At 43.8% G+C, this 61,758-nt stretch overlaps 3 protein-coding genes and 1 non-coding gene across 5 annotated transcripts; 3 read left to right on the plus strand and 1 right to left on the minus strand.

Moving 5' to 3' along the window:
• The first annotated feature begins 32,424 nt into the window (after positions 1-32,424).
• On the plus strand, positions 32,425-39,582 carry LOC123070916 (subtilisin-like protease SBT2.3). The gene is made up of 10 exons (XM_044494330.1): positions 32,425-32,951; positions 33,756-33,909; positions 34,301-34,698; positions 35,385-35,480; positions 35,556-35,628; positions 36,086-36,368; positions 36,457-36,788; positions 37,494-37,764; positions 38,329-38,610; positions 38,926-39,582. Exons 1-10 carry the CDS (start codon positions 32,710-32,712, stop codon positions 39,327-39,329), a joined length of 2,535 nt encoding a protein of 844 aa, XP_044350265.1. The 5' UTR covers positions 32,425-32,709; the 3' UTR covers positions 39,330-39,582.
• Positions 39,583-39,744: 162 nt separating this feature from the next.
• On the plus strand, positions 39,745-39,832 carry TRNAM-CAU (transfer RNA methionine (anticodon CAU)). Its single transcript is given in 2 exon segments — positions 39,745-39,782; positions 39,797-39,832. It is a non-coding gene; the product is annotated as a tRNA-Met (tRNA).
• Positions 39,833-47,910: 8,078 nt separating this feature from the next.
• Positions 47,911-55,708, plus strand: LOC123070917 (protein PLASTID TRANSCRIPTIONALLY ACTIVE 12, chloroplastic). Of its 2 annotated transcripts, none has more exons than XM_044494331.1 (12): positions 47,911-48,202; positions 48,311-48,372; positions 48,466-49,131; positions 49,745-49,857; positions 50,340-50,602; positions 51,222-51,343; positions 52,883-52,960; positions 53,062-53,118; positions 53,280-53,345; positions 53,585-53,683; positions 53,954-54,089; positions 55,318-55,708. In XM_044494331.1, exons 1-11 carry the CDS (start codon positions 48,169-48,171, stop codon positions 54,047-54,049), a joined length of 1,656 nt encoding a protein of 551 aa, XP_044350266.1. In that variant the 5' UTR covers positions 47,911-48,168; the 3' UTR covers positions 54,050-54,089; positions 55,318-55,708. The 2 variants fall into 2 exon arrangements, with proteins under 2 accessions (XP_044350266.1, XP_044350267.1); XM_044494332.1 differs by having other exon boundaries at positions 55,323-55,708.
• On the minus strand, positions 54,320-59,047 carry LOC123070918 (wax ester synthase/diacylglycerol acyltransferase 11). Its single transcript, XM_044494333.1, has 7 exons — positions 58,620-59,047; positions 57,885-58,478; positions 56,411-56,477; positions 56,245-56,321; positions 55,683-55,898; positions 55,346-55,483; positions 54,320-54,707 (listed from the first exon to the last, which is right to left on the minus strand). The coding sequence occupies exons 1-7, from the start codon at positions 58,851-58,853 to the stop codon at positions 54,540-54,542; spliced, it is 1,494 nt and encodes a 497-aa protein (XP_044350268.1). The 5' UTR covers positions 58,854-59,047; the 3' UTR covers positions 54,320-54,539.
• Positions 59,048-61,758: the final 2,711 nt, after the last annotated feature.

The following is a 61,758-nucleotide window of genomic DNA, read 5'->3' on the forward strand; positions in this document are numbered from 1 at the left end:
TCTTTATTATGACTAACTTTGTATATAGTATAAAAATATACAAATTCACAGTGCGGAATAAATATCATTATGTGCACCATGCAATGCAAATTAGCGTTCGTAATCCTCCATATAACTTTGTAATGTTGTATATATGTAGAAACTCTAAAATAATTTTTTGGCCACACTTTATTCAAAAGGAATGTTGTATGCGAAATAAACGTGAAGAGAGGGCTTTTTAGATCAATGGGGTACATGATGTAACATGTGTGAATGTGTAGTTGATGCATTTGGCGGGGCCTAGAGAGATGTGTGTGTGTATTACGTATTCGAGAGAGGCATGGATAGAGGGGCCGACGAGGGGGGCGTGGGAGAGATAGCACGAGAAATGAGAGTGGCCTAGAGAGAGAGAGACGAATATGACGTCATGACGAGAGATTCCATTCCCTTGAGTGTGTATATGCAAGGGGGAGGGAATAGAGGCACCAAGAGAAATTTTGTGTGTGTGGTGTTTGTGTTGGTATGTGTGGGTGTGAGAAGATAATGAGACGTGGGGGCAGAGGGTGTGTCACTGCGTGAGGTCCGGTGGGTCGAGGTGAGGCCCTTCATTCGGTTCCGTCCTGCGCCACATTGGTCGGCCCGTGACGCATTCAGGAAGACCCATGGATGACTAGTCGTACAAGACAAAGATAGCAGAATTGTGAAGGACTCTGTGTCCACTGACAAAGACGGCTAGGATTTGTAACCCTAGGTTCTCGGACTAAGGTAACCCCTTTATCTCTGATATTACTATTCATCCAACCTAACTTTAAGGGGCATCCTACAGAATGCTCTGCTAGAATCATACTCGTCGATTAGGAAGAGAGGTGTGAGACAATGCGTGAGAGGCAGGCCTAAAGATAATGTGCGTACATGAGACACGTAGGCAGGTCCGTGTATATAGAAAGGGTCGATGGGGATTGTGCGTGTGTATGTTTGCGAGAGGAAGAGTGCTTGTGATGAAGGTTAGTGAAAACAGTTGTAAATGGTTACGAGAGGGAGGGAGGGTTATATCTAGAGCATGTGTGCGAGAAAGACACCTCGGGAGAGAGTGTGTGAGCATGTGTGAGAGACCACCGATGGAGAGTGAAACTACACGTAAAAGAATGTTGTACACATTGATTAAAGATATAAATTGTATCCAAATATTAGGATGGGATCATGATATTTGCAATTCGTGTAAGGAGTGGTCATTGATCCATCAGACATCTAGATTCTATCGAATTTGAGCATGTCTATGTTATTATTCGACACAATTGATCCACATAGTTAGTATTTTGAACTCCAGACAATGCATCGCTTTAGCAACCGAATATAAACATGAGTATAGTTCATGTTGTGTGTGTAAAGCACATTATACATACGAAAGTTACACAATGAACATTATAAATAGCTACCTATGAACTAGCATACATTTGAATTCAACTTAAGGTGGTTTAAAAAAATTGAATTCAACATGAAGTCCATTCAATTATTTGAATTTGATATCATGGAATTTGTAAACCATACCTAAATTATGGGGGCACCAATCTTTGCTCTGATTTTGTACATAATAGCATATGTAGTCATGTACAAAATAGATTCAAATTTAGCTCCTCCATTCCAAAATAATCGTAGTTATAGGATTTTCAAGTGTCAAAATTTCAAAAAGAAGAGGATAATTTAATGAGGTTTTCAAACATACAAGGTCAAATATAACGTTGTCTATTTAGGTCAATCCTTATAGTTCAAGAGTACTCTAAACGTGAATGCTTGTGTTTCAAAATTTCGAACGAAGTGCCAAAAGAGCCTCTACTCGCCTGAAACCGCGTGAGACCAATGTTTGGTAGTACAAGGAAATTACTTTTCTAATAACTCCGACCCGTGAAACCTACCGGCCCGACGTCCAAAGGTCTAAACTGGGGTAGGTTTGTAGCTTCATCTAAACGCCACGCAACCGCCTCCGGAAAACATTCATACACAATGGCCTCCTAAGCACACGTGCGTGCGGCCGAAATCGCTCCCGCCCACTATTTGGGACACCTGGGATTACCATCCTACCCTCGACACGCAGTAGGTCCGAAATTTAAGAGGGGGTAAAGTTTGTACTTTCCCCAAATTTCAAACAAGCGCGTCCCATGTTCTGTTCAAAAAAGCCAAATATAAGCGCGTCCCAGACCGAAACATGGTTCCCCCCCCCACCCGTCCGATTCCCCATTCGTACTCCATGGGCGCCAAAACTACCTCTCCACCAGTCGTGAAACCTCGGCGTCCTCCGTCCGCCACCCCATCCCACCCAGCAACCGCCACCCTCCTCCATCACGCTGGAGCCAATGCCCCGACATCGTCGTCCACCGCAACCTCAACCGCAACACCCTCCATGGCTAGTAGTTGAAGCCGAGGCGAGCCGTCCATACCCGAGCCAGTTCAACCATGCTGTCCTGTGCCTCACCGCTGCCGCTCCAACTTCGCCACCCTCCACCGCACTGGAGTTGTTCCTGCTACGCCGTCCTTCGCCGCCTCGGATCTGCTTCCCCTCCGCCGACATACGGCCACGGCAACACAGTCAACAATTTGGCCATGGGTTCGTCCAAGCCTACACCCTCCAGAACATTGGTTTCCCCGGTAAAAAGAAGAAGATCGACGCGACATGTGGAGGTGACCACATCGGCAAACAAAAAAGGTACTCCTCTTCCCTTATTCGTGAAAATCTTACGTCTCTGCTTGCACGGTATTCATCCCATAGAATACACTAGTTGACCGCTTCTTCTTGATACTAGATGTTCCTAGTAACTCGCGATGCACAAGATTTCTCCTCATATACTATTTCACCTTAGCTAGAGGTCCGTCGCCCCCCTGAATTTCAATTTCTGGCCAGTTTTTCCCAATTAACAGAAGCATTCCCCGGCATAACAGGCGCTAGTACGCCTATTACGTCGGGGAAGCAGTGCCTTGTTGTTTATCTTAGGGGCGTGTGCGGCCTAGAGCTACTGGCGCCCGATCTGGAGGTCGGCTAGGATTAAAGGGATGGCCTGGGGGCGCTGCCAAGCACGGCGGTGGTGTGAGGTTGAGGGGAGGGTGGGGCGGCGGAGGCAGGGGTCTGGGCCGGTGGTCGCTGGCGATTCGAGAAAGATCGTCAATAGTGACTGGCGGGAGGTAGACGAAGGCCATCTGCCCGTTCCTTATAGATCGGACGGTTCATTAAAAAAATCGACTGACCTATTTATTTTCAGTCGACTGTTATCTTAGATATGACCACATGTGGTGGTGTGCTGGAGGAGTACCTCCATTTCCTGTGCTCATATATTACAAAATCATTCGGAGTAGAATCTAATTTTGTTTGCCCTGCAATGTTGTAGAGCTATCATATGTCTCCTGTCATTTATTTTTCAGCCACCTGCTATCTGCTACTTTTACTGCACTAGTTCTGCACACACTTCACCCATACTCTCACTATTGTGTTTTTATGCAAGGGTATTTCAGAGTCTGCTGAAAGAGAAGCAGCAAAGAAAAGAGAGAAGTCGCGCCAGCTTTCTTCGCGGGTATGCATGACACGTTACAGCGCTATAAAGGATGCAGTGTTAGCAGATGGAGACGGTAAACGTAGCTCTGGAGTTGATGACCTCGCTCGCAATGAACCACCATCCCAGGTGCTTGCTTAAACTTCGCGGTGTCATATGTGGTTGCATATTCCATATGGTGTCTAGTTGTATTTGAAAGGCCGAAGTCGGTCTTTGGGGCTGTTTGGTTCTAGGCCTAGCATTGCCACACTTTGCCACATATTTTTGCCAAACTTGCCTAAGGTTAGTTCTTCAAAATGAAAGCCACAAGTTGGCAAGCCTAAGGGAATCTTGCCACATTTTGTGTGTGTATGCCATGTGGGGTCCAAGTGTGGCTTGCCTAAGGTGTGGTGATACGTCTCCAACATATCTATAATTTATGAAGCATTCATGCAATATTATTATGTACTTTGAATGTTTACGGGCTTTATTATACACTTTTATATTACTTTTGCGACTAACCTACTAACCAGAGGCCCAACCCATATTGTTGTTTTATTGCCTGTTTTAGTATTTCAAAGAAAAGGAATATCAAACGGAGTCCAAACGGAATGAAACCTAAGGCAGCGTGATTTTTGGAACGAACGTGACCCAGGAAACTTGGAGTGCAAGCCGGAGAAGCATCGAGGAAGCCACAAGATAGGGGGCGCACCCACCCCCCTGGGTGTGCCCTCCACTCTTGTGGGCCCCTCGAGGCTCCCCCGACCGACTTCTTTCGCCTATATAAGCCTATGTACCCTAAAAACATCGAGACAGAAGATAGATCGGGAGTTCCGCCGCCGCAAGCCTCTGTAGTCACCAAAAACCTCTCGGGAGTCCGTTCCTGCACCATGCCGGAGGGGGAACCCATCACCGGTGGCCATCTTCATCATCCCGGCGCTTTCCATGACGAGGAGGTAGTAGTTCACCCTCAGGGCTGAGGGTATGTACCAGTAGCTATGTGTTTGATCTCTCTCTCTCTCTCTCTCTCTCTCTCGTATTCTCTCTATGGCACGATCTTGATGTATCGCGACCTTTGTTATTATAGTTGGATCTTATGATGTTTCTCCCCCTCCACTCTCTTGTGATGAATTGAGTTTTCCTCTTGAACTTATCTTGTCGGATTGAGTCTTTAAGGATTTGAGAACACTTGATGTATGTCTTGCTGTGTTTATCTGTGGTGACAATGGGATATCATGTGCCACTTGATGTATGTTTTGGTGATCAACTTGCGGGTTCCGCCCATGAACCTATGCATAGGGGTTGGCACACGTTTTCGTCTTGACTCTCCGGTGGAAACTAACTTTTGAATAGATTGATCCAAAAGAATAACTTTGAGGTGGTTTCGTACCCTACCATAATCTCTTCGTTTGTTATCCGCTATTAGTGGCTTTGGAGTGACTCTTTGTTGCATGTTGAGGGATTGTTATATGGTCTATCTATGTTATCATTTTTGAGAGAACTTGCACTAGTGAAAGTATGAACCCTAGGCCTTGTTTCCTATCATTGCAATACTGTTTACGCTCACTTTTATCATTAGTTACCTTGCTGTTTTTATTTTTCATATTACAGAAACTTATATCTACTATCCATATTGCACTTGTATCACCATCTCTTCGCCAAACTAGTGCACCTATACAATTTACCATTGTATTGGGTGTGTTGGGGACACAAGAGACCTTTTGTTATTTGGTTGCAGGGTTGTTTGAGAGAGACCATCTTCATCCTACGCCTCCTATGGATTCATAAACCTTAGGTCATCCACTTGAGGGAAATTTGCTACTGTCCTACAAACCAGTGCACTTGCAGGCCCAGCAACATCTACAAGAAGAAGGTTGTGTAGTAGACATCAAGCTCTTTTCTGGCGCCGCTGCCGGGGAGGCTAGGTAAGCGGCACTCACACCCCGTCAACTAAGCTCTTTTCTGGCGCCGTTGCCAGGGAGGTGAGTGCTTGAAGGTATATCTTTAGATCTTGCAATCGAATCTTTTTGTTTCTTATTTTTTCACTAGTTTAGTTTATAAAGAAAACTACAAAAAAATGGAATTGAGTTTGTCTCATATGCTCCATCTTTTCAATATCTTTCGTGAGTATGATGAAAAGAAAAATTGTGCTCAAGTGCTAGAAGAAGAAGTCTATAAAATGTTTGGTACTAGATCTTTTTATGATGAGCATGATTGCAATGTTTTTAGTATGAATTCCTTGAATATCCATGATGCTAATAATATGCAAAGCCACAAGCTTGGGGGTGCTATGTTTGATGAAGATGATATTTTTTGTCCCCCAAGTTTTGATGAGCAAATTTATTATGATGAAAGCATGCCTCCTATTTATGATGATTATATTGATGAAAGTGGGTTTGGAAGAGTGTCAACTTTATTTAGTGATGATTCCACTATTTCGGAAGAGGTTCCAATTGATTATGAGAACAAAGTTGCTATCTATGATGATTATTGTGATGACTTGTATGCTATTAGGAATAATGATAACCATGAAACTTGTCATCATGATTTTAGTTTTCAATTGGATTATGCCTCACATGATAATTATTTTGTTGAGTTTGCTCACACTACTATTCATGAGAAGAATTTTGCTTATGTGGAGAGTAGTATATTTTCTATGCAAGTAGATCATGAAAAGAATGCTTTAGGTGCTGGTTATATTTTTGAATTCATTCATGATGCTACTGGAAATTATTATGAGGGAGGAATATATGCTTGTGGGAATTGCAATAATATCAAGTTTCCTCTCTATGTGCTTAAAATCTTGAAGCTATGCTTGTTTTACCTTCCTATGCTAGTTGATTATTGTTCCCATAAGTTGTTTGATCACAAAATCCCTATGCATAGGAAGTGGGTTAGGCTTAAATGTGCTAGTCATATGCTTCATGATGCTCCCGTTATGTTTCAATTCTTATCTTTTATGTAAGCATCATTACCATCATCATGCCTAGCTAGAAAGGCATTAAAGAAAAGCGCTTGTTGGGAGACAACCCAATATTTATCCTTACTGTTTTTGTGTGTTCACATGATTATTCTACTGTAGTAATCATGTTTTATAGCTTTTGTTTCAATAAAGTGCCAAGTAAGACCTTTAGGATAGCTTACGGTGATAGTTGTGTTGATCCTGCTGAGAATCAGAAACTTTTTCACCCAGTACATTAGTTTTGTTAATTCACAGAAACGTGCTTCTGATCTGATTATTTTTGCTATGGATTGGTACACAAATTGATTAGGACTTCTTAATTTGGTAGGATTTTTGGAGTTCCATAAGTATACGCTTGATACAGATTACTACAGACTGTTTTGTTTTTGACAGATTCTGTTTTCTATGTGTTGTTTGCTTATTTTGATGAATCTATGAGTAGTATCAGAGGGTATGAACCATAGATAAGTTGGAGTAAAGTATATATTACACCAATATTAATTTAGAATGAGTTCATTACAGTACCTAAGTGGTGGTTTTATTTTCTTATACTAATGGAGCTTACGAGTTTTCTGTTGAGTTTTGTGTTGTGAAGTTTCCAAGTTTTGGGTAAAGATTCGATGGACTATGGAATAAGGAGTGGTAAGAGCCTAAGCTTGGGGATGCCCAAGGCACCCCAAGGTAATATTCAAGGACAACCAAGAGCCTAAGCTTGGGGATGCCCCGGAAGGCATCCCCTCCTTCGTCTTCGTTCATCGGTAACTTTACTTGGAGCTATATTTTTATTCACCACATGATATGTGTTTTGCTTGGAGCGTCATTTTCTTTTGTTAGTATTTTCTTTCTGTTATTTAGAATAATGTTTTTCATCTTTAGTTTCAATAAAAATGTCAAGGATAGCCTTTACCATCCTTATTTCGCTAGTATACATGTTGCTGTTTGAAAACAGAAAGTTTACCGCTGTTGCAAAAATTCCCTAGAAAAGTCAGAGGATGATATAATGTTGAAACATTTTGAATATTAAGATATGATAAATTTACTACAGTGGTAATTTTATTTCATAATTTTTGGAGTTAGGGAAGTATTGATACTTTTGCATTCTTTACAGACTGTACTGTTTTGGCAGATTGCTGTTATGTTTGCATTGTTTGCATATGTTTGCTTGTTTAATGATTCTATTTGAGGATAGGAGTGTTAAATATGCAGAGGCATTTAGTATGTGATGTTGAATAATAATTTTAGTGATTTGTTACAGTAGAAAATGATAAGGTTTTGCATTGGTTTATACTAACCTATCTCATGAGTTCTTGTTGAGTTTGGTGTGGATGAAGCTTTTGATAAAAAGAGAAACCATGATATGAGAGGAATTAAGGAGACACAAAAGTTCAAGCTTGGGGATGCCCAAGGCACCCCATTATAATATATCAAGAAGTCTCAAGCATCTAAGCTTGGGGATGCCCCGGTAGGCATCCCACCTTTCTTCTTCAACAATTATCGGTTAGTATCGGTTGAGCCTAAGTTTTTGCTTCTTCACATGAGTTGTGCTATCCTTGAAATGCCATTTTATTTTGTTTTGCTTGCTGTTTGAATACAATACCAAGATCTGAAATTCTTTAATGAGAGAGTGTCTTCACATAGTTACACAATTATTTAGCTACTCATTGGTCTCCACTTATATCTTTTTGGAGTAGTTTGTCATTTACTCGTGTGCTTCACTTATATCCTATGAGTAAATTGTTGAATGAGTTGATTGTCATAACTCTGAAATTATATATGTTTCATTTGCTTATCCCATGGGGAGTGATGACTTCACATCTAAGAAGTAGAGGTTGTAAATTTATTGAAGGTTAGCAAACATTGTATTGGTCATTTGAACAATTCATGAAAGAATATTGAAGGAAGAGAGATTCCACATATAAATACACTATCCTAGACATCTTTTATAATTGGGAGCACTCATTTAGTATGACATGCTAAAGAGTTGATGTTGGACAAGGAAGACAACGTAATGGGTTATGTTCTCGCACATCCCAGTTAAAGTATATTGTCATGGATCATTCAAACATGTTGAGCTTGCCTTTCCCCCTCATGCTAGCCAAAATTCCTTGCTCCAAGTAGAGATGCTACTTGTGCTTCCAAATATCCTTAAACCCAGTTTTGCAATGAGAGTCCACCATACCTACCTATGGATTGAGTAAGATCATTCAAGTAAGTTGTCATCGGTGCAAGCAATAAAAATTTCTCTTTAAATATGTATGATCTTTTAGTGTGAAAAAATAGCTTTATACGATCTTGTTATGGAAGCAATAAAAGCGACGGACTGCATAATAAAGGTCCATATACAAGTGGCAATATAAAGTGACGTTCATTCGCATTAAGATTTTGTGCATCCAACCCTAAAAGCGCATGACAACCTCTGCTTCCCTCTGCGAAGGGACTATCTTTTACTTTATGCAAGAGTCAAGGTGATCTTCACCTTTCCCTTTTTCATTTTATCCTTTGGCAAGCACCTCATGTTGGAAAGATCCTGATATATTTATCCAATTGGATGTAAGTTAGCATGAACTATTATTGTTGACATCACCCAAAGGTGAATACGTTGGGAGGCAACACTATAAGCCCCTATCTTTCTCAGTGTCCGATTGAAACTCCATAACCATTAGTATTGCGTGAGTGTTAGCAATTGTTGAAGACTATATGATAGTTGAGTATGTGGAGTTTGCTATCCCTGGAAATAAGATGAATTGCAATTGTTTGATGACTGAGAATGAAGTTTGCTAGTTTCCAAGAAAGTTTATGGTCTATGCTTTAACATGTGAATAGCTTGTTACTTGATCTTGAGAAGTTTTATCAGATGAACTACTGTTATGACATATAATCATGCTAGAAAAGGTGATTGAAATTATCATTGATCAAACTTGTGCGCCTTCTAGCATTCACACTTCATAAATTCTTTCTTTATCATTTACCTACTCGAGGACGAGTAGGAATTAAGCTTGGGGATGCTGATACGTCTCCAACGTATCTATAATTTATGAAGCATTCATGCTATATTATTATGTGCTTTGAATGTTTACGGGCTTTATTATACACTTTTATATTACTTCTGGGACTAACCTACTAACCTGAGGCCCAGCCCATATTGCTGTTTTATTGCCTTTTTCAGTATTTCGAAGAAAAGGAATATCAAACAGAGTCCAAACGGAATGAAACCTTCGGCAGCATGATTTTTGGAACGAACGTGACCCAGGAAACTTGCAGTGCAAGACGGAGAAGCATCGAGGAAGCCACAAGATAGGGGGCGCGCCCTCCACTCTTGTGGGACCCTCGAGGCTCCCCCAACCGACTTCTTTTGCCTATAAAAGCCTACGTACCCTAAAAACATCGAGACAGAAGATAGATCGGGAGTTCCACCGCCGCAAGCCTCTGTAGGCACCAAAAACCTCTCGGGAGCCCGTTCCGGCACCCTGCCGGAGGGGGAACCCATCACAGGTGGCCATCTTCATCATCCCGGCGCTCTCCATGACAAGGAGGGAGTAGTTCACCCTCGGGGCTGAGGGTATGTACCAGTAGCTATGTGTTTGATCTCTCTCTCTCTCGTGTTCTCTCTATGGCACGATCTTGATGTATCGCGAGCTTTGTTATTATAGTTGGATCTTATGATGTTTCTCCCCCTCCACTCTCTTGTGATGAATTGAGTTTTCCTCTTGAAGTTATCTTGTCGGATTGAGTCTTTAAGGATTTGAGAACACTTGATGTATGTCTTGCCGTGTTTATCTGTGGTGACAATGGGATATCATGTGCCACTTGATGTATGTTTTGGTGATCAACTTGCGGGTTCCGCCCATGAACCTATGCATAGGGGTTGGCACACGTTTTCGTCTTGACTCTCCGGTGGAAACTAACTCTTGAATAGATTGATTCGAAAGAATAACTTTGAGGTGGTTTCATACCCTACCATAATCTCTTCGTTTGTTCTCCACTATTAGTGGCTTTGGAGTGAATCTTTGTTGCATGTTGAGGGATTGTTATATGATCTATCTATGTTATCATTTTTGAGAGAACTTGCACTAGTGAAAGTATGAACCATAGGCCTTGTTTCCTACCATTGCAATACCGTTTACGCTCACTTTTATCATTAGTTACCTTGTTGTTTTTATATTTTCATATTACAAAAACTTATATCTACTATCCATATTGCACTTGTATCACCATCTCTTCGCCAAACTAGTGCACCTATACAATTTACCATTGTATTGGGTGTGTTGGGGACACAAGAGACTTTTTGTTATTTGGTTGCAAGGTTGTTTGAGAGAGACCTTCATCCTACGCCTCCTACGGATTGATAAACCTTAGGTCATCCACTTGAGGGAAATTTGCTACTGCCCTACAAGCTTGTGCACTTGCAGGCCCAACAACGTCTACAAGAAGAAGGTTGTGTAGTAGACATCATGTGGCTTGAACCAAACACTCACCTAAGTTAGTCAAACTTGCCTAGCTTTAGGTGTGGCAACATTTGGCAAAGTTAGTCACAAACCAAACAACCCCAAGATAAGGAAAGATATTTTTTACATGAACCACCATCCCGTGAGCACCAGAAGACAAAAAGCTAGTCAGGGCACTGGTCGAGCTAGTGACAAGCCCAACAAAGATAGGAACACCTGGAAGCCAACTAAAAAGCTGCGATGGTGGCGAAGCAGCCCACCTCCCACCAGGCTCTCAGGTCCTAGATGATCATGCTCACCACTCCAGCCGGATGCCTAGCTTGTATTGCTTCCAATTTGGTTAAATTGCATCTGCTTAGCTTACACATTATACCTTTGAATATGACATGCATTTCTGTTTTTGGTACATACTAGTACATCTGTGTATTAACCATGTTCTTACATCAAACTAATGTTCTTGTGTATCCCTCATCAATCACTTATGATGAGGCAGGCAGGCAAGGGGACTACTCCTCATTTAAAGAATGCAACGTCAGCCTCCCGACATGATTCTCAAGAAACAGAAATGCTAGATGAAGATAGTGAACGTAGCTCTGTAGTTGATTACAGCATTTCCCCTATACTATCATCGCAGGTGCTTGCTCTAACTTGGCAGCATGATATGTGGTTGCATGTTGCATATGGTGTCTAGATTGTAATTCTTCCAATCTGGTTAAACTGCATGTGCTAGTCTGCTTAGCTTATACATTATACATGTTAATGTGACATGCCTTCCTGTATTTAGTACATAGTACATCTGTCTATTAAGCATGTCCTTACATAAAACTATTGTTTTTTTGTATCCCGCATCAATCAATATGACGAGACACCTTTAGTATATGCAGTGCGATATTAGTTGCATCTTTCATATGATTTATAGCATGCGCTGCTCTAATTTGTTGAAATTCCATTTATGATGGGACGCTTTTAACTTGGCAGAGTCATATTGGTTGCATCTTTCATGTGGTGTCTAGCTTGCATTCCTTCTTATTTGCTGGAATGGTTTCTGCTTAGTTTACACAAACAGTTGTGAACATGCCATGCCGTCCTGTTTTTCGTACATATTCCATCCTGGTATCATGTGTTTGCCTTACATCAAAGTAGTGATTGTCAGTATCATGCATGAATGAGTTCTGAAGAGAGAATTTTATTGCTTTTTCTTGTCGGTTTTACTTGAAAATTCAAAATCAATAAAGCGGAAGGAAGTTAGCAAGGCAGCGGATAAAGGTGCTCCTTCTAAACGGAGGGCCTCTACGGTTTCTACTCCTCCACACCCCCAAGATGATTTCCAAGACAACACATGCATAGACACTCAACAAAGCTGTGTTTATGATGAGCACGTCTCCCCTAGTCCACCATCACCGGTGCTCCCTCTAACTTGGCACTGTTATATGTGGTTGCATGTTATGTGTGATGTCTAGCTTGTATTGCTTCTAATTTTGTTGAATTCCATCTGCTTACTTTACACATCATACTTGAATAAGACACGTGTTCCTGTTTCTAGAACATACAATATCTCTCTATCACACCATGTTCTTACATCAAATTACTACTGTTGTGTAACCTGCAACAATCACTTATCATAAGCACGTTTGACTTCGCAGTGTGATATAGGTTACATCTCACATTCTTTTCTAGCTTGTACTACTAATTTGTTGAAATGGCACTTATGACGAGACAGCTTTAACTTAGTAGAGTGATATTCGTTGCATCTTTCATATGGTGTCTAGATTTCATTGCTTCTAATTTTTTGAAATGCCTTCTCCTTAGTTTACACATCATAAGCTGTGAATATGCAATGCTGTGAATATGCAATGGCACTAATTACAAGAGACCTCTAACATGGTAGTGTGATGTTGCATATGATTTATTTTTTGTACTGCTTCACATTTGTTTAAACGCCATTTATGATGAGACACTGTTAACTTGGCAGAGCGATATTTGTAGCATCTTTCATATGGTGTCTACCTTCCATTGCATTGCTTCTAATTTTGGTGAAATGTCTTCTTCTTAGTTTACACATCATAGTTCTGGTTATCTCTTCTGTCATGTTTTTCATACATATTACATCCTCCTATCATGTGGTTGTCTAACATCGAAGTTCAGTTCGTCTGCATCACGCATCAATTTGTTCTGAAGAACTAAATTGTTATTCATTTTTCTTGTCGGCTTGACTTAACATGGCATAGAGAAAGAGGAAGAAACACAGAATGGTAGGGAATGAGAAGCGGGATGAATCCTGCAGATTCTGCTGGTACTGATGGTGCAATAGAAGGTCAAAGTCGAGCGGAAAATTCTACAAACACGGCATCCCATGCTACACGAGCTGCAAAAAAAGCAAAACAGAAACAAATAGCTGCCACCAAACAAGCAGAGACAGCCCTAGTTCTTGCAACACCTACCACAGTACTACCAGCTGCACGACTTACTCGTGCGTCAACTGAGCTAGCAGCATGTTCCCAAGCTCCCTTGACACCTGACACTACTTCCCAAGCACTCTTGACACAAGACGAGTTGGCAATATCAGATGAACCTTGTGAGCTTCAACAGCAAGAAGGTAGTTGCTAGAGTCAAGTTACAGTTGCATGCTTCTTTATATGTAGTCTCACAGTTTGATGTACACTAACACTTCCTATGTTCGTTGTTGGACTAGCACCTAGGCGCAAGAGGAAACAAACATCAGGGATATTGCTCGATAGGTTAACTAAATCTAGAGGAGGAAGAATGGAGATCCGTTATGAGGCACGTTTAAAAAGGCCACGTGATGCTACAGAGTCAGCCAAGTTAGTATCAGAGGCAGCGGTTGCCGTTAGGTGTCATGTACGTATCCTCCCAACATGGATTCAATACAGGAATGACAAAGACGAAACCCAGTTCAACACCTTCCTCGACCATTTATCTATAAGTATGGTTATGTATGGAAACTAGTAATATCGTCTTGCTCTGTCCCATACTTTCTAGGTTGCTGATAATGAGACTCCCATAATTTTCAACAGTTGAGGTTCAAGTTGGATAGCCAAGATGATGCAACCAGACAAGCTTGCACCCATGTTTTCACATCTACTCTGCGACAGTATCGGTATAACTTGAGGAAAACTCACTTTGAAGGCAAGGCTAACAGTGAACTTTCCCAAACATCTCCAGTGGAAAATATATCGGATGAAGACTGGAGGGGCCTTGTTAAACACTGGTTTGATCCGAAGTATCAGGTACATTATATATATGTGATCAGATCACATGTTGAAGTCCTATTTACGCATGTGCCACACAAATCTATCTTCTTGTAGGTGAACTGTTCAAAGAACAAGGCCAACCGTATGAAAGTGAAATTCCAACAGACGACAGGATCTCGTAGCTATATTGCACACTGCGAGGCTCTTGTAATTAGCTGTTGTTTCACTCTTTTCGCTGTACCATATTATCATATCTATATTGAATTGTTCGAAATGCATATGAAAGCACGCAAGGACCAAAAAGTACCTGAACCAAATGCTGTGGAAATCTTCAAGGACCGTCACACCAGCAAGAAGAAGGGCATGACTACACCAGTCAAAGCCACTGTTGTAAGTCCTTAATCCTCATGCCTTTTAACTACTACTTACTCTGACTTGTGCCTTCAACTGCATGGTTTGCAGCCAATGTCTATTACTCTTTTCAATTTTATACACAATTGTCTTAGCGTATCATTGCACCTTACAAGGTTTAAAAGAGAGGAGTGATGTTCCTCTGATCTTGACCCGTAATCTAGTTCCATGCTGGACTTGCCCACACAACGTTACAATTGCCTGTTTGTCTGTTCTCAGTTGTTTTGTGATATGAATGATGTCATACTATGCTTACCGTATTATAAACTTCGTCTCTTTATCCTTAGCCCTCAATACAATGTGAAGAAATAGACAATACATTAGCGATGGTACATGGTCATATGTTTGGAACCTGGTTTTAGTATGTATTTTGCAACAAAATACAACTAATATTTTACATGGGTTCACCAGAATAAGTTCTGTATATAGACCAAAGCTATTTTGTTTCGTTTTGTTGCCTCCTTAATATCTTCTGTTCTGGTACTACTAATGTAAAACCTCAACTTTTCAGCGAGCTATGGAAAAAATGGTGGAACCGCCACCTTGTGAAGGTGGCGAGGCAACTATAACCGCAATTTTAGCTCTTGTTGCAGTGGGTCAGTACCTGCCCACTAACAGTGCCAAAAGCACGTTCCTGCGTAATACTGGGTTGGTTGTTAAGGCAATATCATCCAGACTGCCTCATGATCAAGATATGCAAGCTCAAAGCAATGTTGTATCTGCGCTCCAGACACAAGTCCATTCCCTAACAGAGACCATTTGTGAAACAAGGAGAGACATTGTTCGATGTCGTCAAGATATGCATGGTTTTGAAACCAGACTATCAGACATTTGCTATGTTGTTCAGGAGCCTAGGGGAAATGAAGGCGAGGGTTATGGTGCTCCATCGGACAATACAGCATGAAAACATAACAGTCAGGTCAAATGAACTGAGCTTCTGAACTTCTGGTGGTGCTTTTATCTGCTAGACTGTTAAGTTTTATGCCAACCTTCCTTTTGTTATATAGTTGTAATTTATTTTGGTGCGATACAAAATTTATTCTTAACGTGCAGCCACCGGCTGAAGAAAACAGCAAGCCATTTTTGTATAGTGTAGGGTGTTCCCTATATTTGCACTGGTGGTGATCTTTGATGTCGAATGGATGTAATCTGTGCAATCGCCTTAGTAGCCTAGCGTTAGTTTCGGCCTTATTTATTTCCTAGTCTTCTTTTTCCCTGGTTTTCTAGTGGCCGCAACAACCATGGGCCATATACGGGTCGTAGGATCCATGGGTCTCCTACGGGCCATAGGATCCATGGGTCTCCTATGAGCCGTCGATAAATGGGTCTCGGGCCATCGGATAAATTGGTCTACATGGGCCGTAAACGGGCGTAATTGGTATTGGCCCAGCTCGGTAACGGGCCGTTAATAGGCCGTAGGACAGCAAAGGCTTAATTCTGTCACAGGCATAACGGGTCGTTAATGGGCCAGAATATAGGACGGGCTAGAAAAGGCGCAACGGGTTAACAGGCCAGAAACGGGCCGACTCTTGCCATGGGCCGAACTTGGCCCATTAGGGTAACATGCCAGTAACGGGCCAACTCTTTCCATGGGCCGAGTTTGGCCCATTATGGGAATAGGCCAGTGACGGGCCGGAAGTAATCGAGGGCCGAAAAGGAGCCCAAGAACGTATGGGCCGTCAATAGGCCGAAAGCTAACACGGGCTGGAAATGGCCCATGTAAATCACAGGCCGTTAATGGGTAGAAAGAAAATTACTGTTCAATATGGGCTAGAGTCACCGTGGGCCTGTAAAGGGCCGAAAGATACAAAGGCCTCATATGGGCCGAAAGACGTCGTGGGCCATACATGGGCCGAAAGTGAAATGGGCTGGTGTTATATTCGACGGCCCACATGATGTTGTTGGGACAATTTCCTTTAGGGCCTAACGGGTCGGGAGTTAATGGGCCGTAAAATGGGCTATTTGCGAAGAGACCATTAAAAGGCTTTTCATGGGCCAACCCGTTAACTTTTGACCAAGTCAAATGAGTCAGCTTTGTAAGCTAAATGGGCCTGTGGTGGGCTGTGGCACGTGTCGACATATCATAGGCGCCTATCTGACCCACTCATGAGCTGACACGTGTTTCATCCAGCCAATAAGAATTTTACACGTGGTAATTTCCCATTGGTCGGGGCTGTTAACGGGTTATCGGATCCAAAACCCGGCCCAATAGCTTAACGGTCCGCTACGGTGGATGCCACGTGTCGGTCACCCTTGATGAAAGCACTTCTGTGATGCGCGATTTATCGTCATGGAAGTGGACACTTCCGTGATGATAATTTTGGTAATGTCATGGAACACTTCTACGACAACACATGTATGACTATCTTGATTCTGTCATAAAATCGTCATGGATGTACTGATGTCTACTACACAACCTTCTTCTTGTAGACGTTGTTGGGCCTGCAAGTGCACAGGTTTGTAGGACAGTAGCAAATTTCCCTCAAGTGGATGACCTAAGGTTTATCAATCCGTAGGAGGCGTAGGATGAAGATGGTCTCTCTCAAACAACCCTGCAACCAAATAACAAAGAGTCTCTTGTGTCCCCAACACACCCAATACAATGGTAAATTGTATAGGTGCACTAGTTCGGCGAAGAGATGGTGGTACAAGTGCATGGATGGTAGATATAAGTTTTTGTAATCTGAAAATATAAAAACAACAAGGTAACTAATGATAAAAGTGAGCGTAAACGGTATTGCAATGATAGGAAACAAGGCCTAGGGTTCATACTTTCACTAGTGCAAGTTCTCTCAACAATAATAACGTAGATAGATCATATAACAATCCCTCAACATGCAACAAAGAGTCACTCCAAAGCCACTAATAGCAGAGAACAAACGAAGAGATTATGGTAGGGTACGAAACCACCTCAAAGTTATTCTTTCGGATCAATCTATTCAAGAGTTCGTACTAGAATAACACCTTAAGACACAAATCAACCAAAACCCTAATGTCACCTGGATACTCCATTGTCACCTCAAGTATCCGTGGGCATGATTATACGATATGCATCACACAATCTCAGATTCATCTATTCAACCAACACAAAGTACTTCAAAGAGTGCCCCAAAGTTTCTACCGAAGAGTCAAGATGAAAACGTGTGCCAACCCCTATGCATAGGTTCATGGGCGGAACCCGCAAGTTGATCACCAAAACATACATCAAGTGAATCACGTGATATCCCATTGTCACCACAGATAAACACGGCAAGACATACATCAAGTGTTCTCAAATCCTTAAAGACTCAATCCGACAAGATAATTTCAAAGGGAAAACTCAATTCATCACAAGAATGTAGAGGGGGAGAAACATCATAAGATCCAACTATAATAGCAAAGCTCGCGATACATCAAGATCATGCCATAGAGAGAACACGAGAGAGAGAGAGAGATCAAACACATAGCTACTGGTACATACTGTCGGCGTTCTGTGAATAGGGGTACCCGGACTTGCCTGCCTGCGGCCTGCGGCGTGGCTCAGGGAGTGGCCCAGTACGGCCCATCTTCATCAACACATGGTCAAGACCCTCGCAAGGGGCCAAGCCTCGCGGGGTGGACGATAGGAGGCTTCCTCGGGCACAACCTCGTCAAGCTGGCTCGCGAGGAGGCGGAGAGATCAAGGCGGGGCACCTCACGAGGTGCCCATGACGCAAGCCATGACGACCGAGGCCAGGCGGGCGCCATGCAGGCGCCGGCCTGCGCAGAGTCCTTGTTTCCTCTTTGGTGCAAAGTGGGCAAGCGCAGGCAAGAGTATCAAGCAAAGGCAACCATTTGAGTGCAACAAGACCAAGACCAACAGGACGGAAGGATGGAGGTCATCGTGGTGCCCGAGCCGGCGTCACCGTGAGGGTTTTTGGCAGGCGAGGACCGACTTTAGTTAGGATAAGTGTACTAGATGTTCCCCTTCAAAATGGCCAATTGTTGGCGCCCTTCCCGCTCAATTTTTGGGAAGAGGCCCAGGGCCTCCCTCTATAAATAGAGCTAGCCACCACAGAGTAGAGAGAGAGATTTTGGGGGTAGACTAGAGAGAGAGTGAGGCGACTGAACTCACCCAAGCAGTTCATCGCACCAGCCAAGAACAGCCCCTCGCGAGGCTGTTCTTCCTTGTACTGTTCATCATCAGCCCCTGAGGCAATCCACCACACCACAAACTGGAGTAGGGTATTACACCATAATGGTGGCCTGAACCAGTATAAATCTCGTGTCCCTTGTGTTGTTCTTCGTGTAGTTTTAGATCCTTGCGAGGCGACGAGACGTGGGTAGGTAGGAGGTGTGATCTCCGCATGCACCCCAGAGTTCGAACCTTGAGGGTCTGCCGGAACCCAAAATCCGACATTTGGCGTGCCAGGTAGGGGTGCGCCGGAGCTTTCCCTTCCACCGACACGCTCTCCGCCAACACCGCGGTTCGCCCTCATGATGGGCAACGTGCCACCCGCTTCCGTCGCCAGCGCCAACACGGGGGCCAGGGGGCTCCGAGCCTTGGCCCCCACCTTGCGACAGGTGCGATGGCCGAACAAGTTCAAGCCGGAGATGCCACCGCGCTACAACGGCACGGCCGATCCGCTGGCTTTCCTGCTGGCATACGAGGAGGCTGTCCTCGAGGCCGGGGGCGACGACAGGGTTATGGCTAACTGGTTTCCCATGACCCTCACCGGCGTCCCGCGCATGTGGCTGCTCCACCTGCCGACGGCTTCCGTGGCCTCTTGGGGGGAGCTGCGCGGCCTCTTCCTCGCCCCGTACGCTGCACCGGCGCACCCGGTCGTCGCAGCTCTCCTAGGTGGTTCGCAGGCACCACCTTTAGGCCGCCACACCAAGTCATTCGTCGGCCAGATCGGCGCCGCTTCCGTGCTGCATGGGGTTCCTTTCCGCGCTGCACCACCTTCAGCTCGGATGATCACCCCTCCAACTCAGCCTGTTCGGGCGCGCTCCCAATGCTGTGCACCCCCACCATCTGTCAGGTGGCCGTCACCAGGACCCTCATCGACGGCGGTGATGGCCTCAGCGTGCTCTTGGTGGAGGCCTTCAGCCTCCTCCACGTACCGCTGGAGCGGCTGCAGCCCAGCCAGCCCTTCTTGGGCGTCGGAGGCGGCTCCACCGGCTCCCTGGGGCAGATCCGCCTTCCGGTGACCTTCGGCACCTACGACAACTTCCGCACGGAGCTAGTCGACTTCAACATCGCCCCCATTGGCCTCCCATACAACGCCATCCTCGGCTACCCGGCACTAGCCCGGTTCATGGCCGCAACTCACCCAGCATACAACCTCATGAAGATGCCCGGGAGTAGTGGCGTCCTCACCGTGTCCGGAGACGCCAGGGATGCATTGCAAGCGCTCAAGCTTACCTTCAAGGCCGCGGCGGTGGCGCAGTCCACCGGCTCAGACGCCCCTGAGCCCAAGGGGGCTGCACCGGCCAAGAAGAAGCAGCTATTCACCCAAGACAAGGCGGAAACCAAGCAGGTACCGGTCGACGAGGACGGATCTACTAGCGCCACCTTCACCATAGGCGCCAACCTTGAGCCCGAGCAGGAGGAGGCCTTGGTGAATTTCCTACGCGCGAACAAGAAGGTATTCGCGTGGGAACCTGATCAGCTCGCAGGGGTCCCGAGGGGCGTAATTGAGCATCACCTCAACGTGTGCCCCAACGTGCGCCCCGTGAAGCAGAAGGCGAGGCGGCAGTCCATTGAGAAGCAAGCTTTCATCGTCCAAGAGACCCGCAAGTTGGAGGCGGCAAGGGTCATTCGCGAGGTCCGCTACCCAGATTGGTTGGCTAACCCGGTTGTCGTGCCAAAGAAGGGGGGAAAGGAACGCATGTGTGTCGACTTCACCAACCTCAACAAGGCCTGCCCGCAGGATCCATTACCACTCCCTCGCATCGACCAGATCGTCGACTCCACCGCTGAGTGCGACTTGTTGTGCTTCCTGGATGCCTTCTACGGCTATCACCAGATCAAGATGGCAGTAGAAGATGTAGAAAAGACGGCTTTCCTGACCCCGTTTGGGGTGTACTGCTATACATGCATGACGTTCGGCCTGCGCAATGCAGGTGCTACCTTTCAGCGGCTGATGCACATTGCCTTGGGTCGGCAGCTCGGGAGGAATGCTGAGGCTTACGTTGATGACATTGTGGTGAAGTCTCAGGAGGCAAAAACCCTGATACAGGACTTGGAGGAAACCTTCGCGAGCCTTAACGAAGTGGACCTGCGGCTCAACCCGGAGAAGTGTGTGTTTGGAGTCCCCTCGGGCAAGCTCCTGGGCTTCCTCGTATCCCACCGGGGCATCGAGGCCAACCCAGAAAAGGTAAAAGCAGTCGAGGACATGAGCCCGCCGAAGACCCTCAAAGAGATGCAGAAGCTCACCGGGCGCGTGACCACACTAGGGCGTTTCATCTCCAAGCTGGGGGAATGAGCGCTGCCCTTCTTCAAGCTGATGAAGAAGAGGGGCCCCTTTGAATGGACTAAAGAGGCCGACAAGGCGTTCCAGGATCTCAAAAGGTACTTAACCAGCCCTCCGGTGATGGTGGCTCCGCGTCCTCAAGAGCCCCTGGTGCTCTACCTTGCGGCCACCCCCTACTCTCCCAGCGCAGCCCTGGTGGCTATTAGGGAGGAGCGTAGGACCAAGGCCGCAGCAACCGTCCGGGTCAAAGCAAAGCAGGACCAAGAGGGCCTCACGGAGACCGTGACTGCAGCCGAGAAGGACCAGCCACTGCAGGGAAGCACACCCAGGACAGAAGAGGCCCCTCCTCTAAGCGACCAGCCGCTGGGGGCTCCATTGTCTCGGGAGGTGCCCCAGCCTCCGGAGGGCGCTAGCAGCGCCAGCACTCCCCACCTCGTCGAGCACCCTGTGTACTTCGTCAGCACGGTGTCGCGGGACGCGAGGGCGCGGTACCCCATGCCTCAGAAACTCCTCCTCGCGCTATTGGTAGCCTCGCGCAAGCTGCAGCACTATTTCCAAGGCTATCCCATCAAGGTCGTCTCGGCATATCCCTTGGAAAGGGTGCTCAGGAGCCCCAACTCAGCTGGAAGAGTCGCTGAGTGGAACATCCAGCTACAAGCGTTTAAGATAGAATTCAGCACAACCAGAGTCGTCAAGGGGGCCGCGCTTGCGGACTTCGTGGCGGAGTGGGCAGAAGCGCCAGGCCTTGAGGCTGGCGAGGATCGATCACTCTCCCCAGGAAGCGAGGCATCGGACGGTTGGGTTATGTACTTCGACGGGGCGTTCTCCCAACACGGCGCGGGGGCTGGTGCGATGCTCGTATCTCCCACTCAAGACAAGCTCTACTACACCGTGCAACTCTGTTTCCAGCACGGAGAAAAGGTCTCCAACAACATAGCAGAATACGAAGGCCTGATAGCAGGCCTGAAAGCCGCAGTCGCCCTGGGGGTGAAGCGCCTCACCATCAAGGGTGATTCGCAGCTCCTCGTCAACTTCTCCAACAAAATATATGAGCCAAAGGATGAGCACAAGGAAGCCTACCTCGCGGAAGTCCGCAGGATGGAGAAGTAGTTCTGGGGGCTGGAGTTGCAGCATGTGCCTCGCGGCACCAATCAAGAGGCTGGGACATCGCCAAAAGGGCATCCAGGCGGCTACCTCAGGAGCCTGGCGTCTTCGAGGAGCGGCTCTTCAAGCCCTCGGCGATGCCATCATTGTCAAGCACAGCGCAGCCTCAGGAGGAGCTCCCCCAGCCACCTGCCTCGGGAGCCCCGGTCTGCGGCCCGACCTCAGGAGCGTGCCTGCTCCTGGCGCTGGAGCCTCAGGAAGGGTGCTGGATCACATAGCTCAGGATCTACCTGACACGAGGCACCTTTCCGAAAAAGGAGGAGGAAGCGGAGCGTGTGGCACGGCAGGCCACGGCATACTGCCTCAAGGATGGAAGAGCTCTACCGGAGATGACCGAATGATGTGTCATTATGTTGCATTTCCAGGGAGCAAGGGAAGGAGCTACTGGCAGACATACACGATGGGGACTGTGAGCATCACTCGTCGTCACGGACTCTCGTTGGCAAGGCGTTCCGCAGCGGGTTCTATTGGCCCACGGCACTCAATGACGCTGTGGAACTGGTGAAAGCTTGCGAGGCCTATCAGTTCCATGCCAAGCAGATCCATCTGCCGGCGGGAGGTCTGCAGACTATACCCCTCTCATGGACATTCGTAGTCTGGGGACTGGATATCCTGGGTCCGTTCCCTCGGGCGCCAGGAGGCTACCGCTACCTCTACGTCGCCATGGACAAGTTCACCAAGTGGGCTGAGGTGGAAGCTGTCTGCACCATCCCCGCAGGCTCCACGGTCAAGTTCATCAAGGGCCTCGTGAGCCGATTAATGCCGAACCGCATCATCACCGACAACGGTTCGCAGTTCACCAATAACCTCTTCAAAACATACTGTGCTAACCTTGGAACGCAGATATGCTACGCCTCGGTGGCGCACCCGCGGAGCAACGGTCAGGCCGAGCGAGCCAACGCAGAGGTCCTGAGGGGCCTCAAAACTAGGACCTTCAAGAAGAAGCTGGAGGCCCGTGGCAGGGGCTGGTACGACGAGCTTCAGTCTGTGATGTGGTCTATCCGCACGACCGCAACCAAGCCGACTGGCGAGACCCCGTTCTTTCTGGTTTATGCAGCTGAAGCCATTCTCCCTCACGAGGTCAGACGTCGTTCCGCACGGGTCTTGGCGTTCGACAAAGTGCAGCAGGACGCCATGCGGGGGATGGATCTCGTGCTAGGGGAGGAGCATCGCCGAGAAGCCGCACTGCGTGCAGCAAGGTACCAACAAGCACTGCGGCGATACCACTACCGCAACATCTACCCCAGGACTCTTGAGGTAGGGGATCTCGTGCTCAGGCGGGTTCTCTCCAGGGAAGGACTGCACAAGCTCTCTCCCATGTGGGAGGGCCCGTTTAAGGTTGTTCATGTTTCCAGGCCCGGCTCCGCACGCTTGGAGACCCAGGAGGGGGTGCCCATCCAGAACGCGTGGAACATCCAACATCTCCGAAGATTTTACCCCTGAAAAAGGCCCGGTGCGTGTGAAGAAAGCGAATGCATGTGAAGTAGCCGCGTTTTGGAAAAGGCCCGGTGCCTGTGAAGAAGGCGAATGCATGTGAAGTAGCCGCGTTTTGGAAAAGGCCCGGTGCCTGTGAAGAAGGCAAACGCCTGTGAAGCCCGCCGCCCGTGACACTCTCACGTAATAATGAGTGGGGCTGTACACGCCCCGGAGTCTCCGAAGAGCTGCCCTCGGGCCTCGGGGGCTCCCGCCCACGCCCAGTGGCAGCACTTAGCTCCGCACTTAGCTCCACCATAAGATTTACTTGTGTAGGTGTGAGAACCGACAAGAATTGGTACCAATTGTGCTATTTCCTTGTTACACATTTGAGTGATCATTGATCCATCTTCAACATTGGTCAAGGTACATTTGGTATAGTTCTTCTCTTTCTCCCACTCATATTTGCTCGAGTCTTGTGATGGATAGGCAAGGCATTTCCTATCCGGTCTACGACAACAACGACGGCATGAACAACTACATCTCCAAAGCGTCCATCTTTGATCTACAACGACAAATGCAAGGCGCACAATCAAGATTGCGAGAGCGCATCGAGAACATCTCCATTGACATTCGTCACTCCGAAGCAAGGAAAAGGGACTACATCGACAAAAAGCTTTCCGCACATAAAGAGGAGCAAGATGCAAAGATGGAGGAGATTAGAGCCTCGATCAAGTCTTCTTCCCCTTCGTCATCTTCAAGGCGGCGACGTTCAAGCCACAAGTATTCGGAGCGCGAAAACGATGCAAGCGCAATTCATCCACGTCCACATCTACATGGCGACCACCATCACGTTCGTGATCCACATCGTCATGAAGGGAAATTCACCTCCAAGCATCATGTGCACGACGATGACGAACGACATCTACTATGAGCTCAAGCGCGACAACGACACCATCATCATGAAGATGCTCCACAAGCGCAAACGTACAAGTCCCAATAAGCATTACTTCACGCCAAGTCGAAGCTTCATGAACAAAAGAGAAGACCCCGAGACGAGCACCACCAAGACGGAGCTACGGCTACCACCACTACTTCGGCATCTTCGCCAAGTGCTATCAAGGCATCTTCACCTTTGGACATAAGGCATCTTCGCCTTTGGACATAAGTCATCTTCTCCTACTTCCCACGAGTACACCTACAATAACTTCATCAAGTCCAAGGCGACCACCTACAAGCGAGGGCGACACTTCCATCTTCGGAAGCCTCTCAAGGAAGATGGCCGAGCATGGGGATTTCCCTTCGGTCATGGAGACGAGCTACGAGGTGCCACATCATATGGGCCTCCCACACCAAGACGGTGACAAGAAGGTCGAGCAAGGGCCATCCCCTTCGACCACGGCGACAAGCGCAAACCTCTTCAACAACATGAAGACGACGCCCATATTGGACTCATGCTCTGAGCCAAGCTACACGACCGCGCATGGAGACATTTGCACCTACATCTCTCCGACACCCACATATGTCGAGATGCACCAAGTGGCATGTGAGGAGAGCCACCACCCCATGAGTGAGATGAGTGACTCCACCATACGTGACATTGAGAGCATTTCCTATGAGAGGATGAGTGTGACCACCACTAGCCCCACACATGAGAGCATGCCACACATCCTATGTGAGGTTGAGCGCCATTTGAGTGACTCCACCAACCATATGATTGAGTGCATTCTTGAGGGAGTGAGTGAGCCACAACACATAGTGAGTGAGGTAGTTGAGACGGCATGTGAGGCCACTATGATTTCTAACGACTTAACATCTACTCCTAGTGTGTTTTCTTCTTTGGTGCTAGGTCTCCTACATGACGGCATACCTATCCTCGACGAGTCCATCCCTCCAACGGGAAAACCGATGGCCATGGTGGACGATGATACACCCCCACATGGTTCCATCAAGATGAAGATGACAATGAGTGGATCTTCGACATCTCACCTACAACACATGAGCGATGCTCCAAAGGTAACATAGGTGATGGTGCTTCTCTTGTCCCACTAGTGGACTCTCTTGACATCCATTGCTCCCATGATGTTGACACACCTATTCCCATGCTTCATGCTAGTGAGACTTCTTCATGCCTTGACTTGCCTATTTTATGATGAATATGATGATGAGCATGGTGAGTTGCCTAGTTGTGATGCTATGCTTCATAGGATATCATGTGAAAATTCTATTGGTCACTTCATGTTTGACAACCCATTGAACTTGTCATATGCTATGAGTGAGATCTCCCATATTGCATCATTACAATCTCAACATAGTAACTATGCGTGCCCCATTAAAATCAATCCCATTTGCACTTATGGCATAGATGACGAGATGATGATCATTGGCTTTTGCTTCTCTTGTGATGATATTTCCATGCTTCCTTTACATGATTTGCGCAATTCATCTACTATGCCATGCCATGATCACATTGAACCAAATATGCTTTGTTTTGGATGTTGTCAATATTCTCCATGTGATGTTTCTACTCATGCTCATGAGGAGACCCCCATAGTTTCCTCATACATATTAGGAGATCTTGATGCATTTCATACCTTGCATGATTCCCATAATTGCATGCACCATATGCATTCCATGAATAACAATTCTCTAGATATTTCTCATGATGCATTACATAATTTGAGTCTCCATTATGACATGCATAACAACAAACCGCCCATGATGGATGACATGTTTCTATATCGCGCATCTCATTTATTTAAGCATATGATATTTTGTGCTAACCGACACATGCACGTGCGCATCATGATGGATGATGTGTACATATACCACGCACACACAATTTTTCCTTTGCCTTTGTTTTGTGTAGGTACTCACGTATACTCGTCAACCTCTCAATCCCAAGAGTTGACGAAGCGAGCTTTTGAGAGCAACGATGACTTGGGATCCCGTGGACTATCCTTACCACCGTTCCTTTCGCGCAAGGACTACACGCATCTCTTCTACTTGGCTCTCACATGGCCATGGGCTATATATCACTTGTCACCTTATGCCCGTACTATCATGTTCACTTTGCATGTTATGCCTCTTTACATGATTTGGCCATGCAATTGTGACCCTTGCTTGCATCTACCCATGATTCACCATTATTCTACTTCTATGTGTATTTGCATGCTTGGTGGAGATACTTGTTGCTATTGCCATGATTTCTTTGTGCACCAGGTTATTGATGCTTGTTGTGTTGGGAGATTCTTGATGTCCCATTGCTATTCACATATGGCCTCTCGCCAATACATTGATGATATTTTGCTCATATCTTGCTTTCATGCTTGTGCTATGACATGTGAATTATTCATTCCCACTATTTGCACACAAGACATGCTTGCCATGATTCCTTCTAGTATGTTGCATCTTCGCACTACTAGCTTGCTTGACTAGATCGCTATGATTGCTTGCTATGTTGCATCACCCATATTCCACTATTACTTGCTTTATTGGGTTGATGACATATATGCTCATGCCTCTCACATGATATATCTTGATCATTATCTCTTGTGTCCATTAGTTACCTCTTTCATATCCACTTGTATTGAGTGCAACCATTCTATACTTATTGATCTTGGAGACTTTGACACCTTACTTGTGATGCATGCTTGTTTGATTGAGCCTATTGCATTTGGTTGTTCTTGCATCATATGCCTCCATACTATGCAATACTCCCTTGTCCTTTCTTATGATGAGCATGATGCATACACTTGTTGGGTATCTTACCACACGAATGACAGGTTTTGCACTTCCGCTAACCTCATTTGTTTTTCCAAGTGTTTGTCATGTTCTTTCGTTTTGAAGGAGTCACAAGGCATTACCGTCATGAGACATATTGGCTATGTGAAGGCATACATGATGTGCGACACCAACATTTTCGACATCCTCATAAAGGTGAACTCCTTCCCTTTGAGCCATCCTCAAGTTTGCATATTGCATGGGTCATTCTTTCATTGTTTTTTCCTTCTTGTTGTCTACATGATACATATCGCGAACGGAGGAGCGACATTGGAGATTGGCTCTATGGACCTTCACATTGAGGAGCGCTCGCACTTATTGGATGCACCTTCGGAATTCCACTTATGCCACGGCATCGAGCATTGGTATACCACCACCTCCATATTTGTTGTTTGTGCTCATACATGTCATGCTCGATGGACATATCATACTTACCACAAGTTTGCACCCCATGCATGGATTGACTCACATTATGATTGCCTTGTTGCATCTTATATTCCAATGTCATCCATGATATATGAGCTTGTGCACTTCCTTAGCAAATTTGTTGTGATCTTCTTGATGGCATATTCATACATCATATTGCCCATCATCAATTGCATGACAACATAATCGCATTGAGCACCAATTACCATGTTCATGCTCTTGATAAACCATCCCATTATGACATCATTTTTCATAATGGTAGACTTTGTCGCTTTGTGCACCATGCTAATTACCCCGTGAATGCTTTGCATATCATTCTAGATCATCTTGATAAGCATCATGTGTCTTGCCACACACTATCTTGCCGCACGGACTCATTCTTACATGATGGACACTTTGTGTGCGCTAACCATTCGGGTGTCGCTTGTGTTTGCTCTTTTTGCATGTCTATCACTCCGGTGACACCTTGGACTACTTGGATTGCGCCATGTCTTCAACTTCGTCCAACTACAAGTCCGTCCACAACAACCGTTTCTGTGGTGATGAGGATCATGATTCGAGGTCGGATCTTTCCTAGGGGGGGGGGGAGATGATGCGGAGCATCCCACGTTCATCCCATGTACACTCCGACTACTCTCCAAGGCCCAAGAGGACATATGAAGAGACCTCGACCATACGCCATTGGGCACAAGGTGAACTCACTCCTCTTCGAACCGTCACTTTCCACATTGAGACATGGCTACTACCTCATGCATGGACCTTGCACACACTCAGGTACAACCGAGACGACCATGGAGGACCCAAGGACCAAGGCCAAGCTTGGAAGAGGAGAAGGAAGAAGAAGCAGGGACAAGCTTATGGAAAGCCCGGAACTTCTGGCCTCAGCCCGGAACTTCCGGCCCCCGGACCCTCCGGCCCCCGGAGTCCAGACCAGCCCCGAGCGCGCCAACTCTCTGGATAGCCCGGAACCCCGCCGGAACCTGCCCGGAACTTCCGGCCCCGCCCGGAACTTCTGGCCTGCCTGCGTGCAAAGACTCGGGCCGAAGCCCATGTAACCTCTTTCCCACTTACCCCTTCGTGGCTTGGACTATAAATAGACCACCCCCTGCTCCTAGTTAGAGTCAGCAAAGGATTAGCTCATTTGAGATAGAGCTTTGCTCATCCATACGGATCTCCTCCTCGTGAGAGACTGCGGCCTCTTCGGAGAAGATCCACCATGGATTCAAGACCCCTTTACGGGAAGATCCCTCGTAGATTCAAGACCTCCTCTCGGAGATGAGCTACCGCCACTTGTATCGTCCTTTGTTGGATTTGGACCGTGTATCTCTTTGTGTTTCTTGGATCTAGCACATGTATGATCATATTCTCGTTGGTTGAGTGTTTTCCTCTTGTGTTTCTGCGTGATTTCCCTCGTTCCCCTTCTCGCGTTCTTCGTGTTCCTTGTAGGGATTCTCTCCAAACGTGAAAGATCGCCCCCTGGGGTTCCGCCCTACATCACTTGGTCCTATTGTGACTTAGCATGACGACTTCCCGACTATCTACTATAGCAAGGTTTGCCCGGCTCTGGCGAGGGAGGGGCGATGCCAGCGACGCATCTTCGGCTCGCTTCAATACTTATAGTCGCCGCTAGTGGCCTACGAGTCTGGGTGTAATTTTTATTATTTACGGGGTTCATTGTACTGTCATGATTGAAGATGAAAAGATTAAAAGTTTTCACCCAGAAAAAATGATCATATGTCGAAGTGTAAACTCTGAACACCAGGTAATAAGGGATATCCTTATTTTTGTGATCATATGTTCAAGAAGGCCGGGAGTGGCAGGCTTCAAGCAAGTTTGATTTTCTTCCAGTGATCGTGAGATTAGCCATGTTCGTGGATGGGTGCTCTTCCATCCCGTCCCCTCCCCTCTCTTTTCATGAATGCATGATACAGATGCTTATGCATAACTCAACGAAAAAATGCTATGGATTCTTTGAGTACGCAACAAATGAGCCACAAGGATTTTCATTTTTCTAAGAATAAAATAGGATTGCGAGCAAACGCGCAGGTCTGCAACCCGTGTAGCGCCTTGTGCGTATTTGCAAATTTTAAGAAATGTCGCAAATTTTAAAACTATTCAGAAGCATGAAACAAATATTCAAGAATTCTGAAAATGGTTCGAGAATTTGAAAAGTGTTCATGAGTTTCCAAAAGTTCATGTTTTTTAAATGGTAAAAAAATGTTCATGGTTTTAAAAAATGTTCTGAATTTGAAAACTGTGAACGCAATATAAATGTTCACATATTAGAAAAATAGTTCAAAAAGTAAAGTATATTTCCAAATTTCAAAAAAATATAAATTGGAACATTTTCACAAATTTTTCAAAAAATAGAAAAATTATAATAACAAAAGGAGAAAAAACAAGACCGATAGAGAAAAAAGAGAAGAAAAAAACTGAATGGAACCTTCCCAAAATCAGAAGGATCGTTTCATAACAACTCTTGGGAATATATTTATTTTTTTTGCGGGTAACTTGGGAATAAAATTAACCGGGGCAGCAAAGCTCGCACTAGTCTTTACTAGTAAAACTGTACTAAACAGGAGTGGGTCAGATGTCGATTGAGGCAATCAGGACCAATATAATGTTTGTACTGGCACGGACGTTTCATATAGGGAAGTGTTTACACCCGGCGCACCGGCCGAGTCTTCCGCCGGTCGCGCGCGGGCCACGCGATCCAGCTGGATCGAACGACCAGGGAGACGCGATTTGGAATTTTTTTAGGCCCACCACCCCTCCTATCTTATCTCCTCCGAAAACAAACGTGGTCCACTCATTTGCTACAGCGCATCGCCTCCTACCTCCAGAAGCGCTCCTGCAAGTGGCTCCACCACGTGATTTTTTTTCAATCTCCTCACCACGATGCACAAACTCTCCCGCAACGGAGGTGCTTGGACCATGCCGGAGGCTCCGCGACGGAGATGCTGGGACCGTGCCAGGGGCGCCGTGCCAAGCCGTGCCGACGAGTCTCCATGGATGACCATTGGTGAAGGTAGCGATGCCAGCGAGCGGATAACGATGCTGGAACTAGCATTTTGTTTTGCTTCAACCGGCCAAATCCAGAGCTGGAACCACTATTATTTTTTGCTGCAACTAATAAGCGAGTTGGGAACACAGCTGATTTTTTGCTACAACTAGCTCATTTTTTTGCTACAACCGGTGGCGCTATTTGCTCCAAGTGCTGCTAAAAAGAAAATAGCTATAACTTTTGGTAGAAAAGCTTCAACGGTTGTTGGAAAAAGCTCCAACCATTGAGAGAGAAAGCTAACTAGACACTATGAAAATAAGAAAGCTTCAACCAGCGACGGCTGGAGGTGGAAGAAGATGATAAAATGCTGCAGTTTTGCTACATGCTTCAACCGGCATAGATTTTTGCTACAACTGGCATAGCATTTTGCTACAACTAGCGTCACATTTTGCTACAACACACAGCCGGCGTCGCGGTTTTGCTACAACTAGCATCGTTGTTTGCTACAACCGGCATAATGTTTTGCTACATCCATCACGGCCGAGCTGCGACCCAGCACGGCTTTCCGTGAATTCTGGCGTCGAGATCCAGCACGGAAGGCAGGGGCGGATGCTGCAACCGGTCGCCGGCGAGCTACTACGGGCTCGCGGCGAGCTGCAACCTCGACCGGCCGTAACGGAACTCGAGCCCAAATCCATGGCGGCAAGGAGGTCATGACGTATGTAAGACATGATTGAAGCAATCCTAAGGCGGCTTGATAGGTGGGGGAGCCCCTCGTCGACGTGATTCGGCCGTGGGGAATGAATAACAGGCGGATCTAGCCGCCGCCGTCGCGGATCGGGGACGGGCAGTCGCGGGGGATCCAGCTCCCCTGTTTTCCTTGCTGTGGCTGTTCGTACACGGTCGCAACAAAACTGCTCTTTTTTGCTGCGACGGTTGCTTCAGTCCGTATATGCGCGCAGATCTAACGGTCCATGCAAAACGCATCGGACGGCTGGGCCTAGACCGGCCGAACCGTTTGGGCCGGCGCACCGGCGCCTAGCGTCTCCCTTTCATATAGCACCGTCAAGACAGCGCTCAAGCTGCACTTTCTTTCTTTCAGTACCACCGGAAGCCAGCCTCTTTTCACCGTCTCTTTCTGCGAGTTCTTTTCCTCTGCCTCTGTGGTGAAAATGTACAAAGCCGGCGGGCGAACAGCTGGAAATCACTCCACACTCCACAGCCCAGCCCCCGAGGCAGTAGGAAACCGAGGTGTCCCCTTCCCCAAGTCTTCTTCCTGGAACGCTGAGCTGAGCCGTGTGCCCGTGTGTAGCACTGTAGCCGGCTTTGTTTCTCCACGGTAGATTTGTCTTTTTTGTTTCTTCGCGTGCAAGTCGAATTTTGATCTGAATTTTTTAGGGGTTGTCGACATATGTGTTGTGGATATCCATGATTTTTTTCATTTTTGAGCATATTTAAATTTAAATTTTAAAAGTCAATATCATGATAGCATGTTAAGGGTTGGATCACCTGATATTTTCCTCCCTGTAGCCACCACCGCCTCACCCCGTTCACACAAGCATACATACGTACAATACACCACCCAGGACGAGGACCAGGAGCAGGAGGCACAGGCGCACGGCAACAAAAGACCAACAAGGTGGAGGCGCCCACGCCAAAGCGGCAGCAGGCGAGGGCTTTGCCGCTCCCTCCTGCTCCTGCTGCAGTGGTCACTTCTTTATTGCCTGCTCCCCTCCCCTCCCCTTCCCACGCTTGACTCGGGCACGGCTTAAAAGCGCACGCCTCGCTCGCCCTCGCCATTATTCCGCCGCGTGCAACGCCAGCAGCTGCTCCACCTCGCCCAACTGCAGGTTCAGTCGTCCTGTGCTCCCGGCCATGGACCAAGGGCGCAGCTAGCCTTCCTCGGGGATTCTTGTCCCCCTTCGGCGCTTCGGGGCGGTGAGGCGCGCTCTGAGGCAATGGGGGTGCTGCGGAGGCGGTGGGCTGTTCCCCTCCTGTGGGCGGCGCTTCTTGCGGTCGCGCTGCTGGGCGGCGCCCGCGGCTCCGGGGACGGCGCCGCGGTGTACATTGTGACCATGAAGCAGGTGCCGGTGTCCCACAAGCGCCTCGACCTGGAGAGTTTTGGGAGCAGCGGGGTTGCCGGCGGCGGCGGCGGCGGAAAAGGGGATAACCCGGCCACCAGCATTCTCAGGAAGCCGAGGTGGGCGTCACTCTTAGCGAAAAATTCCTCAATTATTATGCGTCTATATTGTGTCAATTTCCCCTCCTTTTTTTGCAATTTGCGCCCCTTTGATTCCGCAGTTTACTCTTAGAAAAATTGATTCACCACTTTGAGGTTTTACCACTTCTGTGGTGGTAAGGAGAAAATTACACTTAAATGTTTGCGGGCTATTTTGAGCAAATTTAGATGATTGGGATGTCACTGCAGCCATACTACTTAATCAGCCATGTAATTACTAGTTGAAATTCATTATTTTTTACCCTCATTTGCATCAATATATGAACTGATGATTGTCAACGGTATATTTGATCAGGTCCTCTTAGTTTCTGTAAGGTGGTAATTGCAGGTTCTTTATCAGTAATTAACGGAAGTCACCTTTACACTTTACTCCCAAGATGTATATAGACAACTGGAAACCCCTTTTTCTTAAGATACTGTGCACCTCTTTTTTGACAATTGGCTAGTGCAGTTATCTACATACTCCTACTGTATACTCATTTACTTACCAGTACATTTATTATCAACAACTTAAAAGTACCCATAGAATATCTAAAATTTTAATTTTAGAATGACTTCCTTTTTTGGATTGACATAACTTAATTGTTGTATGCTACAATGAAGTGTCGTTCTTTCATCGGTTTTGGCTAAAGATAGTGTATATTTTTCTCATGATTAATTATTGATTTAACTTTTTATCTGAGAAGGTCCAGCAGTTATTTTCCATGGAATGACATGAATGTGATTGATTTCCTTCTCATACTAATATTAACCATGGTAATGCAGGCATGCTTCACCCAAATTTGTGAATTATGGCTCACTCCTAGTGCGCCTTCAAAATTCGCTCCTGAAGAAGACACTAAGAGGAGAGCACTATATAAAATTGTACAGTTACCACTACTTGATCAATGGTTTTGCTGTTGTCCTCACTCCTCAGCAGGTATCTAATTGTTTGTGTTTGTTCCTTGTGCTATTTCTGCACTATTACGAGATTAGTTTGTAGTGTCACACTATTACTTCTACCTATCACTTGTCAAAGAAAGACGCATGAAATATTTTGCTAACTTTATATCATGGTGCCAATATGTTAAAATAGGGAAATTCATGGAACTATGAACTACTCCCTCCGTTCCAAAATAGATGACCCAACTTTGTACTAGAGTTAGTACAAAGTTGGGTCATCTATTTTGAAACGGAGGGAGTATTTGTTTTTTGCACCTTGTTACCTCCTTTCCTTTTTTCCTTATCTGTTTTCCGGAACCTGTAGGAGATTGTTCTGATCGACTTATTTCTTATACATGTTTTAACTTGTTTTCTGCTTGCATTAAAAGGCAGAGAAGCTAAATAGGAGAAAAGAAGTGGCAAATATAATGTTGGATTTCTCTGTTAGGACGGCAACAACTTATACCCCCGAATTCCTTGGCCTGCCAGAAGGTGCATGGGTGCAAGATGGTGGTCCCCAATGTGCTGGCCAGGGTGTTGTTGTGGGCCTCATTGATACAGGAATCGACCCAAATCACCCTAGCTTTGCAGATGACTTGACAGCTGACAATTATCCAGTTCCTGCTCACTACTCCGGTAATTGTGAGGTTACAAGTGATTTTCCATCTGGGTCCTGCAACAGAAAGCTTGTTGGAGCTCGACATTTTGCAGCATCTGCAATAACCCGAGGAGTCTTCAATGCCTCTCAAGATCTTGCTTCACCATCTGATAGTGATGGCCATGGGACGTAAGTATTATTTTCTGATTTACCTATCACGGTCATTATAAACAAAGACAATGAATGCTCTCTACTACTGCATCTGGCTGTGCAGTCAGATATGTACCTTTTTTTTGTTTCACGGTTGTTTTCTCCAGTAAACTGCAGTTATTCTTTTTTGTTTGACTGTCCAATTCTTTTAATTGTACTCAGAAATTTCATTCATATACTAAATACTGCATGAACATAGCCTAGTCTCTTTCTCTTCTTTTTGGTGATGAACGTGGGCTGGTCCTACTATGTAAGTGCTCAGGTACAAGTCATGTTAGCTATAGATATATCCCATTAAGTTTTAAGAAATGATTTATGCACAAATACTAGGAGAACCTGTCATTTCTGCTGCTTTGTTTCCATTGTTTGTTTCAACTTGAACTCATGCTAGTAATAGATAGATGCTGTTAAGTTGAAATGATTTATGCAGAAGTACCAGGAGAAGCAGTTATTTACTGCTGTTTTCTTTCCGTGGTTTCTATCTTTCAACTTGAACTCAAGCATTGGCTTTCCATATGGACTAGTTGAACTGTCCTTGAGTGTAGAAGTTATCTGACTTCTAACTGAAGTTGCTTAAAAAGGAATAATAAACTACCACAACGAATGTACTTTGAGAAGACACTTTCTGAGATTATTATTTCTGATTCTAAGATTTGTGCATACAGCCACACAGCATCCATCGCTGCTGGTAATCATGGCATACCTGTTATTGTGGCTGGGCATCACTTTGGGGATGCAAGTGGAATGGCTCCTCGTGCACAGTAAGTCTACTATGTGGTTTAGGTGGATAATATGATTCATTTTATTTCCTAATATTAATTAAAATTATTTTTCAGCATCGCTGTCTATAAAGCGCTGTACAAAGGTTTTGGAGGTTTTGCTGCTGATGTAGTGGCTGCAATAGATCAGGTAACGATCTTTCTGCATGCTGGTTATCTTCTGTTGGTGTAAGCACAAAACTAATGACCCACTTTAGAATGTGGTCCCCATATGAAGAAAAGGCATGTTGATAATTATCTAATGGGATTGACACGCCAAGAGATCAATTATTGTAGCATATACTAGCTAGTCAAGACAGGGACACTATAAGAGAATATTCTAAGCTGTTCAAATTTACTGAATAGCTATGCATATGGAAGTTCGAATTCTGTGATGACCAGTTGTACCCATGTGTTGACTGAAATTCTGGTAGGCGACTAGGCGTTCAATATATATTTACGTTGCAAGTTTCCATGGCATTATTAAAACTTTGGCTGTGATACTCTTGGCAAAGATACGGGAACTCAGGAGAAGCATTTTAAACTTCTAAATTAAGCATGCTATATTACAGCACCGTTGACAACAACTCCTTGCATCACATTTACAGGCAGCTGAAGATAATGTCGACATAATCAGTTTATCTATTACCCCTAATAGGAGGCCTCCTGGATTGGCTACATTCTTTAATCCAATTGATATGGCACTAATGTCAGCTGTGAAAGATGGCATATTTGTTGTGCAAGCTGCAGGAAATACCGGTCCTTCCCCTAAGAGCATGTCTTCATACAGTCCATGGATTTTTACTGTAGGCGCTTCTGCCCATGACAGGGAGTACAACAACTATGTTGTACTTGGCAACAATTTGACCATTTCAGGAGTTGGTCTTGCTCGTAAGTTCCTATTAAGTTATTTCATTATGTGCTGTGTGCACAACTGCAAATAGTGACCTTTTTAACGGTTTTTAAACTGCAAACACAGCTGGAACAGATGGTGATTCCATGTACAATCTGATTGCTGCACCTCATGCACTGCAAAATTATACCACCACTCCTATTGAAATGTCCCTAGGAGAGTGCCAAGATCCAAGTCATCTAGATAAAGATCTGATAAAGGGGAAGATACTGGTCTGCAGCTATTCCATAAGATTTGTGCTTGGCCTCTCTTCTGTGAAGCAAGCTTTGGATACAGCAAAGAATGTCAGTGCTGCAGGAGTTATATTTTACTTGGATCCTTTTGTCCTTGGTTTCCAGCTGAACCCAACTCCAATGGACATACCTGGACTTATAATACCATCACCTGATGACTCTAAGGTATGGCAGCCAATGCTTCAGCCTTATTATTCTCACTCTTACTTTTTCTTTATATCCTTTTATTTCTTAGACCTTGATCAGTCTTGTTTAACAGCTTATGTTCTGGTATTCAATAGTTTTGGATTTGCTGTATGAATCTGCCGTTTGGCATTGCAGTTGATTATAATACTCACGTTTGTTAGTCAGCTTTTGCCTATTCTGTCACTTGTTTAACTAAACCTTTTGCTGCTTCCATGGTTATTTTTTAAAAGCGGATTTTAAATAAGTTTAGCGCAGCACATTTCAGCAACCACAAACTGAACCTTAATGTATGAAGTGTGATACTTATTTCATAATTATTGGGCATGATAAATGCATCAGTTAGTTAAAAGGTTTAAGTGCCTATTCAGCTCTTGCAAAATTTTAATAGACTTATCCTGTTTCTCGAGCTTCTGTTCATTTTAAGCCAAGCTTCTATCAGCTACTGATGTTGCTAAGCTTAATTTTCTCTGGCTGTTATGTGCGTGTTGATTAATCAGTCTCTCTTCTCCATAGTTTTTTTCCTGTTCTCATGGTTTTAGTCTATCTTTTTTTGGCTTCAAGTTTAGTTGTTGACTGCAGTATAGTAAAAGTTGATAGTAGATCATCTGAATTATTCATGTGGGAAAATTATTCTATTTCTTAAGAAGAACTAAGGTGCTAACATATGTGACTCAATATTGCCAGATATTCCTAAGTTATTACAACGATTCGCTTGTACGAGATGGGACGTCAGACAAAGTTGTCAACTTCGGTGCAGTTGCGAAAATACTAGGAGGTCTGAAGCCAAATTATGGTAGTTCGGCACCAAAAGTGATGTTTTATTCTGCTAGGGGGCCTGACCCTGAGGATAATACATTGGCCAATGCTGATATCTTGAAACCAAATGTGGTAGCACCTGGCAGTTCCATTTGGGGTGCTTGGAATTCGCGTGGATTGGATTCTGCTGAATTTACCGGTAGTTTGACAATTTACCTTCTCTTCCATTTACTACTTAAGTTTACTTACTCAAGAGCATTAAACATATAAATTGCATTCCAATAGAATAGAAGTGTGTGTTTCCAAAAAAATATGTTTTCCTTCATTGTATTACGTCCTTCAAATATGTACTACCTCCGTCCGCAAAAGCTTGTCCCTCAAATGGATGTATCTAGCACCAAGTTAGTGCTAGATACATTCATTTGAGAAACAAGCTTGGGACAAGTTTTTTCGGACGGAGGGAGTATTTGGTAAAGAAAAACCTAATGGTTGCCATGCTATGTATTGTGAGTTATATGAGGATTGAGAATGGCACTTCCGTAAATTAATAATGCAATTATTGGATTCTTTGCTCCTTCTATTGCTGGGAGCATTACATGCCTTGAAATGCATAACTGCCATACACAAAAAGTACAGCCTTACATTTGTATTATTGTTTGGTTATTTAAGCCGTTAATAAGAGGCTTAGCATTATAATCCGACCTAACATCAGATTTCAATTGCTATGAATAAATCATGATGGTTGTCTGATTTTCCTCTTCAGGTGAAAGTTTTGCGATGCTCTCTGGTACAAGTATGGCTGCACCACACATTGCTGGCCTTGCGGCGCTAATCAAGCAGAAGTTTCCTTCTTTTAGTCCAGCAGCTATAGGTTCCGCGCTGTCTACTACCACAATTCTCAGTGACAAGCAGGGGAATCCAATCATGTCACAGCGAACATACAGCAACCCAGACTCCACACAAACTCCAGCTACACCTTTTGACATGGGGAATGGGTTTGCCAATGCCACTGCTGCTTTGGACCCTGGGCTCATATTTGATTGCAGTAAGTTCAATGGTCATTCATCTCTTGTTTATTTGCTCAAACAAAATCATCTCTTTATGTTACTGCTTGGGCTTGCCACAACAAGTGCAAACTGTCGTGTATTCCTTGAGACTAGCAGCTGGGTTTTGATTGACATCAGGTGTTAGGCCAATGTATGTCGAAGCAACAGTTTATCAGATTGTTAGCATGGCTATGCCAAGGGGTGCAGATATAGTGCAAATAACCCTCTAGGTTCTCATTGTACTTTCTCGCTCGACAAAAGTAACTGTGCGACTAACTCCTTTCAAATTGTTTTGATTTTCTTGTAAACAACAGGTTACGATGACTACCTCTCCTTTCTGTGTGGTATAAATGGTTCTGCTCCAGTAGTGGCGAACTACACCGGCAACAGCTGCGGGGCCTCCACCATGACCGGAGCAGACCTGAACCTGCCGTCGATCACCATAGCCGTGCTCAACCAGTCGAGAACAATAACAAGAACGGTCACCAACGTGGCGAGCGACGAGAACTACACGGTCAGTTGCAACGCCCCCTACGGGGCGGCGGCGTCCGTGGCACCGGCTCAGTTCTTCATCCCCAGCGGGCAGAAGCAGCTCGTGACCTTCGTCGTGAACGCCACCATGACCAACTCTTCGGTGAGCTTCGGGGACGTCGAGTTCTACGGGGACAAAGGTCACCGGGTGGTCATTCCGTTCACGGTCATGTCTAAGGCTGTGTAGAGTTCCTGATAACTGAAAAGCTGACGCTGTAACGGTGTCCTGACTGATCAAGCCATCAAGGTTGTATACGCAGCAGTGACCTGACTGCTTTGGAGGTAGAATGACCAGGATCTACTTAGCTGTTTTTGTTTGGTGTACATTTTGAAGCATGTCGTCCATGTAAGTAGATGAGTGGGCTAGGTGAACAATAACTGTAAAAGGAATGTGTACGAGGACGCCCGTCTTTTGATGAATGAGAAAAATCCTTTTCGCAGAGGTCTTTTATCGGTCGCTGCCTGCGCTGTATGCTGTCATCGTGGTATCAGAAGTTTTTTCCTGTCTGATGACTTACTACTGTGTTCCTGAGCGTTGTGGGTTGAATCGTCGGATATCTATGTGTCTACTTCAACGTAGTATTTGATAGATTGTCACCAAAGGGGTGGTGGCGCAGTTGGCTAGCGCGTAGGTCTCATAGCTGAAAGCGAGTGATCCTGAGGTCGAGAGTTCGAGCCTCTCTCACCCCACAAAAATCCAGAGTGATGATGAAACGCTCCTGTGACAACTTGGGTCGTCACAGTGGTCATCTCTTAGATGATGAGAGCAATACTGAGCTTTGGTATTTTTTTTTCACTTGTAATTATGTATATCTACTAGTACGACAATGCTTTTGGTACTATTTTTTGACACACAGGAACATTTGATCTCATTGTTTCCTGCTTAGCAAAAATCACATTACAATTTTATAAAATTAACAAGAAAATAATACGTTCTTGGTTTTGTTCACTTGTAACTATGTATATCTACTAGCAAACATGCCCGTGCGTTGCAACGGGAGAGAAAAAAATTTACACGCTATCCAAATAAGTTTGAATCAATACCCTGACATACGAGCGTCATCTATTTTAACACAGTGACTCGCCATGTTGCGAACATGTTTTATAATTTGCTAACAATTATAAAATTATGTATATCTTTTAAACAACAACAACAATAGGCTAGAGGTGAAACCCATAAAATCTCGCGACCAACTCATGGCTCTGGCACATGGATAGCAAACTTTCACACACCCGTGTTCATAGCTAGTTCTTTGGTGATACTCCAATCCTTCAGGTCTCTCTTAACGGACTCCTCCCATGTTAAAATTGGTCTATCCCGACCTCTCTTGACATTAAAATCACTAAATTTTTTAAAACTGTGAAAATTTTATGATTTCCCACACATTTTTGAATTCACAAACATTTTATGATTTCTCAAACATGTTTTTCAAAACTCGCAATGTTTTGAAATTTGAAAATCTCGAATTAATTTAAAGAAGAAAAAAAGAAATGAGAAAATAAAAGAAAAGACAAAAGACAAAATGAAAAAAATAGGGGAGTCACGCCCTGCGGGCCGGCCCATGAACGCGTGCATCACAAAAAGAGGGGAAAAATCTGCAGGACCTGGGGATAAAAAAATACACTCTAGCCAAATAAGTATGACTCAATACCTTGACATATGAGTGTTCAAAAAAAAATACCTTGACATATGAGCATCCGCTTTTTTTTTGCATCCTCTATTTTGACACAGTGACTCGCCATGCTGCCACTTATCTTTCATCCCACCCTCGCTGATGATGGATGCGTTGTCCACGTGATCGCAATATAGTCGACTTGGTAAATCCCAAGGCAATGAGCTTGCCACTGCACGATACACTTTAAAAACAAATCTCATCGACCACAAACTTGCAAATTTTTTGAGTTTTTTCAATATTTTCTAAAATCTCATGGTCATTTTTGTCAGATTCACGAATTTGTTTTGAATACATGATTATTTTTCAAAAATCATGTACATGGTTTTATTTCCCGACATTTTTTTTCCAAATTGTGCTTTTTTTAATAATTTGCGAACACTTTTGAAAAATCAATTATATTTTTGAAACTGCAAAAAATTTATGATTTCCCCCACATTTTTGAAATCACAAACATTTTATGATTTCTTGAGCATGTTTTTAAAAATTCACAATCTTTTGAATTTTGTAAATCTCAAATTAATTTAAAGAAGGAAGAAACAAAAAAAAAGAAATGAGAAAAAAAAAGCAGATGACGAAATGCAAAAAAAAGAGGCGTCACGCCCTGTGGGCCGGCCCACTTAACGCGCACTGGGTGGGTAGGGGAGGTGCCTGACAAAAAAGGTTGGGGAAATATGCGGCACCTGGGGATCGAACTCTTGTGTCCAAGGTAGAATAGACAGGCTTTAGCCACTGCGCTGTCTCCATGCATCTGATATATATTCAGCTTCATCACCTTAAATAACTTAGCGCCGCGGCGAATTTGGTAGAACCGAATCGTTTTTTAATTTACGGGTGGCATTGGTGGGTAAATTTTGTCAACTTATGGGGTAAATTAAATGACGTACCACCAGAAGTAATAGGCGCTTTATTAACTTATTATATTATATATATATATAATATATAATATAATATATAATATATAATAAAGCGCCTATTACTAGCAAATATGCTCGTGCGTTGCAACGGAAGAAAAAATTACACGTTGGTCAATATCCGACATATGAATGTTCTCTATTTTAACACGATGGCTCACCATGTTGCCAATTATCTTTCTTCTCACTCTCGTTGATGATGGATGCAATATCCACGTGATCGCAATGCATTCAACGTGGTAAAAAATGGGCTTGTCATTGTCTCGCGCAAGGGAATGTTTTGAACTTTGAAAACAAATCTCATCGACCATGGACTACTCGCCAACCCCAAGACATATAAAGAATTTCCAAAATTAATCAAATCCTAGATATAAAATACATCTGAATAGGAAGAGTTTTTTGAATCGACAAACATTCTTTTTAAATTTATACATTTTTTTAAATTCACAAACATTTGTTTTTTAGACGAACATTTATTGAAATGCATGAATAGTTTTTGATTTCATGATGACTCAGATTCACAAATATGTTTTGAATACACGATCATTTTATCAAGATCATGAACTTGATTTTATTTAATGACATTTCTTTCCAAATTATTTTTATAATTTGCAAATATTTTTGTAAAATCAGTAACTTTTTTTGAAACCACGAAAATTTTATGATTTCCTGAACTTTTTTGAATTCACACACATTTTATAATTTCTCAAACAGCTTTTTCAAACTCGCAACTTTTTAATACTTGAAAATCTCAAATTGATTTAAAGAAGGAGAAAACAAAAACAGAAGTGAGAAAAGAGAAGACCAGAAAAAAGAAAAAAAAACAGGGCATTAAGTCCGCTGGCTGGCCCATGTAGGCCTAAAGTAGGTGGGAATAAGTCATGAGAAAAAGGTGGAGGAAAATATTGGTAGAAGCTGGGATTCGAACCCTGGTCTACAGGGCAGAAGACAATGCATCGAGCCACCGCGCTGCTACTGCGTCACTGCTATTTGTTGGATATTAACTGTATACAAACTCTGAAAACGACGGCGACTTTGAAAAGAAAAATCGAATCGTTTTCTTCACTTACGGGTGGCATAGCGGGTAATTTCTAGCAACTTCGGGGGGCGATTTTTGTGACGTACGGGCAGAAGCAATATCTGCTTTATTATTATTAATTAATTAATTAATTAGTAAATTATAGTAATTAGTAATTAGTAATTAGTAATTAGTATTAGTATTAGTATTAGTATTAGTATTAGTATAGTAATAGTAATTAGTAAAAGGTATATATATATATAAATATAAATATAAATATAAATATAAATATAAATATATAATAATAATTACGGGTGGCATTGGTGGGTAAATTTTGTCAACTTATGGGGTAAATTAAATGACGTACCACCAGAAGCAATAGGCGCTTTATTAGTAGGTAAAGATAAAGATAAAGATAAAGACTAGTACGACAATGCTTTTGGTATTATTTTTTGACACAGGAACATTTGATCTCATTGTTTCCTGCTTAGCAAAAATCACATTACAATTTTACAAAAATAACAAGAAAATAATACGTTTTCGGTTTTGTTCACTTGTAACTTTTGCTTATCTTGTACGACAATGCTTTCGTATTTTTTTCACATAGGAACATCTCATCTCATTATTTCTAACTTTGCAAAAAAACACATTTTAGTTTTACAAAATTACCAAGAAAATACTATGGCTATCAACTTTACGTAAACCCGCAGAAAATGTATTTCTCCAACATAACTTATTTACCTCATGTGGTTATTCATTTTATGCACATGCCACAAATGGTCGTCATTTATTTATTAACATTAACAAAAGGTAAGTTTCCACTCAATGCCTACATTTGTTGGTCTTTTCCATAATTTACAAGATTTAATAACCATTTTTTACTAAGTTTCATAACCCTTGCTCAATGTGTAAAAACTTACAATTTTTTTTACCAACTTTAAAACTTAGGTTACAAAAACGCGGCTATTAATCATGGAACAACAAGTAATCCAAAAATGAAAATGGGTTGTTTGTGCAACTCATATTGTCTTTGATCTGTATCTGCTTTGAGTGTTGTGTTTTTATCTTCTTCAAAGTAAACATGATCTTCATCTTCATATTAAAACATCAAATTGTAAATTTTGGTGATTCAATATGACCATATGTATCATCAAAATTTTGCTAGTCTAGACATAGACACATTTGAGAGAGCAAATGTGTTCCCACTTCAGAGAGAGAGAGAGAGGGAGGGAGGGAGGGAGGGAGAGAGGGAGAGAGAGAGAGAGAGAGAGAGAGAGAGAGAGAGAGAGGAGTTATTGAGATTTAGTTGAGCATCAATCAAGAGCATCTTTGAGCCCAGAGATCTTACTCGTTGCTCTTCGAATTTGGCGTCTTCTAAAAAAATAGTCGTCATTTAAAAGCTTCCATCTGATGGATCCATAAATTTCTTCAGGACCAGATCACCTCAAGATCCGCTATTAGTAATCAGGCTAGTAGTGAACTTAGCTTAAGGAGAATATAATGAAGTCTAAGTAACTTCGGTGCTAAGTGTTCACCTTCTCCAACGAAGGTGTAAAGCTCACCAACAACTTGAACTTTGGGAAATAAATCATGTGCCTCCAGTCACTTGCTATTTACCTTCTAGTTTCTTACTTGTTCTTACCTTGCGCTCGCTCCTTTTGTACCCCTTCAACTCTAAAAAGGGATTGCATGTTGCTCCATACCACCTCTGTATCAAAATATAAGACGTTTTTGCAGTTCAATACATTCCAACACATTTCCAAACCTACTAATCATATAGTTGTTCAGTCACTCAACTTGGCTTTGATTGGTCCAAATGACCATGAGGCTTGCTTTGGGAGAAAAGAGGATAATAGTTTAGGCTCTTGTTTTTATTTTGGAGAGAGTAGTCTGTAATTAGTTGGTGCTAGTTCTTGACCTTTGCATGCTAATCCATAAATTAGATTAACACCTAAAAAAACTGGAGTAAAGCAAACTGAGCCTAGCTCAAATGGTTAGTTTCTTTATGATGAAACCAACCCACTATGGTTCAAGTACTAAACTTGGCACTGGTGCTCACATTTTCCTTAATTTATTTCAGACTTCGGCGATATTCGTTCAGTGGGAGGAGATGTTTCTATTGATTCTCACCATGTGTAGGTAGCAACAACGACCACCGAAGGAAATTTATACACTTTGCATGTTCGACACCAGATGCTTTCCCCACTGAGTTCTATCGGAAATGTTGGGGGTCATTAAGGTTGATCTTCTTCCAATGTTTGAGGACTTATACAATGATGACCTTTCGTTGTTTCCTTTCAACTTTTGGAATTATCACACGTTTACCCAAGAAAGTGGATGTTTTCGGATTGAGCAATTTAGCCCATTTGCTTGCTCCACGCCAATTTTAAAATCTTCACAAAGGTGAACACTAATAGATTGTCTACTATTCCTCATACGGTCGTTGTGCCCAACGCAGACTGTGTTTATGCCTGGTCGTAATATTCTTGAGGGAGTGATTGTCCTTCATGAGACGATCTATGAGCTCAACAATAAGAAACTTCATGGAGTTATCTTCAAGATGGACTTTGAAAAGACCTATGATAAAGTAAAGTGGTATTTTCTTCAACAAACCCTTTACATGAAAGGTTTTGTGGCCGAATGGAGGCAACAAGTGGCTTCTTTCGTTCAGGGAGGGAGTGTTGGGGTTAAGGTCAATGGTGACACCGATCATTATCTCCAAACCTAGAAGGGATTGAGGCAAGGTGACCACATGTCTCTAATTTTATTTAATATTGTGGTGAATATGTTGGCTATTCACATAGCAAAGGCTAAGGAGGATGGTTATGTTGGGGGCTTATCCACATCTGGTTGATGGAGGTGTGTCTGTCGTCCTGTAGTATGCACATGGCACTGTAATTTTAATAGAACATGACCTTCCAAGAATAATTAATACGAAGTTGATCATATGTCTTTTCAAATAACTTTCGAGTCTCAAAATCAAGTTACACAAAAGTGAGCTCTTCTGTTTTGGCAAGGCCAAAGAGGAGGGTCACTACAAGCAACTATTTGGCTATGAGATGGGATCTCCTCCGTTTACGTTCCTCGGGATTCCCATTCATCACTGTAAGCTCATCAACAAGGAACAACAAATTATTGATGACCGCTTCGAAAATAAGCTCAATAGTTGAAAGGGTAAGCTTTTGTCATATGGAGGATGACTTAACCTCATCAATGTTGTCCTTAATAGTTTACCGATGTTCAGGCTATCCTTTTTCGAGCTACCTAACGGGGTGTTGAAAAGTTACACTTTTACCGAAGGTCCTTTTGGCCATGCAAGGAGCAGAAGCAAAAGTACAGACTTGCTAAATGGAATGTTTTGTGTAGGGATAAGGATCAAGGTGGGTTGGGAATTGAAAATCTCAAAATCATAAACAAGTGTTTACTCATCAAATGGCTATATAAACTACTTAATGAAGAAGGTGATTGGCAAGAGTTACTGCATAACAAATACCCAAACTCCAAGATGTTATCCCAAGTAGATGCTAAGACTACTGATTCATCGCTTGAAGGGGCTTGATAAAGGTCAAAATTATTTTTTAAGAGCGGTTCCTTTATGGTTGGTGATGGCCATTCGACGAGTATGTGACACTCCATTATATGTACAATACCAGACCTTGTATAATATTGCACTCAGAAAAGAGGATTCGATGGTCTGTGTCCATGGGGCTATCCCTTTGAACATTCAATTTTGTATTACTAGGTGAATAATGGACTAAGTGGATCCATTTGGTTTCTAGGTTGATGTCGATTAATCTAACCCGTGTGGGAGTTTGTGCCACTCTCTGAAAAATATGGAATTGCCAGAATGATTGTGTTTTTTAATAGATTGTCTGTCTCTAATTTCTTGCAGGTTATCTACAGGGCTATGGCTTCGATCCCAACGTAGTCATCACTACAATATGTGGTCACTTGGGCGCTAATGGCCTCTGGGTGGAGCCGCCTGGAACCAAATGCGCATGGTTTATTCAACTAGTTTGGTTGGTGAGCCACTCGTAGATTATGTAGATGAGCCATGTAATCTCGAGTTCGACCGGTTGTGGTCGTGTTTTCTTTTTATTTGTTTTACTGTCTGGAACTCGGTGGCTTGAACTTATTTCATGATTAATAATATGGTTGTGTGCATTCTGTGATGTAGAGGCCGGGGTAATCCCCTTTTTAGAAAAAGTATAGAGAAAATTGTCACATCGCTATGCATGCAAAAGTACCGCAAGTTTTTCATGAGTTTACAAGAGCACAAAAACAAAAACAAAGTATGATTACAAAGTTGCATCAAATTTGGTTAGTACTCCCTCCGTCTATGAAAGGAAGCCTTATAAATTTTCTTTGAAATAAAATGATGCAAACTTTGACTAATCTTTTAGAAATTATATCAAACTACGATACCAAATCAATATCATTACATACACAAATGAATATATTTTCATATCTAGTATTGTAGATGTTGACAGTTTTCCTTACAAAGTTGGTTAAATATTGCACCATTTGACTTAACTTTATATTTTATAGGCCTTCCTTTTGGAGTCGGAGAAACTAGATATTTATTGAAACCCTATCAAAGTTTGGTATTTACCGAGACCTAATCATAGTCATAACTTCGTGCTTTGGTGTCTGACTCCTCTCACCATGGCAAGTTTTGATGCCATCGGTGACTTTGTGAGGTCATGTCCCCCTGGATTTTGGGTCATCGTCTTTTTTTCTGTGGGACGGCGGTTTGCGTTTCAGATTGTCGTCGCCAACATCTGTTAATTCTGATTGACGACTTCCGGCTCGGCGTCAACAACGTTTCCCTGACTCCGGTTGTGGTTTGGTGGTCCATAGGCGGTATCAAGTTTTGCTCGCGGCGCGCCGTCGACGAGTGCAAGAGGAAGGCGGTGTCGATTTTCCCAAAAACCTATGTGTAATTTTAAGTTTCTACAAGAATGACCTTTTAAGGGTAAATCAATTCTAATACATGACCTCCGCTTTTTTGGAAAAATAAGATCTTATTTATCGACTTAACCGAATGCGACTCGGTGGCAAAGAGAGAGCGGGGCATTTCTCAAAATAAAAATAAAAAATAAAATAAGAAAGAATAAAAAGAGAGAGCGGGACATTTTGTAGCACCTAAAAAATCCCCTGAAAAACCCTGGTTTCAAAGATGATACCCAGCCGGAACCCCTTTCTTCTTGCTCGTTATCCTGAACAAAAAACCTTGGTACCCAGCCAGACCAACCATGGAACACACGGCTAGCTCTACCCACTCCCAGTTCCAGCTCCCGAGCACCTAAATCCAGATAACTCTAACCCCCTCTCCGCTTCTTGAACCCTCCTCCAGCTTCTTCATCCTCCTCGATTTCGGGCCCCGCGGTCACCACCAACCGCAGCGTCCGGCGAAGAACCATGGCGTCTTGCTCCCACCCTTGGCTCTTCCCAGGTAACGTCATGTTCCTCGTTTCAAGCTTCAAACCCCCGTCCTGCTCCGCGCGCTTACCAGAGAATTTGACCTCCCCGCTAACCCCGCTTTCCGTCGAGCACTCTGCAGGCATGTCGCCGCCGCCGGTTGCCTCCACCGCCGTGCCGGTTCCGAGCTTCTGCAAGTCCTCGGTAATTACCTGCCTTTGACGCTCCAAGTTGTCGAAAATTGGCTGCGCGCAGTTGCTCTCTGTGCTAAAATTTAGGTTCTCGGTGCTTGCGCAGAAGGTGTTTGCTAGTTTGCGTCAGCGGAGAAAGGCAGGGTCAGTCGCGCCGGCCAGGACGCGGAGATGCACGATCAGGTGCGTCAAGGATGAGTCTATCCATTTTGATCCGTCGAAGATCGAAGCGCCGCCGTACTCCAGTTACTTCGACTCCACGTCTGGTCAGCTCGAGCCGGCGTCAGGCGCCCGGGCAAGCATACCTGGGCAGGAGTACTGGCCGGAGGGCACTGCAGCCCGCGTCCGTGCTGCCCGTGCACCTGCACCGGTCGGGGAGTCGGCCGGGACTCCGTCTCTTGGCAAGAAACCCGGGAGCAGGAGGAAAGGGTACAAGGGGCAGGTAGCGTCCGCATCAGCGGCGGGAGGTGCGGAGACCAGTGGAGATGACGGCGAGTTCATTGTGGCCACTGAGGTTCCACTAGATGATACATTGGAGGAAGCAAATGATTCGCTGAATGAATATGTCATCTACGAGGCGCCCAAGGAGGAGAGTTTGAGCGAGTATGAGATGGACAAGATGATGGGGCGGCCACACCCATTTGTTGACCCAGCAAAGGCGATGTTGGCAGAGGAACCGAAATCGAGCGAGGAGCTCTGGTGGAATTGGAGGAGGAAGTCCGAGACAGAAATGTGGTCAAGATGGCAGAGGAGGCGCCCAGATGTTGACACGGTTAGTTCTCACTTGCCTGCACTTATAATGATGGCCTGTGATAGCTTTTATTGTGTCTGTCTACCTGTTGTCAACATGGCCAGTTAGTAGAATATAAGCTACACAGCAGAGATTCACGTTCTTCTACCGCACCACAATTATGTGGAATTACTATCCTAGTTTTTTTGTGCCCAGTCCAGGTAGCACAGACACTAGTTGCACTAGGGCATAACGATGGCACTGTGCCCTTCTGTCATTCTGTATGTGTGAACCATTGTCAGGTTCAAGCTAGTTTGTCATGATTTTCCAATGCATCTTCTAGAATGTAATGTAAATGTGAACAGAGTGGTGTAGTCAATGACGAAGCCAATATTTTGCGTAGGGGTAGGGGTGTTAAAATATCAAATGACCCTCTCATCCCTTTTAACTCTGCTACTGGTATTGTGTGTGCATTGCTTGCACCGTGGCATGCAAGCATTATCTTGTCGTACAGTTTACGAGTTAATGTTATGTGCCTGATTCAGTTTTTTATTTTTATTTTTGCCCTAGTTCAAATTAGTTTTTATGACACATCCAGCTCCGTTATATGCTTCAATTTTGATCCACATTGCAATGCTGGTTTTGTTCTTTTTAGGTCTTTGCAAAGGCAATGGCCGAGACTGGGCAGATTAAAATATTTGGAGATCACCCTACAAGAACAGAAGCTGCTCTTGCCAAGACAAGAAGACATTTACACAAAGAGGAAAGGTTGGGTAAATACCACAATAGTTATTGCTCATAAGTATACACTGCAGCTTTGTTGGACCATTTCATTGCATATGTGCAGTTGTGCACACCTTCCTCTTCATGTTGAATCTTTGTTGTTCTTCCCAATATTTGTAATACCATTAGCATTGTATAGCGCATTTTCCCGCCATATTCTGAAACATTCATTTGAACACATCTTCCATTACAAATCTCCTTGAGTTGCATCGTAACAAATATGTGGTGGAACATTATATAGGCCCAATACCCATGGGTTTATGCGTCACTGGAAGAACTTTGACCAAAGCCTGTACTGTTCTAGTTATAAATCTAGCTATAGTGTGTATTACAAAATACTTCTGGACAACTGTTTTTCAGCATGGCAGACAAGTGCTTTTTCAGCATGACATTGTCAGTAACTTGTAAGGACTAAATTACTATCTTGTATAGCAGTGGCTCTTATATTTGATACGCAATAAACACAGGTTAGAAGCAGAACAAAGGAGACTAGAAGAAATAGGACCAATTGCATACTATTCAGAATGGGTAGAAGCATATAAACAAAAGGACACATCATGGGAAGCCATTCAGAAGCACTTTGAGGAGACTGGTGAAGATGAAAATACTCAACTTATAACAATGTTTCAACACCAAACTGCTGGGGAATATCGTATCATGATGGGCACTGATGTTCGTATACAACGAGATCCTTTGGCAATGAGGATGCGTGAAGACCAGATTAAACAGAGTATTATTTTTTTGGCCCAATTTTCGATTGATTTATCTTGCTGACATCGAGAAGCTGCTTTTGCCGAGTAGTTATGTGCAGTTCATCTTACATTACCTTTTCTAATAATCCTGCAAAGTCTAGATGGTTTTAAACGGTATTTAATTAAGGGGTTGCTTAGATGGTGTTAACGCTCAGGGAGTTGTCCCGACTTGGCCCCAAACCTTAGGGTATGATCTAGATTTTTTCCTACATAATATAATTTGAGTTAAGTATTTAAGAGCTGCTGCCGTGTGTCTTAGAATGCATTTAATGAAGAAGCTGCTTGGTAATTTTTTATATAGTTCTATTCACTGCTTCAAACATGCATTTCTGGAACTTAATGCAAAAGACAGAGAAACAATTGTCAGCTCCTGCCTACTTACCGGGTTTACCTAGGAAAAGAACTCATTGGAGTTGAACACAATATGACTTATCATTTCTCTTCAGTTTCATCATTCACATGCCACTTTTGCGTTTAAATATTTTTGAACAATTCTTATCTTTTTACATCTGAAGTATCAGTCACTCTTGGAATAAAATAAAGTTAATTGTTTGACTTGTTTGAACTTATGCAATTGTTTGACATTTAAATATGCAGTTTGGGGTGGCGATCCTGTTTACCCAACTGTGAACTATGTTCAGGATCCTGATGAAGTGATTGACTACAGGAGTCCAGAGTTTCATGAGCCTACCCCTGAAGTTGTACCTTATTTGATGGAGGTACGGGGCAGCAGTCCCACATAAAGCATTTTACACTGTGCCAGCTAAGGTTTACTAGATTCATGGTTTTTAGTTGTTCTGGAGATCCATAACACCATAAATATGCATGAACTTTCTAAGGGTCTTTAGTACTATATAACACATCACTCAGCACTGAAAATGTTAATCGTGTCACATGTGTCGCTAATAGGAGTAATTGTTGTTAGGAAAGCAACTTAACTTTATTGAAGGCCCAAGGGGCATATATATATATTACACATGACCTGAGGTGTAAGGAAACTAAACATAGACTAATAATGACTCCTAGACCAATACTAATAGTCTAATACTCCTTAACACCCCCCTCAAATGCAAACCGTATGCAATAACATTGCATTTGAAGAAGTGTAATACTAAAAAAAATGATAATCCAAATCTGCGTCTTGAGAGTGTCGTCGTAGCATGAAGAGTCTTCAAAACCTGTCGAGTCGCCAAAGGGGATAACGAAGAGATGGCATATCAGAGGAAGACACCGCATCAATAGAAGATACAAGAGAAGTATCAAGAGAAGATGGGTTGTCAAAAGAAGATGGCACATCAAGAGAAGAAGCATTGCTTAACGAATCATGGCCCATGAAAACCGACGGCGAAAGAAGCTCGGCGGCAAGAGAATGGGCTTAAATCAACAATGCAAAGAGAGGCCACAGAAATCCTATACAGAGGACAATGACCAGAAAAAGGCTGACGGACATATGTTTGGTGGACTCGCATGACATGAGAAAACACAAAATATCAACGGATTTGGTGGACGCAGCGAAAAATATGAAGCTAGAAGGAAAGCACACACGAGAAAACGATGCAAAAGCCATCATGTATACAGAAGACATTGGACTTATTTTTTTTGTTGCTGAAAAAATCAAGATCGGAGTGGAGCAGAAGCCAGCACGCGGCCATGTACGTGGCGGAAAGGCAGCAGCTAGCAGGCAGGAGCAAACGCAGCAGCAAAGCAGTAGGTAGGAGCACGCCAGCAACACGTAGCAGGAGAAAGTAGCTAGCTACAGGTAGCACCACGTAGCAGCGGACAGCACCACATGGTAGCAAGGAGCAGCTAGCACCAGCGGACATCATGGCGTGCAGGCAGCTATCAACTTCGATCGGACCTGGAGAGGCGTCCTCCAGATTTGGGAGCAGCGGCCTGAGCAGCGCCTGATCCAGTAGGCTTGCCGGGCGGCTTGGAGCAGCAGGTGGAGTTGCTTGGGCGTCGATCTTGATGGCAACCGGTTGAGGCGGCAGACAGCGCACATCTCGGGAGGGAGCAGCAGCGAGGCGCGAGATTGGATCGGGAGGGCGAGTTGCGGCGCCCGAAAAAAAATAACCTAAGCTCTAATACCATGTTAGGAAAGCAACTTATCTTTATTGAAGGCCCAAGGGGCATATATATATTACACATGACCTGAGGTGTAAGGAAACTAAACATAGGCTAATAATGACTCCTAGACCAATACTAATACTCCTTAACAATTGTATCGTAACTTTATGTATTGCACTTTCTCCTTTCAGCATGGGATAATGATCACGAAGGAAGAACTGGATGCACGTTTGATGGAAGAGGAGGAAGACGTCGATCAAGACATCACGGTACACCTTAAACTGCACCTACTGATTCGGCTATAACTGATTGCATATCATAGGTCTTGCAAATTTCACTTTTACTTATCCATGTTCTGCCATGCTGACAGTACATTCCTGAAGTCAAAGATCCCATGGCTACTGCTGTTGATATTGGAGAACATGCTGTGAGTGTCCATTTGAAGTGCTTGTTTTGTTTTCATAAAAATGCCTCGGTGCATATCTTACAGGAAAACAAAATAATGATGTGAACTATGTGAATGTGTTAAATATCTTATACATTAAAAATGGTTATCATTTGACAATGATATTTTCTACTTTTCGAAAGTTCAATGAAGATAGTGATGATGAGGAGGAGGTTGACAAAGCTGTCGCACTGCCCGAGTCACTAGAGGTATATTACTGAACTACTTTACTGGTTGGAACGTAGACACTGTATAGTTGTAGTTGTAATATTGGATGGATGCTTTTATTATGTGCAACCCCAACAATAGAAGAATAGTCAGTTTGCTATATGCTGGTGGGGAGCTGGATGTTGTGTTTTTTGGTAACACTGGGCACTAAATAGATGTCTATTCAATACTTGTCCTATCAAAGTTGATAATTCGTTGAAATCGTCTACTTTATCTATAGGATGAGGAAGAGGGCGGCGATGAGGCTGTGGAAGTTGAAGGGAAAGTGAGTCAGAACTGGAGTGTTCTAAAGACTACTGGGCAGGACGAAAAACCAAAGGTACATTTTTATTATAAGCATTTTCTGATGGAAACAGATTGATTATGTCTTTTGGCTTATAGTAACACTGAAACAATGAAATTCTTGTTGGTCATATTGGATGTCTTACCTAATTGTGTGCATTTGTTTTAGTTTCTTTTCGTGTAAATCAATGGAAATTTTGAGTCTTTTTACTATTTATATCATTATATGGTGATACATGTTCAGAGTACGCCGTACACAACTGTGGCAACTTCTATTCCACATAATGCTTCTTCTTTATCTTTCCAGGAAAAGTTAAAGAAAGATCAGATGTCACTTAAAGACGCTATTAATGAGTCTGAGAACCTTACTGATTTCCTTATGGACTTTGAAGAAGATGAGTAATATTGCGGGTGTTTATTTTCTGTTTTGCGGATGACACAAGGTGAGTCAATAGTCAACCTACCTTTTTTTATTCAACTTTTTTAGAATTTGATAAATTAACTATAGGGTTCCCTCTAGGAAATCCTGAGCCATACTCACTCGATGTTTGCTGGTTGAGTTTCTAGGTTTAGTTGCTATAAACATACTCCCTTCGTCGGAAATGCAAGACATGTTTGACTTTTCAGTCTTGAATGCACGATTTTGACTATAATTTTTGATAGTATATGCGTGTTAAAATGTGAAAAGATATATAACAGAAATGAATATTGCAAGACATACAATAATATTATTCGTGCATGCTCATTCCATGTACTTTTACACGTACTGGTGGTCGTTGACTGCAAGCATAATTATACACCTTACATTTCTGGATAAAGGGAGTATAGTCCATCAGTAACATTGAATGGTACAGTAGCGAAATCATGAATATGTTGCACTTATGCAAATAGCTTTAGGCCTTCCTATGATGCATTCCAAGGCGTGAAGCTGCATTCTTAATATGCTCAAGGGATTCAACAAAGTCATCCAAAAGTTCATCATAGTCAGGAAAGTGTCCCTCATCCAGTGCTAGATTTATCATGATGGTGTTGACATAGCTTTGATAATTCACGGTTAGGGCCTACACAAGCAAACCAAACAATTAATTATGAATTAACACAAACTCCATGCCATAAAACACTTCGACCTGCTAAATTGATTATTCATCACTAACTCAGCACACACTTATAAATACCTGGGTAAAGAACTTCTATACCCAGGGTTGTTCAATTGCGGGTTGGCCAACCGTGTAAAACCGTTATGTACGGCCCTAACCGCTCGCTTGTAACTGTTTTGAAGTATGGACCCCAATACCCTTGCGGCCTCGCTACTTGCCTGTACTGGTTTTCAACGGATTACCAAACCCGTGTTTGAACACCCCTACCTATGCCTGGGCATAGTTACCTTTTATTCGGGGGTTCATGGTATGTTTTTTCTTTTTCATGTAGAAAATTTACGTTGTTTTAGTAATCAACTTGTGACAGTGATGCTCATCTAAACAAGGAAATACTTGACGGATATGATGATGTAGGGCACTGACATGTTAACTACTCCCTACTTCCCATAATAAGACGTTTTTTCAAGATAATATAGCTTGCAAAAACGTCTTATATTGTGGGACTGAGGGAGTACTTTATTTAACCCTGGCGCACACAAGACACTAACATATCAATTAATTTATTTAACTGTAGTGCAGAGTAATATTTTTGGAGGACTTACTTCTGGCGGTCCATAGCCGCTAGGGGCGATGAAGACGATTGGATGCCCACAAAACTCCACCTGTTCAACCGGGCCGGTCATGTTGGCGAACGATATGGTGGTATGGGAGATCATACGATGGAAGATAGCCGAAGCTGCCTGTTCGCGTCAGATGTGGCAAGGCCGTTAGAAACAAGAACCCAAAATGGCTCAAAATTTGAGTGCAGCGGTCCCTTTAGAAAACAGGATAGTTAAGAGGCACTGGTCTTGTACTCTTGAGAATTAGCCGCCAAACATTTCTCTTGGATAGCTAAATGTTTAGCACTTAGCACTGTGACACAGAGGACCAAAATGTTACCTTCAGTCCAAACACTTTGAAGATCACTTCTGCGGCGACATGTGTGAATACCACCTCCAGTGAGCTCTTCTTCCTGTCCACAACCTTCTTCCCCTTGCGAACGTAGTCGAGCGGGTCGCTGTGCATGCCGATGAAGAACGGAAGGATGATGAACCCAAGTTCATTTCCCCATTTCACGTGGCTTTCTTTGCCCGACTTTATCATATCAACACATGCCTGCTCACGCGTAGCAAGAAACCATTCTATTCTTCAGCTTTATTACGGGAAGACCGAATTCATTTTGTCCGAAAAAAAGAAACACACAATTCATGTGTATTCGATCTTTGGTGATCCTTATGACCCCAGTGCCTTTAACTTTCAAGATACATTTTTCACCAAATGTTCGTCAGAAAAATAAAATTCGTGATGGAAAATTGATGCCATTTACATTAATTTTTGTTACTCCACCGAATTGGTATTTGAGAGCACTCTCAAACTGCATTAACTGTGTAATTGTTGAACGAAATGTTGATCATGGATAATAATGCTCAAAGAGCATGTTACCGAGATTATATTGTCTTACGTGTAGGCTTGTGGTGGGCCTTAAGTTGACAAGAAGCATTGAGCGCACGCGTATCTCTTTGCCAGTGTCGGTTTCACCTGATAAATAAGAGGGGACAACGCAACGGCACAGTTAGTAGGGCCGTCGCTATTCTGGCAGGAATCAACAATAAATCAGCTTGTACCACCTGACTTTCGGAAGTGATAGCGCGACAGGGCAGCGTATGTGACTCCAATCAACACATCGTTAACTGTCTGCAGCAAACAAGGACAAAAATGTAGTACTCCTTTTTATGTTTGTTCTGCTCCTTGCAAGCAACAGGTCAACCACGCATTGAATAGACAAATAACACATTTGCAAAATAAATAAATAAAAAAGACAAATAACAGTAAGAAAAAACATCATCATTCTATTGATCATTTCTAAAATCTGACCACTATTTTTTTTTGAAATATCGACCCCTCAATTTCAATATAAAATATCTCGCCACCAACATTCTAATTGTGCTAAACGCGTGCAAGATTACCACCATCATTTGTTTCGACTAATATTAGGAACCAACTTTGCCAGGTTTAAAATCTTTAAGGTCAATTATTGCCTTGTATTGGAGTTCAAGGGCCAAATATAGAATGAACCAATAGTTGGTACGAGAGTGAAATTTCCAATATATTGACCATTTGATCACAAATTCCTAAAAGGTGTTTGATACTAGAACACATGATTTCTCATTGTACCATTATAAGTGTTTGCTTATGCGGCATGCAATTGTTCCTATTTTGCATTTCAGAAACAATAGAACCTAATAAGTATGTGACAAAATGAGATATAAACAAATAAAAACTTAAGGAAGACGTGATTGACTTGATGAGGTGTCATGGTTTGAATTGATAGATTTGCAAAAATGCTAATGAACACATGCATGATTTGATGATGTGGCATGGTTCATGGATAGATTAATGCAAAATAAGTAACTTATGAGCACATGCAAATGAAGCACACATGGACACAATTTGGATCGGACATCTGTCAATAATTGAGGTGGGAAGCACCCATATGTAGAAAAAGCTAGTAAGTGGACTAACTATTTAGATATAGAAGATGAAAGAAGTTTAGCTACAACAAATGAAGCACATATGCATCATGTAGTTTAGTTCTTAAATCCAAGGTTGATGTATCTTAATCGCTAGTGCTACTCTTCATTGGAAATCACCTTTATTTTTCAAGAGAGTACACAAAATGCATACCATATTCTTACAGAAGAGATAACAAAATAGTTTTAGATAGAAGTCGTGAGGTCTAAGGCTATGCATGTTTAAGAATTCTACTAATCATTTCAAACATGTCACTCACAAATACCCCCTCCGTTTTTATTTACTCCTCATATTAGGTTTGCCGAAAGTCAAACTTTATATACTTTTAACAAGTTTGTAGAAAATATATTAACTTATACACAATCAAATATATATCATTGGATTCATCATTGCATATATTTTCTGACACATCATATAAATTTGTTACTGCAAATATTCATGTTGTTTTTTATAAACTTGGACAAACTTTATAAAGTTTGACTTCAGTCAAACTAATATGCGGAGTAAATAAAAACGGAGGGAGTATATGCAAGAGCATCTCAAGGAAAATGAAAAAAAAGAGGCTCTTACGCATTTCATGGCGTTCTTGACGAACTTGACGTCGTCGAGGCTAAGCCTCCGGTGCACGATGCGCTTGCGCTGCGTCTCGGCGTGGTTCACCCGCTTGAACAGCGTGTGCGGATCCTTCAAGAACAGTATGGTCGCGAAGAAGCCGACGACGTCCACCACGGTGTGCCAGGCGAGCACGACGAACGACCAGACCCACGCGACGATCGCCAGGACGCCCGCCGAAGGGCGCGGGCGCTGGTAGATGGCGCCCGTGCGCGATGGCAGCGGCGGCATGGCCGGCAGCCTGGTCGGGTCGGCGGCGCTGCGCGTGCAGGCCATGAGGAGCGTGAGCAGCGACATGCCGTCCCCGAGGGAGTGGTGCACGCGGATGGCCGCGGTGGACGTCGCCTCGGAGGTCGGGAAGTCGAAGAGGTGGAACTCCCAGAGCGGCTGGGACCGGTCCATGGGCAGCGTGGACAGCGACGCCACGTAGTCCTCCACGGCCTTGTCCGGGTTGGCCGCCACGGCGGCCGGGTCCAGCGTCGGGCGGATGAGGTGGTTGTCCACGTTCACCGTCGTCGGCGCCCACCGCAGGTTGCCGTCCTTGTCCGTCACCTGCGCGTACGCACGCCGCGGCGTTGCACCGGCCGGCGACCATATCGAACGGCGACTCATTTATAGTAGAAAAAAAGACACGTGTCCTGGCGTGGAGGCGTGCATGCATGGCGATGCTGCGATGGAACGTACGCTACGTACCTGGATGCTGCGGAAGTGTGGGTAGCGTGCGAGCTGGGCCTCGATGCCGGCGCGGAGGGCGGGGAGGTTGAGGGGCGTGGAGGCGCCCATGAGGACGATGATGTAGAAGTCCTCCACGAGCCTCGCGGAGGGGCTGACCGGCTCCCCCAGCTCTGCTTCCGGCGCCGTCCGCCCTTCGCGTCCGGCGGCCGTCTTGACCGAGAGCGGCCGCTTCCGCAGGGTGGCGGCGTCCATTTTTGCTGCTTAATTGTTTGCCCAGTCACTCGAGGGGTGCGCCGTACGTGTGTGCTATAATAATAGGATTGGATTGGTCAGCTCCGATTTTAAATTAAGGAAGAACCATATCCTTGTCTCTGCTTCACGTCTCTTCTGCTAGCTGCCAACTAAAAGTGTTAATGCTCGCTAATCCGGCCCAGAGGAGAGACTGCTGGTGCTGGATCGTTGATGATCCGTTGACGATCGTTATGCCATGGTACCTGCATGTTTACACCATGAAAGATATGGTATTAACGTCGATTGTACAATGGAAAGGGATGGCGAAGATGACACTGACTTTGGTACTAGTAGCTTCGTCAAATTTGATCGCTTTGTTGAGGTACAATCATGTGTATGTAACTATTTTTACCAAAAGCGAAATTGTTAAAAATAGTAAATAATACCCTCTGGCTCTCTCTCAAACTAGTGCTCAGCTTGCAAGACTCTGAATTCAGCTACTAGCTACGTGCACGTCTCTCTCATATCTATATGCGGTTAGCTGGTGTTTGTGGTGAACTGTACGGATGGTTACTGGCATTCCGTGCGCGGTCAAGGTCTTTCAACCTGTCACGGGTCACCAACAACATTTATTCTTGTGTGCATATATATACAGGGTGCAGTCTTGACGCCATTTATTGGGCAAGCATGCTAATTTTGCTTGAAGACGTTCACTTTAAGTGGGATTATGCTTAAAGACAAATTATAACCTATTACGTTCATTTAAACATCTATCTACTACTATATCTATCTTCTACTCTCCCTCCATTCCAATGAATAAGACGCACACGCATCTTGAAATTCAACTTTGATCATAAATTTGACCAATCAAATGTGGGTTATATGTAGTAAAAAGTATATCATTGAATTCGTATTGAAATGAAGTTTTCAATAGTATATTTTTGAAGTCACAAAGATACATACTATCGACGTAATTTACGGTCAAAGTTGAATTTTAGGAAGCGTGCCGCCTTATTCATTGGAATGAAGGGAGTATCTATTTCTTTAGAGAATGTCTTCATCGCTAGCTTTATTAAAATCAAAATAATATTACATCGTCCGTGAGTTTGCTGACAACAAAGCCAGGAGGCTCATCCAACTAACTAAAAAAAGGACTTCTTACAATAACTATAGTTTGCTAGCAACTTAAAAAAAACTATTGTTTGCTAGCACACGAGTCACTTGATTAGTTGTACGAAAACAATGCTTAAATATGATTTCCCCAATCATTTTAGTTGCATCCACGCGCTCCTGAAAATTGTCGTTGCCGCATCCCACCATCTTGTTTGCCCAGTGCAAAAATTAATCACTTGAAGAGAGTCAGATTCCGCCTCTATCCGATTGAAGCCAAGGGAGCAAGTTCCAGACCATCTGTCATAGCCATTGCTTCTGTGGTAATTATGTCGGCATCATATGGGATAAACTTGCATTGAGTAGCCAAGAAATTACCTCTATCATCTTGTAAGATAATAGCAGTTGCGCCCACTCCATCCAGAAAGAATGCAACACCACATTCAGTTCAATGAACCTTGGACCATGTTTACACCATTTCAAATTATGCTCAAGAGACCCGGGAAAGTGTCTTCTGGAAGTTGTTCGCAATAGACAACATTGAGATTGGCCATAGTCATTTGGTGGTGTGTGTGTGTGTGTGGAGGGGGTGGGGTGGGGTGGGGGGGGGTGTTCATTGTGTGTAATTTGACATGGAGTCCAACAAAGATATCAACTCTCAACAGATAGAACTTGCTTGGCATTCAGACTTGGGTATAAACTTAGTTGTTCATCAGCAAGGGAAGAATATGTTAAAAAAATTACCGAACCGGACCTACCGGGATCGCCGAATCAATGAGACCTGAAATGCGTAGGCGGTTACATAATTCCTGAGCACGAGTACATTGACAGATAACACGCCGAATATCCTCTACGCCTTGATGGCTGGTAATCCCCAAGTGCAAGTAATTGTCGTAGCACTTTCCAATGATGGAGGTGATAAGTATGAAGTGTCAAACCCACAAGAAGCTAAAGGTAGGATTGGTATTATCTCATGTCCTATCTGCCACTGATACAACCAACGTATGCCGAACGTTTTCTTTACCTAGGAATTGGCCACGAGATTAGTCCCTTTAGTGATCTCGTAAAGGAGCAAAAAAGATTCTCGCCTTTTTCCCTAGAGGTGAACCCGAGTTATCGAACCCATGAGAGGATGGTGCCCTTTAAGCAAGGATTTTAACAAGATTTTGCAAGAAAATTAAATTCCAGCTTTTGACCGGATTAGAATCAAGTTGACATTAGAAACACTTATAATAAAAATAGGCACTGGGTATGAGGACTTATGCTTACAACCATATATTTGTGACGGGATCATCATGATCTTAATTTGTGCCATGGACGTTATTTATCAAGATGTGCTTGCTATGTATCTAAGTAGGGGATGTGTCCAAATTACGTCTTGATCAGCATGCATCCTGCATCAATAGACAGTTGTCTAACCGAAAGCCCTATCCACCGCGCTGGGTTGCCTTGATAATTAAGATAGAAATAATTAGACAAAACCATTGGGTGTTTAATGACACTAGTGCAGAACCGGCCTTTAGTGTCGGTTCGTAACGGCCTTTAGTGCCTGTTTGCCAACCGACACTAAAGAGTGGGGACTAAAGCCCCCCCCCCTTTAGTACCGGTTCGTCACGAACCGGCGCTAAAGTGACACCACGTGGCATGAGCTAGACCCGTGTGCGCGTAGGACATTAGTACCGGTTGGTAACACCAACCGGTACTAAATGTTTGGGGGGGGGGTTGGCTTTATTTTTCATTCAATTTTTTTTGTTTGCTAGTATTTCACGATACTACAAATTGTACACGTTATGCATATATATAAATTATAAATAGA

This window comes from Triticum aestivum, chromosome 3B (genome assembly GCF_018294505.1).
Source record: "Triticum aestivum cultivar Chinese Spring chromosome 3B, IWGSC CS RefSeq v2.1, whole genome shotgun sequence".
In the NCBI taxonomy this organism is placed as follows: Eukaryota; Viridiplantae; Streptophyta; class Magnoliopsida; order Poales; family Poaceae; genus Triticum; species Triticum aestivum.

Bases quoted from the DNA above. Each gene is read 5' to 3' on its own strand.
- LOC123070918 (XM_044494333.1), bottom strand. From the start codon at position 58,853: ATGGACGCCGCCACCCTGCGGAAGCGGCCGCTCTCGGTCAAGACGGCC. The intron at 56,322-56,410 runs GTGGTACAAGCT...CTTATTTATCAG, and splicing joins CTATCACTTCCGAAAGTCAG to GTGAAACCGACACTGGCAAA. The intron at 54,708-55,345 runs GTAAGTCCTCCA...TTGCTTGTGTAG, and splicing joins GCGGCTATGGACCGCCAGAA to GCCCTAACCGTGAATTATCA.
- LOC123070917 (XM_044494331.1), top strand. From the start codon at position 48,169: ATGGCGTCTTGCTCCCACCCTTGGCTCTTCCCAG. The intron at 48,203-48,310 runs GTAACGTCATGT...AGCACTCTGCAG, and splicing joins CCACCCTTGGCTCTTCCCAG to GCATGTCGCCGCCGCCGGTT. The intron at 52,961-53,061 runs GTACACCTTAAA...CCATGCTGACAG, and splicing joins ACGTCGATCAAGACATCACG to TACATTCCTGAAGTCAAAGA.
- LOC123070916 (XM_044494330.1), top strand. From the start codon at position 32,710: ATGGGGGTGCTGCGGAGGCGGTGGGCTGTTCCCCTCCTGTGGGCGGCG. The intron at 35,481-35,555 runs GTAAGTCTACTA...ATTATTTTTCAG, and splicing joins GGAATGGCTCCTCGTGCACA to CATCGCTGTCTATAAAGCGC. The intron at 36,369-36,456 runs GTAAGTTCCTAT...CTGCAAACACAG, and splicing joins TTCAGGAGTTGGTCTTGCTC to CTGGAACAGATGGTGATTCC.